Below are 72,089 nucleotides of genomic sequence, written 5' to 3'. Positions count from 1 at the left end.
ATATTTAATTTGTTTCGCGCTATGCGTTACGAAAGAAAAAAATCCGTTGTATAAGCACATTTTTACGAAACTGGAACACAGTTAGGCAATGAAAGTGACTCATTCATTTATTTCAATATTTTCTCCACTTTGGAGATTGGAACACGATATAGTACATATTATGAGCATGATAAAATAAATTAGAAGAACCCGTTGTTTTTGTAAACCAAGCCCAGAGTCATTCATTTCCCTTAGCTATACTAACGCTTTCTGGCAAAGTAAAGCAATTTTCGTCAGTTGTTTGCAATAATTGTTAAAAGTACAGCTCCTATATTAGGCCAATTTAAATGAATTGTCATCCAAATTTGTTTTAGAATGGGGGAGGGAGTGACACTTTTTTCTTAGATGACTGTTTTACCGCTGAATATGTGCTCATGCTCTTTCTTTATGCCTAAGGGACCATATATTAATGTTTCTAGGCGAACCTCAAGCTTGATTGTATCATATCTCCTGTTTTACATGTATATGTTATACATTGACACCGTATGTATGAATAAACGCGTAACCGGGAAGTACCGGACCGATACACAAATATAGACCCTAGAATTTGTTTTTCTATTTCAGGCAATAAAATATAAGGGTTGGCTGAAAAATAGGGACAGGCGGGGATGAAAATCTATCAATTAAGTCACAGTCGCCTTTACTTTTGATGATATGTAATCATTGTTACAAACGTATTGTCTTTCTGAATATAACCACAGTTTACTGTCAAATTGAGGGGTAAGTTCAGCAAAACCCAATGAGCAAAGCATTCTTATATAACCAGTAACAGGAGTATATATTTTATTTGCTAAACAACAATAAAACAATGAAAACTAGAGGGACAGCTCCTGTAATCAAACATACACATATAAATCTTGTTAATAGGGGCACGGCAAAGGCCCAAAGGACACTTAATGAGAGACGTGAACGTATAAACACCACCATTCATAGTCAAGTACTTTAATTTTCATTAGCAGGGCGTTAGGAATGGGGTTGTCCTTGACGATCACGCCTCTAACATGAATGATGCAACGCCATTGCTCCAGTGGTCCAACATTTTGCATACTGGGTCACTGAAATATTTCTTATCAAAATGGCGTTTACTTTCCATTTCCGATGAAATTTTTTTTTTGGGTCAGCAGCATATAAAGCACAGGAGCAAACAATGCTGTATTTGTTCACACAGAAGTTAGTAAAACGAGTATGTAATATCTAAATTCGTTCAGCAACATATTACAATAAACCATTCTCGTTCACCAGAGTGATGATGTTATGCGTTAGATTTATCATCATCAAACCACTGATGAATGAGAATGCAAGAAACAGGAACTTGCATTGTGCATTTGCTCACCAGCATTTAAGATGCAGTCTTACTCCCAAATATGTTATACCACAATTAGGACAATTTGTTTTAATTTACCGTAAAGGATGAATAAATATCGAAAACTATATGGGTCTTATGAAGGATACCGTGTTGAATTTTAAGGAAAGGTGCAGAAAACAAAGTATTTTCACCTCATGAGACAATAGTTTATTACCGTAATCCTTTTAGTATTAACCAGTCATGTAATATTTGCGCGTATTCAGCTATCAAATACCACAATGATTTGATGGGAATTAACTCCTGCTTTGGTGTCATTTGATCTGTACAAAATTTAGTGACATTTAACCTAAATTATTTATTTGTTCTTCAGATTTATCAAAGGGGTCACTCCTACCAACTATCTATCATAAAATAACTATGAATTTACTGCAGATTAACACATTCGGAGCTCCTCGGCCATTTTTTATCCAAAACAACCTCGGATGTATGCCGATACATCAGTTCAAGTAGTTCGTAAATTTTTGAATTATATAATTAATTACACGTAGTGTTTTAGAGTTATATTTATTGATCTAAGTTCAAATTGATTGCCAGTGAAGTGTATTATTGCAAACATTATTAAGATTCCCACGAGTTAAGTCATAAATGTTAACTGCTAAATAAAATTACTACGCGATCTACTTGCAGCGGACTTAAACGTACCACTTTTTATGATATGCAATAAGTATCAAAAATGTGAAAACAATATGTGGCGTCAAGCTTTTCATTGACTGCCGGTGACTGTTCCAGAAGCACACGTTGGAAACCATGTGACTCCATTCCATTTCTACCATCCTATTTACGTCTTTCTTTTGCGGTCTATCATTTACAACCCTAAGCCTGACAAATGCATTCTTTCCGCTGCTAATTATACATGTTGACACATACTTATCGCCATGAAGTACTGTTGCAAATGACATCATGTAGAATTAAACTGTAGCTGACATATCCATTTAAGCGGAATCATTGGGTGATAAACAACTTTTATGTAACCAAAACCATATTTTACTGCATCGTAGGTCAAGTGCTTCATGTCCTGACCTTTTTAAAATTATGCAATAGGAACTGTAGAGACAAGCTAGGAAGAGTAACCATGTGTTCTTGTTCAATACACAGGCTTTAACCCTTAAACTGCGATATGTTGTTCGCTTGCTTTAAATCAATAAAATTAGTATACTTTCAGATATCTTCCTCATCTTGCCTACTTTTACTTCTCGGAGAAATAAAACAAATCGTAACAATAACAATTGTTCATAACAATATTGATATGAACGAACTACTGAAACAAGTTTAGTAGTCGAACGTTTAAAAATAAACCCCCATTTGATGGCACAGGGTCAACGCCAAAGACACAGAACAAAACACACACACCAAAAACACCAATCACAAACCAGAAACATGGAACAACAACACAAAACTCCACAAACAACATACATGTACTGCATATATAATACATAATAAAACTAGGGGTGTTTATCAAGGATTGTTCGGTACCACCTTGGAACAGGCAGTAAAATGTAAATTTACTGGGGGTTTAAACTAGTTTGTGTGTATAAACATTTTGCCACTCTGCAATAAAGTGACTAAGTCGGAACACTACGGCCACTTTCCATCGAAACAATATCGGAGAAATGACGGTGCATCAGTAGAAGTGGATCGTGGAATTAGTAATAATAATAATATCAATTAATTGTAGTGTTTCAACCACAGGTGCTTGTCACATTGCCTGGATACAGTAATATACTTTTATATAATTCTTTATTTTTAATAAAAAAAAATAATATATATTTTTTTTATTATTTATTTATTTTGGTCAAGAAATTGAATATATGTCATTCAAAAAAATATATATATAAAATACTAATTTTCTTTCATGAAAACATTGTTGAATATTTTTTAAATGACATATATTCACTCTCTTCGCCAAAATAAATAAATAATAAAAATTACAAAAAATAACAAAAAATATTAAAAACATAAAAAAAATATACTACTGTATCCAGGTTATGTGACGAGCACCTGTGGTTTTAACGTGAAGTTTGTATTACTAAGTTCAAATTGATTCCCAGTGAAGTGTTTTGTTGCATTTCTAACTGAAGATGCACTATTACTCCCAAATAAGATTTACCACAATTAATACTATTGTTTTAATATTTCAAAAAGGATGTATAAATGTCAAAAACAATGGTTCTTATGAAGGATACCAAGTTCAATTTAAAAGAAATGTGCATAAAACACAGTATTTCTACCTTATGAGATTATAGTAGATCGAAGTAAATCTTTAGCATTCACCAATCATTTAATAATTTTGTGCTTTCTGTTATTACATTCTCAATTACAAACTTGTTATCAGTAATAAATATTTTCTATAACTGCATTATTTAGTAAGTACTTAAAGGTTTATCAGTCAAAATTAGTGTTTGTTATACATGTGAATGTATTGATTTTGAATAAGAGTGTCACTATAAGATTCCTCAGAGTAAAGTAAAAGGTTAAACTGCTAAATTGAAATTATTACGCCATCTATGAATGTGGTGGTTTTGTATTCGCGCCAAATACAGTGGGGAATGTGCCTTACTTAGGGTCCCTGGGGTGCGGGGGCATTTGGCGCAGATTTTACCATCAGTTCGTCCCCGCAGGACGAGGGTTTTTACCGGGCTTGGCTGGACCGAAAGTCAAAGTTCTCGCAAATCCCCAGACCTGAAGAGGCCGTGGTTACAATTGACTGGTGCATAAAGAATTCTTACATTGTAACCAGTCAACACATCCATCGGTCGATTGACTGCACTGGTGGAATGATCAAGCGCCAAAGCAAAACAATCAACAGGAGACAAAAGTTGTCATACAATGTACATATCAAAACAGCGTTTCTCAATATTAGGGTCACCCTTATGTGACGGTCAATGAAAACAGTATTTTTATTGAGGTGTGTCTGAGCGCTTCAAGTCACAATGATCACAATATATTGATCGGACTACATACTGGATTGTGCCTGTCTGGCCTTCCATACATCATAGGTGGAACTATTATATGTCCAGTTTTTTTAAACAGGCGTGTAAAAACATGACAGATATGTATTTGTTTAAAAAGATATAAAGGGCAATAACTCTTACAATATTTAGGTTGGATTTATATATTACTCGTCACAAAAAATCACAATTTACTGTGAATAAGTTCATGAAGTTTGAAGTTGTGAAGGTACCTTCAATGATTTAAAAACAATAAAATAACAATAACAAAAAAAAATAGCCCGTATTCGAACTTAACTTAAAAATTATCAAAACAACCTCTCTGACAAATTTCCATGATATTTGGGCTGAAAATGTTACATATAAAGTGTTAACAAGGTTTTTCCATATTTGGGCTCTGTGACCTAGTTTTTGACCCCGGATGACCCATATTAAACCTTGAGCTAGAAATCATCGAAACAGCCTTTCTGACAAATTTCCAGGATATTTGGGCTGAAAATGTTACCTCTAGAGTGTTAACAAAGTTTTGCCATATTTGGGCTCTGTGACCTATGTTTTGGCCAAAGATGACCCATATTCAAACTTGACTTAAAAATTATCAAAACAACCTTTCTGACAAATTTCCAGGATATTTGGGCTGAAAATGTTACCTCTAGAGTGTTAACAAGGTTTTTCTATATTTGGGCTCTGTGACCTAATTTTTGACCCCAGATGACCCATATTCGAACTCTTCCGAGCAATTACTGGGACAAACATCCTGAACAAGTTTCGTTACAATTTAGGCAAAAATGTGACCACTAGAGTGTTAACAAACTAAGTGGACGGCCAACGGACAATGGACGACATACGACGGACATTCATCGATCCTTATTGCTCACCCTCAGCCTTCGGCTAAGGTGAGCTAAAAAGTATAACATTGTAATAACTTGTTTCATAATCATTGTGAAATCAAAATGTTTAACCTAATTAAAGTGACCACAATTAATGTAATATATATCGAAGATATTGTTTGCCCAATCTGATATCTGGCCGTTATCAAATGCTTCAGCCATATCTATCAATAAGTATGCATTTGTAAAAAGATAAACAACAGTAATGTTAATGTAAATTTATGTACATGATAATAACAAACATATTGCACGCATATTACAAACGCAAATCATACATATTTCATATAAACATTGGTATAAAAACAAATACTATCTTCGAAAAGAAATGTATGTGAATCAAACCAAATTAATACATTTGTTATGACTATAAAATTCTGTAAAGTTTCTACATTGTTAATTTTTTACCAGTAAATAGTGTTCAAAATTATACTTTATCCAGTATTTTTTTATCCGCCGTACACTTATTTTGTTAAGTCAGCCCTTATTGATTTTAATCAGGTGTATCGGTAAATAGAGGCTGGATCAGTAGGCAAAATATAATCTTAAACACTAAGCTTTTCAAGTATTAGTATATTTGGTTTAAATTATATATCATGCTAATAACGCAAAAACGGTCAATTATAATACTGAGGACATTCACACCAACCAAATTAAACACTAGTACTTCATGACTTCTACCTAGGATATTGACTGAAAGTGGCCCGAGTCTGGTTCCAGAAACTATCAGCTTTTGTCAAAATCAAACCAAACGAAATTGCTATAAATTACTTTATTTAAGATTTATTGCAGATTTATAGCTTTGTTATTGTTTACTGTTTTAATTCATCTCTCTGTCATAAAGTAAGAAAATATTGACTTTCCTAACCAGTCAAAAGGTTTTTGTTATGTCACTGCATCCTAGCACTGATAGAAGAATAGCGTTTCTAAATGTATTACAAGCGAAGTCGTACCTACATGAAATCGTTCTATGTTTTGAAAAGTCGCCCATACACAACTTAAATAGTAAAGGAATACTGGAGATATGGAGGAAATATTCTGACATGATGCAAAAAATAAACTCCTAAAATCTCAACATATTGTGACCTTGAGATCTCGACAATAGATACAACAATAGATGACATTTTAAATTCCAGAAATATGTCACATTCCCTTTGATGGTAACATATTGTAGCTCACAATGGCATCCAAACAATAGATACAACAATAGATGACATTTTAAATTCCGGAAATATGTCACATTCCCTTTGATGTTAACATATTGTAGCTCACAGTGGCATCCCAACAACAGATAAGACAAAAGATGACGTTTTCATTTCCGGAAATATATCACATTCCCTTTGATGTTAACATATTGTAGCTCACAATGGCATCCAAACAATAATACAATAATAGATGACGTTATATCGTCCGGAAATATGTCACATACCCTTTGATGTCAACATATTGTAGCTCACACTTAACATCTAAACACTAGGTACAACAATATATTGTTGTTTCAAATATTGCACAACTTCGTGGTGCTATAACGTCTTGTTGGTACGATTTCTCCTGTACCCAAATAGTGTCCATAGCTTATTCGGTGGTCACCAATACTCATGTATACAGTATCACAAACATCCGTCAATGTGATCATAATAATTATGATATAATTGATTAAATGAAAATTACAAAGTACAAAAGTATGCAAAAATATTTAACCTCACATTTTTTGGATAATTTAATGCCATTTATCATCTAGCATTATTATCCTTTATAATCAAACATACATTCAATTATATGTTCATGTATATTAAGTAAAATATGTGAATAAAACAACATGTTTTATTGTAAAATCACATATAAATTGTCAACACCAGAAATAAACATTTCACTGACGGTGAAAATATCTCTGGAATAACATGCCACTTATTCACACAAAGTCAGAATTTTCACACAATATAGAGGCACCGTTCATCACAATTCCTCCACAGTCCCTTCCTCAAATGGAACACAGTACCTGGGACCATTCTCCTGCAAAGCAAGACACAATAAAACAATTAACAGCAATAACAAAATCTATACACTTTTAAATATCTCGCCATTAAGACAATTAATTCCCATCAAAATCAAAAGGAAGCTTCCGACATCTATCAATTTTTGAAAATTTGAAAAATAAAGTTTGTTTCATTTAAATAAAGAGGCAACTTAATTTTGTGCATTTTAGAAATGAGCAGAAACGGGTATAGCATAAGAAAACAATACAATAGTAAGGAGTTGTGATTAGAAAAATGATGCAAATTTAGATTTTCAAAGACATAATTTTTATGAATTTGACAGAAAAGGAAATTGTTCTTAATCAAAGTTATATTAGGTTTCTACTACCAAATATGTAAAGTTTGTATGTATTTATAATCACATTCTTAGTTCTAATCAAAAGAAATAGTTCATGCTTAAAGCATTAAATTCTATGTAGGCAGGTACAATGTAGGTGCCCATGCTGGTCTCCATGAGGGCAGAAGCCTGTTACAAAAAAGGACAGGGTACAGCACCCTTTCAAGACTCTTTAGCTAGAACACTATCATTAGAACAAACCTTGATATCATAGTCGAGCACAAAGCTTGGAATGTCGAGCTGGTCAGGGTTTATTTTCGCGTACAGATACTGCACACCCTTTAACGAGTGGACCTTCTGTTTTATGTCAGATGCCGTAAACGTGGTGAAAAACCAGGTCGCAAACTGAAACATATCGAAAGTTATTGTGTCATACAGGGAGTTTGATCATTTTCTATAGCAACAATTGTTTATGGAACAAGAGCCCAACAAAGGCTTATGCTCTACTATGCTCTACTGGCATGGCGTTTTTGGTCATATCCAGAGCATGTGTGTATCTATATTCAAAAGGAACATACTGAAAGTGCACTTAGAACATTTCACTCCATTACAGTCTTGTAATATACAAAATGGCTTGTTAATATGGAGGCTCTATTGATTACAGAAATTTTGCCAATTACAAAGGCAATAATCCAGGATAAGTTTAGAATCATCAGGTAAACCGTAATATACATGTACTGAAGCTATATTATGTTCTCAAGCTCAATAACAGCTATAAATCCTTTTTAACAAAGGCAAAGTAAAACAAAACACCTATTGCACTCTCTAGGAACAGGTTGTTCCTCCAAGACTGTAACTTCCACTAAGCTACAATTGCAATGTTGACAATCTCATGGGCCATAATCCAGTCAAGCATGGGCAAATCCGGCCGGACTTCGAAAGAAACCTAGCTCTGATGGATATCTTGCTACTGTATAAGTTTAATTAAGATACAATCAAAACTAAAGACATTATTGCGTTCACAAGCAAGCATTTACAGACACATGCACGGACAACCAAACGACAGACACAGGGCCATCACATAAGCCCTTAGAGCCATTGGCCAGTAGAGCGAAAAACACAATCTCTCCTTTGGTCAACTTGATACAAATTGGAAGTGAATGCTGTATAGAATAGAAAGATCATCTGGATACCAAACAAATGGTTCAACTAATCAAACAGGGTTTAAAAACCATAACTAATATTTGATATAACGAACTGAACCAAAAAGCAGACACAAACAAATTCGAAACATTTACCTTTGACCACCATGTTGGGTGTACAACATAAAAGGATTTAAGGTTCTTCTTGTATCTGAAAACATAAAAACATATTTGAAAATCTTTATCTCAGTATAGAAAACAAGAGAATCACAAGAGGATGACAATGTCCTTTTCAATATGTGTTTATATATATATGTTGAGGGCCATAATTCAACAATTATAAAATAAAATCACAAAAATATCATTGATGTTATTCGAGAAAAGAATCAAACATTAATGTAATGTATTTGGTTTCTTTAAGATTGCAGCATTTTTTTATAAAGACATTACATGAGTTAAGGGCATTTTTTTTTGTATTGTCACATATGAAGAAAAGGTGTATGTTTTAGCATTGGGAATTGGTAAGAAAAAGACGCTGAATCCACAGTAGTAAATTATACATACTTATGGTCTAGGATATGGTAAACGTTCTTGAGGAAGTTCATGGGCGGGAGGTTTTGTCCGCTGGTGTGTGTGTGGAAGTAAACCACCACGTAATCCTGCTCCACAATTGGGTCCAGCAGTCGGATGGCATACAGTAGAGCCTGCATGGTATAAGGATTAGGCATAAAGGAACTAAAGGAACTAATTGTTTGTTTCTGGTTACAAGGCCAAAAACTAGAGGGAATGTAGGTCAGGATAAAAAACACATTTTATTTTAGGAAAATAAAGTAATGTTTTGTATGATTTCTAGCCTAAAAACTGTTGCAATTTGGTCAAATTATATTTACAAGTCTCTCCTGTGCAAGGAAGTACTAATAATGTATCCCAGAAACAAAAAAAATGGTCAGAAACATTAGTCTGTTGGCATCTTTTTTATGTATATAGTATAGTGCTATTAAATGTGAGTAGGGTGGGTAACCGGAAAAAAATAATTGTTATGCCTTAAAATATATAATAATAATAACGATTGTGTCATTTCAGTCCCATAACTCCACTCAATTTATGTAAACCAAGTATTTCAGGAAAGAATATAACATGTGTAGCATCCAGGGATATTTTGAGGACTTTGAAATATTATGAAATCATATATTGGCAAATAGTTGTACATGGAGTTCAACTTCATCTGAGTGTAAATCACAAATAGAGGTTTTGAACAGTCCTGTAACATAATACATTATTGTATGTGTTTTAATGACAAATCAGAATATCCCTTGGGCTTCAATTGTGTTTCTAAGAATCTTATACAAGTACATTTTAACATACTTAGCAGGCATTAAATATGTACTGTGTTTTAGTTTTCTGCATTGTATCGAAATATTCTTTTTACAAAGCTAAGGACATAATCAAAACCTTTTCTAGGTCCACAGTAGAAGCAGGGAAGTTCCTCCCCACAAAAACAATGACGGGCCTGCCAAACCGGTCCTGTCCCGTCCTGTACAGACAACGCAGGGAGGCAATGTCTGTAAGGTCTTCTGTCCTTGCTCGCTTTAGTAGCCGCTCATACCTGCAATAATGTTGTACATGTACAAGCTGGCAGGAATGGAGATAAGGGTTTAAACGAATTCAGTGAAAACTCCTTCATCTTTTAAATGCAACATTGTCAAACATGTACAAGCTGGCAGGAATCAAGATAAGATTATTAACAAATTCAATGCAAATCATCTTTTAAATATTTTAGAAAAACTGACATTTTTAGTATTTTTTTTAAAGTAGTTTCATAATATTAACTAAAAAAACGACAATATTCCTTTATCTACAGATCCAGCAGAATTGTTTAAATTTATTTCAGTTTTACAATAAGACATATAAAATGATGTAAGTTGAATAATTTCTCAATAAATATTAAGCCTAACAACCAGTCGACGATTTTCACCCTGCTGGGACTTGAACCAACACATTCTTGGATGAAGACTGACACCTATATCACACGACAACTCTCAACCTGGTTAGGCTTGAACCCGCAACCTCTTGGGTGAGAGCAGACACCTATTCCACTAGACCACTTTAACCCTTGCGACAATCAAACCCCCAACCTCTTTGATGAAAGGCGGACACCTATACCCCTAGACCACTCTCACCCTGGATGAGATCAAACCCATAACCTCTTGGGTTCAAGGCGTACACCCTTTTCCACTAGACCACTTTTACCCTGGTGAGGATCAAACCCACAACTGCTTGGGTAAAAGGCAGATACCTCTACGGCTAGACAACTCTAATCATGGTGGAGCTTAGACGCACCTCGTAGGTGAGAGACAGACACCTGTACGTTTAGAACTCTCGTTCTGGCAAGGACAGAACCCAATACCTCTTAAATGATAGGTGGACACCTTAACCACTAGACCATACAGTTTGCCAACTAGCAATGAAAAAAACATGGTGAGCTGTGTTTCATAACATTTGAATTTACTTCCTTACATGTTTTTTTTTTTTTTTACACATTTCATATCCAATACTAGTAAAGTACAGAAAAGAATTTTGTCCAAGAATGAAAATCCATAATCACATACAAATCAGTTCACACTAACTAACGTACCTCTTCCTGGCTTCCACCTTTTTCATATCGACATCGGACCTGGGATTGAGGCGTTTCTGTGTGTCAGGGTCAGCTTGCATGCTTGCGAAAGGGTGCTGCCCAACGGTGCCATTTATTGACTTACCGAACTCTGCGTTCAGGTCAACAGTCTTGTCATCAAAGTCTCGATCATCTGTCAAGACCAACAAAAATAATTGTTTTTTTTCTTTTTAACTGTCCAAACAAAATAGGGAAATATTTTTTTATCAAAATGATGTACCATAAAAGATAAAGACTATAAGTAGAAACAATTGAACAATTGTACAATGTACAAAAATGGGTCAAGCCAAACAAATATGGTATGTCGTGAAGTCAAAAACACATTATTAATGTCTAAAACATACACAATGAAGATGTGTACAAACAACTATTCATCTATGCCTAAGACATAAATGATGAACATGATCGTAAACTTAAAAGTAAAGAAGTTACAGCTTATAACGATGTAATGGTTGTATTCTGTTTAAATTATCAAATGCCATATCACTCTAACAGAAATTATATATGCACAAATAGAATACTTTATCCATCTAGGCTAGATATTGCTGACAGAGGAAGAAATATATAGAACAAATACATACTATTTAAGAGCAATATTTGTAATGAATTTTAAATACATGAGTATTTATTTCCATTCCTAATGCCATTCCTCAGATGAACACATATCATTTTGACTTCATTCATGTATTCTATGAACTCGACATCTTCAAATCACCTATGATCTTACAATATTGATGCTTGCGATTGGTAAAACAACTTTTTATTGCCCTAATACGTATGGGATGTAGATGAAACAAGTGAAAAAAATGACAAAGCTGTGGTGAATACAGTGGAATTAATACTACATTCAATGATCTTAGAAGAACTATTTTTGACAGGGTCATTAAGAATTTGAAAATGGAAGTATGGACTTCCTGTCCTTCCATAATGGAAGTTTTTCACTAAATTTGAAGTTTAAGTCGAGGACCCGAATATAATAATTTTTTCCACTGTATTTCAACTAGCATGTTTTAAATCAAATAATTTGCAACTATAAATTGCCAAATTCATAGATTCAGATCATAATAATTAATTTTACTTCAAGACTGATTGAAATTGTGACAATAAATGTAATATTGACACAAGGTTATGACATTTTGAGCTTCTGAGCTTTCAACTTTGGCAGTTTTATTTAAAATTATGGAAGTTTTTGTACTTCTGAGGGATCAATTTTGGAAGTTTTAACCCTTTTCTAGGGAATAATATTCTTCCAAACTTCCTTTAACTGAAGCCCTGTTTTGAGAGAGGTAGTCTGATTGTTCTAGAAAAAATTCGCCAAAAATGAGTATTTATAAATAAAACATTGAATATCAGTCTTTAAATTGCTGTTCCTCTACGAACTCAGCACGAATTGAGCTCATAACGTCTATGGTGAAAGTACCAATGGCAGGAATTGAGCTCATAACCCCTTGGGTGAAAGTAACGATGGCAGGAATTGTGCTCATAATCTCTTGGGTGGAAATACCCATGGCCTGATTTGTGCTCATTACCTCTTGGGTGGAAATACCCATGGCCTGATTTGTGCTCATTACCTCTAGGGTGGAAATACCCATGGCCTGATTTGTGCTCATTACCTCTTGGGTGTAAATACCCATGGCCTGATTTGTGCTCATTACCTCTTGGGTGGAAATACCCATGGCCTGATTTGTGCTCATTACGTCACCTTAGTGCAATAACTCAATATCTGCTTCTATTTCCATATGCAGTTATTTAGTTAATGCACTAGGGTGACAATTACCTCTTGAGTGAGACGACGAAACCTAGGCCAATTGGTTACTTTGCTTTTTATGGAAATGATTTCAAACACATTTTTTGAGACAAACAAAATGTGCCCTACATTGTATATAATTTTCACGAAATTATTTTATATTGACCACAGTAACACTAACCAGACTTTGGGTATATGGGTTTATCCATGATGCGGATCTGGCGTTCAGGGATCACCGGCTCCCCCATATCATCCCCGATATCCTCAGGTAAATGTGCCAAGCTCTCTTGCTCCTCTTGTGGATTGCGTGGGAAATACAGCGGCAACACTTCCTCATATACATTCTTAATAAATAATAATCATAAATTGATCATTAGACAACATTTGACACATTACAAAGGTGTTTGATCAATTACACATGCATACATGATGTATCCCAAAGCCAGGGATAAAATCGCCCTGGAGTATGCTCAATCGCTGGGCCCCCTGGCAAGATCCCCTTGAATTTTTGTTTGTGTGTGTGATTGGAAAAAATGTAGACTACTTTGCTTTTTTACAATTCATTTTCTTACAGCATATACCGTATACTCAATACAGATTTGTTCATCTACAAGGGCGTTTAAAAATTACAAACATGAACAAATAAAACGCCTGTGCCAGAATGACTAATGACAATTGATGAAAAAACCCTGGGAAGCCTTTAAGGAACTTGGCATGCATGCAGATGTACATCTTTAATAAATCTTATTATATGGCATAGAAAGTTAACTTCCATAATAGTGTGTATAATAAAAACATACATATATGTGCAAACAATCTTTGTGATGTTAAAGTTACACTAGCACAAATTGATACTTTTTATTTTTTGTCTTGGACTGAGCCAATTTTTGCATTAATGTCTTGAAACCAATGATAAAAGACTACTGACAAAAGATCAGATCGCTGTTTTTCATATTTACGGTCAAAATTTAATGTTTATGGCTAAAAGCGTTGTTAACGCTTTAAGACAAATGAGTTGTTCAACATAAAACTTCAATTTTTGAACGTAAATATGAAAACTTGCAATCTAATCTTTTGTCAGCAGTCTTATATCATTGGGTTCCAAACACTTACGCAAAAATAACCCGATTCCAAGACAAAAAAATTAAAAGGTTTCAAAACGTTCATTCGATTGACAGACAGTGCAGCTTAAAATTTCACTACAAAATAGTTCAAAAATACTTTTATCTGGAAATCATGTAGGCAAATTTCAATATGTCAATTATTGGTAATCATTATAAATTGATTACAGTAAAGTAATGTCGTAAGTCTCATAGCAATTCTTTCATGAGCACCACTATGTGTTTAGACTTACATAAGTTCCATCATCACAGACAAATATTATGGCATCAACATCACTTCCATATTTCTCCAAAAACCGCCGCACTGTCCCTGGAGAAGAAAGTAAAAGATGAAATAAGTATCGCTGAATATGAAACAACAGTACTGCACAGCCACAGCAAGGCTCCTCTGTTCGTTTTAGTCAATAAGAGATGTATAACTCCTTACATATTAAAGCAAGTATATGTAAATATGTATACGAATTTCAATGTAAACATCTTGAATGGTAATTAAGATATGGCCAAGTTTAGGTTAAAGTTATTGACGGACTTTTACATGGGGCATAACTGGACAAATCTTTAAGGGAAGGTTATGGGCATTGTTATAAATGTGCACTCTGTCACTAGTAACATGTGTACAAAGTTTCATCTTAAATATAAAAGGTTTTATTAAATTATGGCAAGTTAAAGTTTTTACATGAATTTTTCAACTATAACAAGGCATAACTCAACAAATACTAGAAAAAAAGGGCAATAGGCCTTTCTACACATTTGCATTTTGTACATCGTGACATGCGTATTAAGTTTCATGTGAATATTTTGAAAGGTTATAAAGTCTTTGCGAAGTCACAATTTTTGCATGACTTTTTCAACGGACATTACTTGACAATCATTAAAGCCAGAGGTATGGGTCTTGCTAAACATGTGCTAATATCAGTACCAAGTTTTATTTAAATATCTCGATCTGTTTTTGAGTTATGGCCAAGATAAAAGCTTTGCACAACGATGCTGACGACACCAAGGCTATGAAAATAACGTATTTTCTTTAAAAAAAACAGGCAAGCTTAAAAGAACAAACAAAGATTTAATATATGAACAGTCAATTTGTTAATATAAGTCAGGTAGCATATCATGTCCTTGGTTCTATGTATTTATGTTATTCAAATTTGAAGATATATGTATCATCTATCATTCCACAGAGCACCAGAAACAGAGGATTCTTTAGGTAAATAGGATGACCAAGGAGATTACTCCACCTATTAATAAAGCCAGAGTGATTGTCCTTAATACACATGTGCATATTGTCAACTCTAAAATGTGTACTTAGCTTCATGTAAATATTTTGATTTTGGGGTTAATATTGGCCAGTGTTAAATTTTGTACAAACAACATAAGGGTTTAATACCTCGTCCTGTATGTTTTTATTTCTGCAAAAGATGGACAAGCTTAACAGTAATAAGTTAAGTCTTGTTGTCTTAATATGTCTGGACTTACGTATTGCAATATGAGCGCCTTCTTTAGGTGGGTACCCCCTTTTACCAGAATGCACACAGCATAAACCCAAGGTGCGGATGGAATTCTCTCTGTAACAGAAATAACATAACTTGAATGATCTCAGCAAACAAAATAACTCCCTCATAACCTGACAACATATAGATAAAATACATACTTATATAAACATAAATTACAGAATATCATAATATATATCATTTACATTTATTACATGTCTTTTGGTGTTTCTTATGCACCAGTCATTTGTAACCACGCCCCCCCCCCCAGGTCCGGGGGTATATCGGGGATAGCCCGGCCATGTTTTTACCTTTCAGGTGGCCCCGCAGTGCCGGGTAAATGTGGTGGTTTTGTATTCGCAAAAATATAGCAGGGAATGGGCCTAACCTAGGGTCCCTGGTGTGTGTGGGGGGGGGGGGGGGCATTTGGCAAGGATTTTACCATCTGTTCGTCCCTGCAGGGTGGGGATTTTACCCGGGGCTGGCTGAACCAAAAGTCATAGTCCCCGCTATGCCCCGTACCTTGGGGGGCTGTGGTTATAATTGACTGGTGCATTATCCATAACAGGACTGCTAAATCAGCAGAGTAAATTAGTAAAGAACAAAACACATTCTCTATAGACAAAAGAAAAGCACTGTCATTGAGAGTTTCAATTGTATGCTAGAACATAACTGAAAAAACATATTTCTGAATTAGACTGCAAGCCCTGCACCGTTAAAACATTTGCCACGCTTTACAATCTTTTTAACATATGATAAAATGTACATGTAGTTTGAAGCAGGTTTACAAATGATAGGGTGCTAAGAGATAAGAGGGCACATTGTATGGGGCTGTCAATCGGCATTGTGTTCAACTGAGGTAATAATAGGTTTGTGTCAAGTTTATATCTATTTATATGCATATCATAAGTATGAATCAAAACTAAATCCTTGACAGGTGCATATGTTGGTTTCCTTGAGGGCAGAAAAGTTGCCACAAAGGACAGGGTAAAGCACCCTTCTATATCTCTTAAGATTAAACCCTACATGTATATACTTGGCTTGTTACAAATTTTCAAGATGCTTAGCCCAGTAGCAAAACAATACTTGGGCTTGTTGAACCAAAAGTGTAATACAATAACTGCTATTAATCCAAACCTGACTAGTTGCAGGACGTTTCTGTAGCTGCAGAACAGAGCCCCTTCAGCTGCAGTCACATATTTCACATTGTACCTTGGCCCGACCGTGTGAATCACATAGCGGCTCAACAAGTCAAAACCCTCACTGATTTTGGCATCACCAGTCTTGCACACTGAAAATATCATAGAATAGGTTTTTAAAATGTGTTGTGGTTTAACTTTACAAGACCACATTACAACTATATGACTGTAATCTAGCGTAATTGAAAGCAAATGGCAGCCCCACTTGCCAGCAAGGGATGCTGAGTTCAATCTCTAAAGTGGTCTCATACTTTTCAGAGGCAGTGAAGTTAATAATGTGTTATTGCCAGGGATGTAGAGATGACAGTCAAGTGTCTGTAACCTTACCATAAATAAAGTTATATGTCAGTGTTCAATGTCTGATTCCAATAAGCAACAACTATTTGAATGGGTTTGTAAACATATCACCTTTTATGTTGTTTTTAATTTCTGCCTCTAATTTGGGACCTGCCTTTGTATAGAGTGTCTCTGTAACACTTGATCTTTCTGTCATTCGCTCGTTTGTTGAATGTACAATGGCATGAACACTCAATTCCGTTATGTCACCACTCCTGAAATATACATAGCAAATAATTATACATTTATTATTTTTTATTGAATTTCTCAGTAACAAATGGAAATTAATTAAATTATAAAATAAATCAACAATACAAAAATAAATCAAAATAGGCTCCTCTCTTGGACAGTTCTACACGTCAAATCATGATTTGATCTTTAACTAAAGCTTGATGAGGATTTCTTTTACTTGTTATTCACCACAAACTATAACTTGAATCTGAAACATTATTTTATACAAATTTTAAGACAATATTGACATTTTATCCCAAGATATTGTAACTTGGTAAACATTTACTACATGTTGATTTTTTTTATCTTAATGCACCAGTCAATTGTTACCAGGACCCCCCAAGGTCTAGGGGTATACCAGGGATAGCCAGGGAAATGGGCCGTATTTTTACCCTCCAGGTGGCCCCACAGTGCCGGGTGAATGCGGTGGTATTGTCTTCGGGCCAAATATAGCGAGGACATGAGTCTTACTTGGGGTCCATTGGATGGGGGGCATTTGGCAGGGATTCTACCATCAGTTTGCCCCCGCGGGTCGGGGATTTTACCCGGGCTTGGCTGGACCCAAAGTTAAAGTCCCCGCTATTCCCCGGACCTGTGCGGGCCGTGATAACAATTGACTGGTGCATAAGAACCATAAAATTATTTTGTTGTTCAGGTCATTTCTCCATGGGAACGGTGACACTTTTTCTTCACTTTCGGAATGGTTTTGACTGTCATCATCAGAAGCAAGAGGCAACACTGTAAAATTCCACCGTGTCATATTGTCAACATAAACCACATGGTCTCTTGCTCCGAGTGGGTCTTGTGAGCCGTCCTCTTCCATCATTTTTTTCACAGTTTTATATCCGATTATTTTTCACAAAATGGCCATAAAGTTCAGATAATTGATCAACTGATTTTGTCTTGTTTTGTTCAATAGATATACATTGACTGTAAATGCTTTTCAATGAATACAATGTTAAACTATCTCACAACTAGATTTAACAGAACACAAGCTATCTTCTTGAATGTTTTCACATGCGTCATCTTGGAGTTTATGCCTTTTAAATGGCTTACACTCGTGATTGACTTATTTTGAGGACATTTTTGACTTCCGCCATTTTAAAATCATGTGACTTGTGTTTAAATTGATCTTGATATAACGTCCATGAGAAATCTGGTGAATGGCGTGTAACTAACCGGGGTCTTGGTGTAACCATTTACTGTCTAAGACAACAGTTATTTTACTTAAGGAATGAATTGCGGGCTTGGTGTCATTATCGGGGTATGAACGCAATTTGGCTGGTCAAAGTGTGTGGAGTCATCCTGGGTGGCCACCTTCTGTTTCCGTGGAGCGTTCTCTATTGTCGACCCCAACATAGCAAGTGGACACACCACTAAATAAAGAACATTACAAGTTTAAATATAAAAAAAAACTGCCTAAAGAAGACGCCTGTGCCAGATGCTGTACAAAGATGTGGCCATATTTCTATAACAAAAACTGCACCTGTCCACCCCCAGGCTGAAAAATGTAGTTTAATTGTTAACAAAAGATTTTCCTTTCTCGGTGTCACACCACGTACATTCGATCGTTTGTATTTAAACAATTGTAAAAGCGGCTTTGTTGAAATAAAATGTCCATATTCAGCAAGAAATATGCCAGGCATGTTCTGAAATTCCAGAGTTCTACCTAACAAATTCTCATTTAAACAAAACAAACTAGTACTATATGCACAGATTCAAGATCAACTGATGATAACTTGATGCAACTTCTGCGAATTCATTGTGTACACATATGTTTTAAGAATTCTGCCAGACATTTCATTTATGTCTGATATGTTGAAAAGATTAGCAGATTTCTATGTAAAGCATGCTGTGCCTCTTTTGTGTTCTCAAAAGTAATAATTGTTAAAGTTCAAAATTCATCTTAATATACATGTACTAACATATGAATTTTCAGTCTACAAAACTGTGGAAACCCAACATTTCTCTCCGCCTTCGTCTGATCTGAAGTAAAGAACGGAATGCCTCAAACAGTTATTTCTTTTGTGAAATATAAAATGATACGGATATAATAAACTTATGAAATTGTCCAAAATGTTGAGATTCAATTTACGATTACATATTAAAGTGATCTTTAATTCATTAAATGATTAATTTTGATGAATTTAATGATAAATGTGAAATTGTATTATTGTTTTTAAAAAGTGCTTCACATACATACTTGTGAAGTTGTGTATTTATAACTTTAATTGAGAGACTGTAAGAAAGATAATCAATTCTATTAGGTGAACTATCAAGTAATTTCGAAATGCATCTTTATATACAAGACCCTCTTATTCAAAATCAATACATACACATGTACAACGAACATCAATTCTGACTGATAAACCTTTTAGAGCTTACTAAATAATGCATTCATGGAAAATATTAATTACTGATAACAAGATTGTAACCGTGTTTTAAATAGCAGAAAGCGCAAAAATATTAAATGATTGGTGAATGCTAAAAGATTTACTGCGGTCTACCATAGTGTCATAAGGTTGAAATACCGTGTTTTATGATTATTTCTTTTAAATTAAACTCGGTTATCCACATAAGAACCATTGTTTCCAACATTTATTAATCCTTTTTGGAATATTAAAACAATACTATTAATTGTGGTTAATCTTATTTAGGAGTAATATTGCATCTTTAAAACAAATTAGTTAAAAATTACAAAACATAACCGGTTGGATTGATTTTTGTCGAAAGTTTAAGCCTCTTCGGCTGAACACCAGAGATGATTGATCGCTTACCCAACAGCCCCCGAGCAGGTGCAATATTGGATCATCGTCGGATCCATTAGATCTAATAATTGTACGTGGACAGTTTTTTTTAACTTTTTTTATATGGTAAATTAAGCTTTTCATATGAATTTCATCAACTACATGGCTTATTCTTTAATATCAAGATTAAGATTTCCAGAATACAGAATTCACTATTATAAGCTTCAAAACGATTTGGAAGTGAATGGAGGGGTACAACTGAATAACTATTCAAGATGCTGACTTTAAGTCACCCCATTCACCCACGGTATAAGGCATACGTTTTTTTTGTATCTTGATGTTTCCGTTTTCTTTAATCAGTAAATACAATTGTTTAATTTGTTTATAAAGGCTTTTTTTTATCAAACATATTTTATAGTTTTATTTTACTCGTGATCCTCCAAACATGGTATAATATTGAAACCACGTGACTTCAATAATATCATTTATATGTGTATTTCTTCAAGCAAGTATAAATCATAAATTTAAATCGCCGACTTTCAAACATGTCAACAATTCTTGAAGAATTCGAGCTTAAATGTATCAATACTTTTAGTTTTTACAAACACTTGCAATAAATTTGCAATTGATTTTGTAAAAGGAAAATATATATAAAAAAAATGAACTGCATTTACTCTACATTACATGAGTGAACGAGTCTTGCCTTGGTACAATGTTAATATATATCAGTTCGGTCGACCAGTTTTAAGGCCATTATAGGGCGCGGGCAGACCTTTTTAAACTCAACAACAACAACAACAACAACAACAACAGTTTGAAGTTCATTTCGTGCAGCACATCTGCGTTAAACACGTTTGTTTTGTACCATTCTGCTTTAACCACGGTTATGTTAAATTTAACCTGTATACATAACAGGAACTATATAAACCGAGGATACACAGCGCATCATTCTATAAATGTATAAGTTCACATGTACTCACATGGAGCTATGGTAAATCCCTAGTCCAAATAATTTTACGTGGACATATTTTTTTTTAAAATTTGATATAGTCCAAATAATTGTACGCGGCCGGATTTTTTAAAAGATTTTTTGATACAGCAAATCCTTCACTGTTTAGGGATTAGAAGAATCCTGTATATATAACGTTTGAACTTAGACTGTATACCCGCCATCACCACCAGCGAATAGGCAAACACTTAGCCTAGTCCACTCCTTTGACCAGACACGATGTGGGTATTGGAAGACCAAGAAAATAATCTGCCTGCCATCAAAACTTGAGGCAATTACATTCTCATAAAAAACTCCCATAATTTAAATTGGCATATATACCGGTAGTGTAATGCCAAGCAAAACGATTGCAGAGCCAAGCTAATGGCAGTGCGAATGCATCGAGTGGCAGTTATTTGACCGACCAAATGAATGTCAACCTATGTAAACAACAAAGTAGCTTAAAAACCCTAGGTGTTTATCGATGGAGTACAAAATCTGCTAATTATCAAAGTCTGTATATAAAGAAAGGCTGCCTCTAACCTTCAGCTTGACTAAAGAGTAACATCCCTTAGATGTAATTTAGCCATGGAATAGATGATTTGTTATTCAAAAGTTTTCAATGTCAACCAAATTTATAATCAAGGTTTGCAAGATAAAACCTGCACAAAATGTAAAATCATTTAGCAGAAATATAAAACGTATGCAGCTGAACAATATGCAAAAAAGACCTGTTCGCAAAGAAGCTGCAATTAGTTTCTTGATCATTTTGAAGATGAGAGAAATTCATACAGGTTTTGACAAAAGGCAATTGTTCTCCAGATAAGAAATTTGTAAATATGTGATAATTACTGCAAACATTATGAACATGACCAGTATGCCATGAATTTACTATGCACTGGCAGTTCTGAACCAGTGCATTTGTAGTCTATGGGATGCTTTGTCACAATCTGCCTCGACTGTTTAATAGACCATAATCCTTTGGCAAAAGGCTTTGCAGCAGAGTGAATTCCGTGTTATAATGATGCTTTATGACAGCGATAAACTCGGATTAATTTTCATTCCAAATTTGTTATAATCTATTTATTTTCGTTAGGTTTGTCATTTTAATGAGTTTATAATACATTGTAGTGATATAATATCATACATGTCATATGTACATGACAAGGGGAAAATCCCCCGGAATTTAGATCCTCCCTGTAGGTGATAAAAATCCCCAGGAACTTTATTTTATATCTGGCAATGATGAAAAAGTGAAAAGTGAAAGCACAGTATGTGAGTGAAACTGAATGTAAATAACTCCACTACAAGGGGGGAAAATGTCTTCATGAGTTACAATGTATATTTAAAAAAATATCTGAGGAATGCCAAAAGGAAACTGATTAATTCATTTGTAATAATGATCAAAGGCAAACAAATATTACAGTACCATTTTGGAAATGGAAGTATTAATAATATTTATAATATTTATTCCATTCTCTTTTTATCTGGTTTGAACAGTATTTTTTTTTATAACGAATAAACATTTACAACATACACATATGATATAGAACTGAGGAGAAAGCCATTGGCTTGTATGAGAGATCTTTTCTATATGAAACCTCCTTTTATCTATAAGGCCAGAGTTTTTATATCTTTAGATTTACGGGAGCGCCGTACCTAAATATTGCAAAACCCAAATAAAAATAAAATTCATTTTCGTAGTTTTATTTTTATTTTTTCCGACGAACGTTGCTCCAATATTAAGAACAAAATAAAATTAGTGTTCTATAACCCATATCTCAGAACCAACTGGTGTACCAATTGTCATTCATTATCGGTCTTTTTACTGCACAAACCACGTAAACCAGTCGGAAATACGCGGGGAAACAGTACAGGTACCCGTTACCATAACAACGTCCTGTCAAAAGTGAAAGTACTTTGTCTACCCCTTATTTCTCGCAATTTCTGCAGCTATATAGGAATGTTTTACTACAAAAAACGTTCCGATGTTTATGTTTCATTGTTTTAATCAAACCGTGGTGAACTTAAAGCGTGTTTATTGTGATTTTTTTTTGTAGATTCAGTATGTTGTTCGCGTTTCGTGGAATGATTGCGAAACTTCCGGTCAAAATAAGGAGACAGAAATTCGTGGGTTGTATTGTCTATTAAAAGTCGTTGGCGCACGTCGTATATTAACAAGGATGAATTGGATTACAGCGCAAAAATGTATAGCTTCTGACAAACACAAACTGCAAAATGATATCGTGTTCATCATAGTCAAAATGGATATTTTTTCTGAATTTGACTCTGGGGAGCATTGAACACGCTGCTTCACGATCACATATTTGAAGAGAAAAACACAAGGTATCGTGATATTCGTAGTTGTTAATTAGTTTAATAATGATTTCCAATTTAAATCGTTATAGAATACTGAAAATGATGTAATAATAGCATGTGTGTTTCCGATAAAACAGAAAAAATCTGAACAAGATATCTGGCAGTCAGTGCAAGAAGTCAAACTTATCCGTTTCTTATTCCCAACGGGCATAGCTGGAATTAGAAGGATATTTTTCAGGACTGATTCTAAAATCAGTTCTTAGACCTGGTTTTTTGAAACATATACTGTAACACTTGTAAAATTTATCTGAATGCTTCCGAATTTTCTTTGGTGAAGTACATAAATGTAGATTTTGACTGTCTGTGTATCCGTAAGCCCTGTCAAACTTTGAAGTGAAGAGGAATTTTCATCAGGGCTTCTACTTTTTTTGGTTATATTTTCTATATAAAAACCACATCACGGTAAATTGTCACGGTGCTATTTCGTTAAAGACAGAAAAACACATTTGACCTCCTTATTATACGGTGTCTGAAACTGTGTTCAATGTTTGATTACTTCACAATGGAAAGGATATATGCTTATATTGTGGGCAAAAGGTTAGAATTGGCCATTTAAACTTCTTTATTACACTGACATGTTTCATAAAATCCATGGGTTGATAATATATGCACCTCATATGCATAGATGCATTCGAACAAATATATACAATTAATTTCAACGAGCGCTTGAACTCACAGTGTTGAGGTTCAGTCATTAAAAGGACCTTTTAATTATGCTTTTGAAACTTTATGGTGATCTATCACGCTTTTTTCAGTCTATGAAATAGCTGACACAAGTAAGGTGTGTTTTGTCTTCATGATATAAGAAGTTTTAAAAAATTAAAAAAATCGGAGAAAAATCCGTTTTATTTTTATTTATTTCTCCTTTGGGACATTTTATGCATTTTATTTTTATTTCCTCCTCCTTACCCAACTTTTTGAAAAATCTCCCGTAAATCTAAAGATAAAAATCTCTGGCCTAAGTCATCATTGCTGATGGTAAGCAGAATTCTTTAATTGCCATTTAAATTGTCTCAAAACATATTTTTCCTATGATATGCTTTGTTCTGCAAGTGCATTACAGCATAACATTACAGTGTATCATAAGAATATGATCTTTTAAAAGATACTTCTGTATGTTCAAAAAGGTAAAGGTTTCCATAGCAATAAATATATGTGAATACGTTTTTTCGTACTTGCGTCTAAATTTATTTTGATATTCCGCCAGCTTAGACCTGAAAAAAAAAATCCCCCTGAATACTTCCAAAATCCACCTGAATTTTCAACCTTTCTGAACAAATTCCTGGAATAGTCACCAGAAATATGGCAATGCCAGGCATGTATATGTAATATGAATGTCATGAGATTTGACAGACTTGAGTAACCTAGACAAGAGGTTCTGGTGGGTGGGGTAGATCGTTCAGAAATGAATGCTGTTACGACTCTTACTGGAGTACTGTTTATGAAAAAAAAAAGGATTTGTTATTGGTCTCTGGAAAATATATAGACTGGTAAATAGTTTTATAAATAAACATAAAGAATTAATATTAACTATGCTATTTATAGTGCTGTGTTTCTATAATACATGTACTTAAATAGACATGTTACTTAGAAAGAGTCATTATGTAATGCTGTCACCTGTGTAGTTTTCTAAATGATTTGTCAGTTATTTTTTAAATATTATGATGGCCACCGGATTAGTAACATACACCAAGGCCTGGAATTAAATCTGGGTCCAGGTTGTCTAAGAGCCACTACACTAATCAGACTTAGAGCAACTAACTTTTTTTTATAAAAAAGGGTACTAGCTTATGCTTGTAATGTACCATTCCTTTCTTTACATATAATTATGCTGATGTTATGTTTTAAGAACATTGCTTACCATCAAGAACACAACTAGAATGGGTTGGGCTGCTAGATGGACTGCAAGTGAACAGTGATGAATGCTTAAAAAGTGCTGGTTGACATGCTACGGTTTGTTCTGCAGCTATTGCATATTGGACCCCTATATTGGTTGGATAATAAATGTAGGTTAAACAACTATTTATGGTTGGACTGTAAGTGTTGGTATGACCACCGGTGTTGGTTGGACCGCTTTTTGGACAGAAAGTGGGATGTTCAGCTACTTGTGCTGTTTGAACCACTATACGGTTGGTAGGACAGCTATTGTTTATTGGACTGCTATAATTGATTGTACGACAAGTGTTGATTTAACAACTATTAATGGATGGACCATAAGTGTTGGTTTGACCCAAAGTGTTGGTAGGGCTGCGATTAATGGATTGACCTCCAGTTGTGCCCGATTTGACCGCAAGTGCTGGTTGATACACTACTGTATGTTCTGCAGCTATTGCTTATTGGACTGCTATATTGGTTAGACCATAGTGTTGGTTGAACAACTATTAATGGATGGACCACAAGTGTTGGTTGGACTGCAATTAATGGATGGATCTCTAGTTGTGCCTGATTTGACCGCAAGTAATGGCTGGACAGCTAATATTGTTGGTTGGATTCCCATTGCTAGTATTTGTTTGACCTCTTCTGGTGGTTGACTGTTGCTTTTATACCGCTATTATTGATATTCATACATGTACTTTTTTTTGTATATATATATATTTTAAGTGATTAGTATTCATTGCTTATTATTATTATTATTATTATTATTATTATTATTATTATTATTCAACAATCATATTTATATTACTAAATATTGTTAAATGTATTTAAGTTATGTTTTACAAGGTACAAGGTAATGCTTTATGCTTATTCTATTTGATATTTATTATGAAAAATAATTCTGTACAACCATTTTTGTTTGTTTTGGAAATAATTTGAAATGATAGAATCAGACATATTCTACAGAAACGATCAATTTGTCATTAAAGTTTGCACGGAAAACAAATTAGCTCATGGTGTTAATTATATGCGAATTCTCATTAAAATGAGTAAGTTCAACTGTATCATTGAATGGTATTTTACATCTATGTATGATGCTTCATTAAGGCATGATGAGATCCTTTGCCACCTAGAACCAGTAGGGGTAGGCTGGAGTTGACCTTGATGAATATCCATCTTTAATCTGGAGACCTGTATCTTTAATGCTAAACAATCTCAGTAAAGTAATTGTTTTGATTATTCATTAGTCTTAAAAATTCTCGTATGGTCTTGCCACACATGAGCATACTGTTTCTGGTAACATGTGTACCAAGTTTCATTTGAACATCAGAACTGTTTGAATTCTGGCCAATGTTAATATTTTGCACAACAACGCCTACAGTACACTCATGACACCTAGGCTTTTTTAGTATTACAATACTAAAGTAAAATTAGAGGTAAAGGTGCGCTCGGTATGGGGCTAAACCCAGGACTGCCGGTATACTCACACGGCGCTCCTACCTTCTGAGTAAACCGGGCAGCGAGTTCTTGCCCATAAACATTACCTGGATTTTATGTCTTCAAAATAAGTTGAACTGACATTGGAATAAAAAGATCATGGACACAAAATTAATAACTATGTTTTTACAATTTCATCATCACATAATTCAGTAACAATAAATGTATATTAACGTAGAGTTGCCAAAACAAAACAAAAACATCAAATACTCTGAAGCGCCTGTTTATATGCATGTAAACAACGTACATAAAATGGATGTGGATTTCTAGTATTAAATTGATAGATAGCACAATAGTTTCTTACGCTGAACATGTTAACTAATTTTTTAAAAACATATTTGTAAACGTGTTTATTTTTTAACAGGCCGTTCCTGCGAAAATGCATTTAAGAGACTGGACATCACTGAACAGATCCCTTCCTCTTCAGGAGAAATAGTGAAATCAGTGGACCAAGGAACTCAGACTGACATAGTGCTCCCTATATCTACCAGGTAAATTGTTGAGAATGTTAATAGTTGGTAATGAAATTTTGAAACATTGTCCAAACCATATACAGGTATGTAATGGACACCAGTGAATGGGTTATGCAATAAGTGAACTGATGTATCAAGCAAATAAGTCCTCTATATGCTAAAAACTAAGACAATGGTCTATGTTTATCACTAAAATAAGGGACAGCATGAATGGAATGGTCAACTATGTTATTGGGAGATTAGATCAGTTAACGCTAAACCTCACAATACCCCTAATGCTTTTCTCTTGAACAAGAATTAGACAGTATAAAAAGTTTACTTTTTAAAGCTTGACAGATCAATGGTCTAGTGGCAGATATGTGTTCTTGTGGTAACTGTAAATCAAGGGAAAGTAGGTTTGGTTCACCGCCGCACCACTAAAAAACTAATTGTCTTCAGTGAGGGATGTTAAATTGGGGTCGCGTGTGACATTGCTATACACCAGTGCACGTTAAAAAACCATGGAAGGTCTAACCAGGGTAACATTTTGTCTGGGCAACATGCTCAAAAAACCTGTAATGACTAACAACCTTTCTGGTACCATTTGCAGAATGCACCTTGCCCAAACATAAATAAGCTCAAAAACACCACCAACTTGTCAAAGCTTAACAACACCTTTCACTGAACTTAGAACATGTTTTCAAAAGCAGATTTTCTTTATATCAGAAAGTTAGCTTAATGGTCCAAAATGATAACATTTAGTCAATGTATGTGAAAAATGTTAATGTTGACTCCACAATTTGTAGAGTGTCAGGTATCAGGTTATTCATATACCAGCACTCATTCTCTGTGTATCTTCAGTTTCAGTTCAAGTGATCATGAGGAAGGTGAATGGATATTTTTGGAGCCAAAAAAATAACTTAAGGTAAATATTATTGTAAGGTGTATAAATATTTCGTTTTTAAATAGAAAATACTTTGTAAATTCATATTGTAATATATAAACTTTCTGATATATCTGAATATATACATAGTAATTCATGCTAAGCAGCATTTTTTTTTTTTTAGATGTTATACATGTACACATGATGTTATGATGTGGGCTTTAAATTGAATGTTTGTGTGGGTATCTTAATTCAGATGGCCATGAATAAGAGCCCTTGATCAAAGCAAGATAATATGGCAAATGCAATTAATATTCTTCAATTGTCACTATTACATGTATGTGCCATTTGTAAAACAATTGTTTACATAAATGAAAAATTCTTTTTTGATTTTGATTCAATCCATTTATCTTTCATGTTTTTTGCCCAAGGTAATGACTGATTGGTGTCAGGTATTCTGCTTGTTACGAGAAATCAAGTTTTCAAAAACAATCCAACTTGATTTTTGTCTTACTCCAGAAAAAAGCTGGCAAGGGTGCAGAGTCTATTCAAAAGGCTGCTTTAAGACGACTTCTTCATTATGCTGAGCTCAAGGACGGTGAAAAGGCTCATTTGGTGAAGTTGCTTTGTAAGTTAAAAAAAAGAAACCATAATTATTCTTTATTCACTTGTTTTATGGAGTTGAGCAGAGCTTCAGCTTTAATTCATTCCAGGCTGGTAAAATCAAGATCAGATTGACTTTTTTTTAACCTTTTTAAAGATTGGGCTAATAAAATATATTGAACTTTCTTCTGTTTCATCATTACTGACAATATCATATAGATCTGAACAGACTGTATGTTTTTATTACTTAAGCACCATTATCCAATGATGAAAATGACATGCTTATATAAAGTCTAATAAAAAATACCCTACCTATTTTTGAAAAGGATGTTACCCTAACCAAACATTAATTTTTAGGTTATTTTCATAATAGGAGAATGGTATTAAAGTAATCTTCTGTATAAGGCAACAGTTTTAAACTACATAAAAACACACACACACACATATATATATATATATATATATATTTACCAACTGAACATAAACAGAGTAGGGCAGTGCCTTTTTCATAAGAAAGTAGGGTAACACAAACTAATATATTTTTTAGGCCTTAGTTTTATTGAAAATATAATGGCAGAGAACAAGTTTTAGGCATTTAAAATTATTACGAATGAAATCTTGCATGACTCCAGGCATGTACGGAAATCAGCTAATAATGTAACTGTAATGGTGGTTTAATACTTATTTTGCAACAGGTAGTGGGAGTCCTCAACAAATTGCAAGAGGATTAATGAGCTCGTCTCTAGCAGAGGAATTGAAGTGCCTTGTGCTATATGACGTAGAAATGGAGGCCAGAGAATGTGCAACCAGAAGGAGTGTTTTAAATCAAAAACAATTTGAAAACAATGTTTTTCTAAATTCTAAATGCGTAATAGTGCTATACATACATGCCTATATACATACATGCATACATGTATGAACACTACTATTTCATTACTATGAGGTATATATTTTCCAGTTTTAACCATTGATAAGAAAACAATTTATGACACTAAATGAGAACTTAACAACTGTCATACAAATTAAAATTGATACAGTATATGCACACCACACATAAATGTATATACCGTAATACCATAAGACATTTTTCAAGTTTTCTAACATGTTACTTTAAATATAGTTTTTTTATTGTTACATGTGTGAAGTTCAGCATCCAATTGCTTTTGTTATAGTTGAAACCCTTGTTTTTTTCATGTTCTACAGTTACGTTCCAAGTTATAGCTGATGTTTTCTCATGTTCTACAGTTACGTTCTAGTTATAGCTGATGTTTTCTCATGTTCTACAGTTACGTTCCAAGTTATAGCTGATGTTTTCTCATGTTCTACAGTTACGTTCCAAGTTATAGCTGATGTTTTCTCATGTTCTACAGTTACGTTCCAAGTTATAGCTGATGTTTTCTCATGTTCTACAGTTACGTTCCAAGTTATAGCTGATGTTTTCTCATGTTCTACAGTTACGTTCCAAGTTATAGCTGATGTTTTCTCATGTTCTACAGTTACGTTCCAAGTTATAGCTGATGTTTTCCTGTTCAACTGCTGGTTCTACTCTTCACTTTGAACAGTTAATGAAGCTCGGCCACAGGATATCATCGTCAAAGAAACAACCTATTTGGGGTAAATGTGACAGACCATGCAGGGCTTTTTATATTCAAATTCTTCAATATGTATCTTTATGTCATGTATATGTTTATAATTGAATATTATTTTGAGATTAAAGCAGCCAGGAGTCATTAATTATTTAATTTAATTTACAAAAAGTTTTCACTATATATCACGTTCAGTTCAATTAGACTGTAGCTTGAATATTTAATTGTGTTGCATCAATTTAATGGTTGAAATAAAAACATTATGTAAAAAATATTATTATTTTTAAAAGACTATTTGTCGATAGCATATTAGTTGAGTATTTGTTAAAAAGCATAATCTTGATTCACTTTTTATACACCTGGTTAAATATAATATGAATATATTATAGTGTTATATGCAACATACAGGGGGAATTGGCAGAATAGCTTGGTCAGGTTTCATAACCAGCTTTTAAGCATCAGTCCTTCAAGAGAAAGGACCATTGAAAATGTCTTTGCAGTGTCCACTTGTAGCATTTAATTTAACATACAGCCACCTATCACCAAACTTGTTGTCCTAAAATTAGGTGGTGCATATTTTCGGATGACAGTTGGTGCTCCTAAGAAATGTAAAAAATAAGTATTACCTGTACATATAAATACTAAATATAGACTTGTACGTCTTTGCAGTGAACTTAAATTAGTACTTGTTCTGAACCAAAAAGACTGACCTTCATTATAAGGAGATATAATATGGTGTTATCCTCAACACACACACACTATCTATTTTATGTGTTTTCTCTATTCAACAGGTGTATGACCGGCTACAGCCTCTGGGTATATCACTTAGCCATTCTGGCATGTTGGAGACTATGTCAGCCATATAAGGCAGCTTTAACACTGAGCTGATAAATTCCATACAAGAGGGCAAGAAATTTCGAATAGTTGGAGACAATATTAACTTCAATATTGGAGTCACGAACGAGAGGAAAAGTACAGGTAAAACGGGTCATATGGAACATTGGTTTGGATCTGCTGCCATTGTTCAAAATGTTTCATTCAATGATTGTTTAGAACCTTTGAAAATGAAACTGAAAAACACAGTCATACCCCTTCAAATACAACATAAAAATGAACAGAAATATGCTGATGTTGTAGATATTTTGGATACGTACCAAGATTTAGGCGAGACCTTATATCAAGGTTCTGGACTCCAAGTTCCTCAAATTCACATAGGCGGTGACCAGCTCACTAGAGAAAGGTTTTCTGATGCAAAAAGACTAAGAGCAGCAGCCCTGACTGCTTCTGAGAGGTTTGAAAACCTATCTCCAACAACATTTGAGCTGTTTCCATCTTCAAATGACTATTTTAGCAACATTCTATGACATACTTTACAAAGCGGACTGTACAGAGCCATTCACACTTTACTCACAGAAAGTAAGACTTGCGAAAACATGCTGAAGGTAAAGACGTTAAAAATCATTATGATAGCTGTCGAGACCTAGCAGTTTCATTCATAAGGGCGTACATTGTCAAAGCAGCATGTCAGTATTTTGATTTGAACACAGCCCCAGAAAATCTCCCAGACCACAAAAATATGACAAACAATGAAATATAGCATTGGATGACAACTTTTGTACAACCACTTGTTTTAAAAATAGTATCTGAAAGCAGGCAGCACATATCAAGTGAAGATGTGGATGTTAATGGAACTGACGCTATATTGTCATATGGAAAAGTTGTATTGGAACTTGGACTCATTTTTCTCGAACTATGTGACATTGTGAAATCACCAAGTCGGATTTGTTTGCTCTGTCACATGAAGTATATCATGCTGGTGTTGAAAGGCCATAAAAATAAGTCAAAATATGCTCTTGAGATTTTTTAGACTGTTATGTCAGCAATTTGCCCTCTTGAGTGAAAAAAACAGCAAATGAAAGCATTTTTGGACTATTTGTTAACACTGGCAGAACTATCATTCCTGCAGATCTTCAAATGGAACATATTGTAAGATTGACCAAAGGACATTTACGGTCAATGGGTTCAAATGTCACTGATAAGTCATTGGTAAAAAGAAGTAGTGCTTTCTTTGGAATGGAGGAAATATCAAACAACTTTGACAAAAAAACTGGGGTTGTACAGCGTGCTCACAAACAAAAAAAACTATCTTCATTTGTCAGGATGAAAAACAAAAGAGACCTGAGATGGATAAAACCATTCATGGAAATGTGTGGTCGTCAGTCTGAATCTCTGAAAAAAGTACCAAAAAATCCTATTAAGAAATTGGATATGGCTGATATATTGAAATGGATTCTGCATCACAAAATGCTGCTATACTACGAACTTTGAACAATAATTGATACAGTAACTAACTCTAATTGAGCAACACATCATAATTTTAGTACAGTTAAACATAATATGTAATAAATATGATGATGTATTGTGTACTGTACATGAGCATTAACATTTTATTATGCATGACACAATGAACACTTAGAAAGTGATGTTTCAGTAATTTAAAAAAAAATCTTTAACAAGAACACTTTGTTAAACTTTTATTTGTGCATCAAAATCTGTTCCTTTGCTGAAGAACCTAATTGAGATTTTTCACTTATTTATTGCTAAATTAGAAAAATCCCATTCAATACACAGTTGAGAGTCACAAAAATTGCAGCAGATTGTTGGTTTTTCCTTGGTTTGGAAGCCAAAATGTTCATTGATGATATCCCTGCGACACTTTTCATTGTTTCTACAGTAATCTTGCATATCCTTTTTCATACATTGACCTGATATGTCAGAATTATTGAAGTAGAGAACTGCTTCTGCCACAGACCCTGTTCGTCCAGCACAACCAATCTCTTGAATATATGCTGAAAACAAGAGAACATTTAAGATGCACATATTAAAAGCACTATATTAAAGTATTATGTATTCAATGAACTCTGATTATGTTGTTCAATGTGGTGTTCAGAATGGTTCTAGAATCACAAGTGCCACATATATTATAATCAAACCAAACACATTATCTGTTTTTTATAAAAGGCAACAAATGAAGATGTTTGCTACAGAGTTGTTGTGATGTTGCTTTTCTGTTTGTGACATAGAAAATAACTAACTACGCAAGGACTCTATTATATATTGATTGTAGTTTTTAACGAAAATTAAAATGGCATAATTAGTAATAAAGATAACAAATTGATATATGGCTGTGAGTGTACCAGAAGTATGAAGAGTATTTTGTAAATTTACTTAAAGCGGCACACACAGATATTTACCCGATAATACCATTTTAAAATCTTTTTTTGGTTTTAGAATCAGCCAGTTTTTGCATTAATGTCTAGAAACCATTGTTATAAGACTGCTGACAAAATATCTGATTACAGGTTTTCATATGTACTGTTGTTTTTTATGCCCAAAACTCATTTTTTTAAAGCTGCACACTAACAGATATACCGTTTTTACAACTTTTTTTATTTTTTGTCTTAGATATCTGCAAACCAATGATTAAAGATTGCTGACAAAAGATCAGATCGCAGATTTTTATATTTCCGTTCGAAAATTAATGTTTTATGTCCTAAACCGTTAGAAACAGTTTAAGAATTATGCATTAAACATCAATTTTTAAACTTAAATATAAAATCTGAGATCTTATTTTTGTCAGCAGTCTTATATAACTGGTTTCCATGAAGTTTTGCAAATATTGGCTCGTTCCAAGACAAAAAAATATGTGAAAACGTTCAATCTGTGAGAGTGCAGCTTTAAAGCGTTAAATATATTTTGAAAGTAAATATGGAAATTGTGATCTGATCTTTTGTTAGCTATCTCATTTCACTTGTTTACAAACATTTATGCAAACATTGGCTTATTCAAAGACAAAAAATAAAAAAAATTGTCGAAACAATATATCTGTGAGAGTGCTGCTTTAACACGAAAAATAAAGTAAACTAGCTAAAACGTATTTCTACATCTACAATTCACGGGGAAAACATGTGGGAAGGTATATATATGTCTTTTATTTAAATGTACATTAAACTTACTTTCTAAACTAGTTGGTGGTCCTGCATCTATTATCCTTTTAACGTTTTTCAAGTCTGCCCCCATTCCTAATGCAACAGATGAAATATTTATGAGCCTTATCTGACATTCTGCATTTGGTTTTTGAAGTGTTGTCAGTATCATGTTCTTCAGCTGTAACAAAGTACAGTATTTCGTTTATACAGGATCATCAGTGGATACTTTTATCTGGTCAAAAAGTTTGATAAAAATTTAAAGATATTTATTGAAATATAATTTTACAAGCTTTGTGTTTGATGAAAAGATTAATTGTTTAGATTGTAGATCAGTTCAGTTTGAAAAACGTGTACCTAATCCATACTTCATACCAATCCAAAAATCTGTATTGTATATTATAAAAATGGCAAGGATGTTATTTACTGGTATTTCACATTTATATTAATAGAAGTTATAATTGTAAACTTAAAACAACATCGATGTATTTGCTGTTAAAATAAATTATTTTGTTTTAATAAACATTGATAATCTGAAATGATCATTACTTTAATTTTATGTATTGTACAAGCCGTTTTAGTGAAATAAGACAGAATACCACAGTGGTATTCATGTCTGTCCTAAACAAATTTATATTTTGAAATGAATAAACGGTTAAAACCCAAATACAAACCTGGCCAGATTATTTTTCCATAGAAGAGTGAAACATCACCACTCGAGCATGCAATCGGAACTCCTCGGCTAGTATCAAGATATGGCCTCGGATATAATACGGGTCGTAAGAAAATAGTCCATCATGGCCGACCAAGAAGATGTTCAAACAACCAAGAGATATGTTCGACCAAAAACAGAATGAGGACCGTAACTTTTACCACTTATTTGTACCACTTATTTGTGTGTAAGTGTTATTTTTATACTTATTGTATTTTATTAAAATATAAAAATTGTTTTAAAAGAGCCCTAATGAGAAACTAAATGGAAATGTCATTAATTCTTAGTGGGTGTGGTAAAGTCTTCTTCCATTTGACAGATTCTAAGATATACATTTCATTTCATTAACTTGATTTTTTTATAATTAAAATTTACATTCTTTTAACCAAGGATGTATGGTTTATATGTCCGTGAGTGTTGGTATCGAACACCTCAATGTAATGGCACAATTGATGCCTGTTCACTAATATAGCTCTCTAAATAAATTAGATCTTCATTCAAGTGGTTTAGCAAAATGAGTTTGAACGCATAAACCATCACACATTTCTTTCACGCTGGGAGTAAGATTACTATTATTGGTCCCAGTTTCAACTTCATCGTTAAATTCTATGATATCCACCGGTGGTGGTGATGCAGAAACATTGAAAAATGCTTACAATTTTACTGTGCCAATGAAATGCAGACATTTAAATTTTAATCTCATTGTCATTTTCAGAGAGCAGTATGGTACCAGTGGTGCAACCGACTCTGAATTCCTGGCTTGTTCTAATGAAAAAAGGCGGATGAGGTAATGGTTGTGCTATTTTCGAAATTGGAACAATAATTTACCTATCAAGTATCCTATTGGTTTAAGCCCAAATGTACCTGCAAGTTTGGACAATTAATCAACAAGGATTATTATCATTAAAATATCAACATTGAAGTGGAATTTAAACATAATAACAATTTCATTTCATTTTCTTAAATTTGCCAGTAATCCAGAGCTAAAAGCTGCTCTCTCACAGATTGACGGTTCTTCTTGGTCATTCTTCAAAAGCCCTCAATTGATATCAAAGGAGTAATAAAATTAAATGTACACAAATATATATGGCTTAAAGCAATAGCAACAAATTATTTTCCAAACAATTGAAATATGTTCTTTTATGTGTGGCCTTATATGACTAAGAAGAAGTCATTTATACCAAATTTTCAATCTTGAATATGAAAGACTGTGATCTGATATTATGTCAGCAGTTTAATATCACTGGTTTCCATACATTTGCACAATAATTGCCAATTGGCTCGTTAAAAGACAAACATAAAAAGGTGGCAGAACAGTCAAACTGAGGATGCAGCTTTAAATTGGTGTTGCACTTAATATTTTGTGAATACTTTTCTGTTGTTGTACAGGCTTTTAAAATAATCTGAAAATATAATTCCCATTATTTCTGTTGTATTTTATGTTTTCTATTTTAGGCACTGGAATCCGAATGAAATCAAAAAGTGTCATTGTATGAGGATTGACCTGCAATGCATGGAAATCATCTAACACAACTGCAACGCCTACCTTGGGGAAATGAGTGCAAGATGGAAACAGAGCGTTCAGTGAAACATCTTGTCATCTCAAATATTTAAAGACTCAATACTGATGTGAAGTTGCCGATAAAAATCATCTGTTGGCCTGTGATTATTAGATACACCCAGACACATATTTTAAAAGGGTAATATGATAAAGGATTTATCTACGCTTAAAGTGGTTTTCCTATATTAAGGAGGGAAGATAACTACAAAAACAGAAACAGATGGCATTGGCAGACCAAATGATGGAGAACTATTTTGTTCAGTTAATTTTTTAAGACTCTAGAAAAGCCTTTAATAGGGCACATCCTTTCAAATGCCATATTGAAAACTGGGCTCTTTAAAATGTATTTAGGTGAAAGTGGTTTAGAGGATAAGCCTCAAATCCAAGGTTGTGAGTTCAAGCCCCTCCAAGATACTTTCTCATGACCTCAGGAAAAGGATGTCCGTACTTGTTTCTACTTCGGCAACAGAAGTAAGAGTGCTTCTGTAAGCTTCCAGCTTGCATAGCAATCTGATTAGGTATAAAATAAGATACTAGCTGAATTGCAAACAGTTTTTCCATTTGTGTTGTTTTGTTTTTCAGTCTGTTGGAATGTTTAATAGAAGTGATGAGCATTGCTTACCACAACCAATATTTATTTTCTTTATTAAGTTGAATTTAACGAACACATAACATGACTTGTGATTTTACAGATGCATGTTTATTTTGTTGTTTGTATGAGTTTATTTTCTCAAATGATGTAATAAAAGTTATTCAGAATGTCCTTTTTTATTTGAAGAAAATGTATCGAGGCTTTGGCATAGCATAGTGTCATCATCATCATCATTGTTGTGTGCAAATAAAACATTCAAAACAATGTATTAAAAACCAAACCGTCAAGCCAAGTACTCAAAGAGGCACAAGGATATTGCTAAAGAGACCGGTTAAATATTTAGACAAATAAAATGCATAGAAAGATCTATATCTCTGACACATGGTAATGCTTTAGTCCTCTCATTGTGTGTTTATGGTTAAGACTGAGACTTAAGTATCTTGAAGACTTAAATTTGTATGGCAACTTAAAGCCATATATATATATATATGGGGATTAAATGCCAGAAAGATTGTGAAGTCTCCCAAAATACTCAATGCACCTAAAAGGGCTTGGCACAGAAATGAAAGTAAAAATGGGAGTAAAAACTAAATTATCATTAAATTTACATTGGATTGCATACAGATGGCTCTGTTATTGCTTGACTAATATTAAAAATAAAATTAAGGGATGTGTTGATAAAATTTTTCTTGTTTGCATTTTATGGAGTTGGACATTTAAGAGTCATTGTGTGAAGAGTGATCTAAAGGCTAATTATTCGAAATAGATTTAAGTATAAATAAAAAAAGGTCTGGTATACATTGCTGAAAAGCTTAGTACCAAGGCCGGGGGGAGGGGGCGTGGTTACAATTGACTGGTGCATAGCCACATGACCGTTGTATGGTACTACCAATTGAGCTTACTGGGTGGCTATAGTCACCGCCCCACCCCAACCCCACAATGGCCACATAACTGTTTAGACAAAAACATTCACTTTGCAGCCCAAACCCAATAATGCTGAAGTAAAGGCATGCATGACTTTCAGCTGGTAAAGCTGACTGGCTGCCAAGCTCACACCCACCCACAACCCACAAAACTGCACAATGCAATCAATGATTTTACAGAATAGAAATGTTGTTAGAATGGCAAAGCATGGTGTGAAAAATAACACAAGCAAAGTATGACTTAAAACTTACATTTCATAGGGTAATCGTATGGCTGTTGAGAAAATGCTGACATTTAGTCCATGCATGCATTTAATCCGATGTAATGATTCATGCATGCCATGAACCGTATGATCATTTCAATTACTGTCAAGTACATTTTCTGTGTGCTCATGATTTTTCTAGAGGAAACAGAGAGCTTCATGTAAAAGGACACATCTAATTATTCATAAAACGAACATTGTTTGAGGTTACAATAAATATTTTCTCTTAAACAAGCACATTTAATTTAACACAATCCATTTCCTTGTTGTTACAATGGGCCTTCTTTACGCGGATTGAAAACGGTGTTAATCGCCGGTAGCCGCATCGCACTTTCGTATATCCTTACTACTATTTACGAGGTCTATCTCGAAGCTTGCCGGAGATGGCCGAGTTGTTACGATTGGGCTGGACCGAAAGTCAAAGTCCCCGCTATTTCCCGGACCTGGGGGACCCGTGGTTACATTTGACTGGTGCATAATGGTTAATGGACTGAAATTCTTTAAAACGACTCACTCATGTTTTGGAACCAAAAATGAGTTTTCACAGTAATGCATCTGAAAACACTGATTTTATTCATTATCTTACTCCATGATATCGAAATTGCAGAAAAAATACAATTATTGTACAAAATATATTTTGTATGCAAACTTAAGGTGGCAAATAATTTGAAACATGGGTTTAACACTCACAATGATTTGCCACACTATTTCATTTAAAGTGCATTTTACAAAAACATAAGCGAGTCCCTTTAATGTTAAATGTATACAATACGTAAACGAAATAATTTTCACCTGACATGTCAACATTTCAGAAGTTGAGTGTGTTGCGCTGGTTTAAAAGTTAGGATAGGAGTTCTATCCAACGTTCAATGAAAAATATGGTATTCATGTTGTTATGTATACATGTACTTAGATCTTATACTACCAGTAGAAGTAAAAACATAACTTTCATAAATACTAGTATAAATGAACAAAACTGCCCAAGCTTCTTGGTCCCCCTTCATACCGGTAAACATTAGTGATTAGATGCACTTGCAGACAGTGTTGGCTAGACCAGACTGTATGATAATGCACTTGTCATGTCTCCAGTATGAAGTATTATCTGTATAAAAGGGGTGTCACTGGATACCATCCAGTTCATTGTTGCCAAGTTTAGGACACAGACAATGTATCTATAAGTTTTAAATACCGTAGTAAGGTGTTTTTTACTCGATTTTTATGAACTACAAGCGTATGTAGTTTGGTTTAGTATCCGAAATTGGCATTACATTCGCATCATCCGAACACTATAACAGTAAACCAAAATGCAATTGCTTAAAAAATTAATAAATCTATGACAAAATCACTGCTGCGCTACAGTTTCAGACTTATAAGATAACTATTATTTCGTAATTTCAGCCAAACATTTATACTTTCCCCCTATCCGTTGTACTTACACTGGAGGTCGTCTTCGTCAGTGATTTGGAGGGAATGAGCTGAATTTTGACCTTTACAAAATTTAATGACATTTTACCTAAAATAACCTAAAATATATTTTTTTCTTCAGATTCAGTGCCGTGATTCATAGTTATTTATGCAAGATAGTTGGTATGAGTGACCCCTTTGATGAATCTGAAGAAGAAACAAAATATATTTTAGGTTATTTTAGGTAAAATGTCACTAAATTTTGTTAAGGTCAAAATTCAGTCTCATTCCCTCCAAATCAATGTGGTCTTACGTCGTTACGACTGGAGGTCGCCATTTTTGGGCCACGCCAGGCGCATTCGGAACTCCTCGGCCATGTTTTTGAAAAAAAAAGGCCGAGGAGCTCCGAATGCGCCAGACGTATTCTTGTTGTGCAGGTACGCTGGGAACCAGACAAATTTAATAACGTGATAAGATTTTCAGAAAATACGGTAGGACTAAAATGCGAAATTCGGCTATTTTTGCGAAAGTAGGGTTATTTTCGCGGAAATAATAGCAAAAAAAACTTTACATTGGTGAGGTCAAATGTAGGTCACGTGGGTAAAACTAAATGCTATTTTCGCGAAATGACTTACATAAGAAAATAAATCTGTTTTTGATGAAAATAAAGTATTTTTTGCGAAAATAAGATTTTGATAAAAATCTATAAATAGGGTTTGTTTTGGCGAAGATAACATATTTGAAAAAATATAGTTAGTTTTACCCAAGTGACCTACATTTGACCTAAAAAATGTAAAGTTTATTTTGCTGTTATTTTCGCAAAAATATCCTATTTTCGTATTTCAGTCATACCCGTATTACCTGAAAATTTTAAATAACCGACATAATTAAGGAATGTTTATAATCGGATTTATTATAAAGGTAAAACACCTATCTATTCAGCGTGTTTTTTTTTTGGTTTGTGTTTGATAACTACATTTTACTTCATTTACCTCATACTATAGTTATTATGTATAAGGTTGTATCATTCGCATAACACGAAAGGTAATAATTTCATGCGCAATGTCGTTTGTACATACTACAGTAAAATAGGAAGCGGAACAAGAATAAAGTCTTGATAAACTGCAGCTGTTACACACAAAGTGTTAGATTAGTACCCGATAATACAACACGTATATATAGTTCCACTTTCCATGCTAGGTGGCCACCGCTTCAATTATAAACACGCTAATTGTTGCGTTGGTATGTAAGTAACTGATGTCATTTGCAGGGACAACCTTGGATGCATGCCTCTGTTGAGACTGAAGCCTAGAACCGCTTTGCTTACTATCCAATGTAAACAATAAATATGCTGCACCTCTTACGAAACTGAAATATATATTATATCATATTAAACTTGTTTGTAGATTTTAAAACAAGACAATATTGAGAGATATCCCTTACATGACTGCGAAACAGTGGCTCCAGCTCTTTTAGGAGCTGTGTATAAAAAGGAGCCAATGACACTTCCGAGCTAGAGCAAAAAAACGGATATCATCGTAAAACGTAAGTATGACTCGTTATTTTATCTAATATCACAATTATGAGGGCTTATTTGAGAAACCGGGAATGCAGTGCCATATGAATATGTTTAATCTTCACACGTATTTGGGTTATTTTGTGAACATACTGTTTATGGAGTTATAAAACCAATTCTCCCACCAAACACATCAATGTTTACAAACGAAAGTAGAACATTTTCACCAATTTTCAGCTGAATTTCACTCGGAATAAAAATGACCGCCTGATTACCGGAATAAGCATGTTTATACTCTTTTTTTTGGGTTGAGCTGGAGCCAAAGCCAGGGAGCTGGAGCCAAAGCGTGGAGGCTGAGCCAATACGCTGTATAATAATGCATTCAACTGGTCATATTTGGATTGGTTGCAGTTTTTTATTTATAACAAGTATTAAGATAGTGTTGTTGTTTTTTAAAATATATAATATAATTAAAATAACGAGTCATACTTACGTTTTACGATGATATCCGTTCTTTTGCTCTAGCTCGGAAGTGTCATTGGCTCCTTTTTATACACAGCTCCTAAAAGAGCTGGAGCCACTGTTTCGCATCCGTGCCTTACAAATATACGTTTCCAGCGATGGATTTCATAACAAATACGTAGTTTTAAGCGGGGTTTACAAATAGTGATACACGGATTAACACGCTGAATAATCATGATATAATACTTAAAAATAACTGAACATAGAAACTAAAAATAAATTTTCCGAAAAACATGTGACCTCCGAGAATTAACGAGAGTTTGCACTTCCGGGTTCAAACAAACTACAATATGCCGGTATCAATATTGTACTGGTCGAGATACGTCGAATGTCATGTGAAGCTTACACGAAAAAGTGAAGCAGCGGTAGAAAGCGGGAGAGTATTACGATTTTCCATCGATGAACTGAGAGTGATACAGGCAAATGTTCAGGCATCCATGAGAGATACGTCGTATTCTGCAGGTAAACAAACATCATTTTGTGTATTACACATTACTGTACTGTTATGTCTTCTTTCAATAAATGAACAGTATAACCGTGAACACTTTTATTTCTTTGTATCATGTAGTGTGAGTGTGGTAAAAAGCTGAAATTAACAATAAAGCTGATTGTAAAGAACAGAAAGACTAAATATAAAATATAGCATTTAAAACGGTACGACTAAAATACGAAAATAACCTATTTTCGCGAAAATAGCTTTTTTGACTAAAATACGAAAATAAGGTTATTTTTTATGAAAATAAAGTAAGATTTTGAAAGAAATATGAAATTAGAGTTAGTTTTGGCGAAAATAACATTTTTGACCAAAATATAGTAATTTTTTTCAAAATAAAGTTATTTTCGCGAAAATAAGATTATGAAAGAAATATGAAAATAGAGTTATTTTTGGCGAAAAAAACATTTTTTGACAAGTATGTATTAAGTTTTTGGTATGTGACTTCATTTTCTTCAAACTTTTACATTTTCAAATCATTTAGAAGGAGAGATTAGCAAATACAAGTCGCTTTTATTTTTAATAACGTTTTTCTTTATTTGTTCCCAGTTTTAGTACAATGATGCCTTTTATTCTTGATAAACATACCAAGTTTGTAGAGTTTTGTGCTGTTCTATGTTTCTTGTTTGTTCTATGTCTTTAGCGTTTGCCCAGTGCCACTAAACCGGGTTTATGTTTAAACTTTTGCTACTGAGCATTTCAATTCCCAAATAGTCAGATTTGTTTGCTTCTGATAAAAAGCAAATGCATAATTTATTGTTTTAAGTTCATAAACATATCTTCTTTTGGCATTCATCAGAAAATAAACACATCACCACCATAAATAAATAAAAAAATCATTTCATCCGAATTGTCTACTTTCAGTTTCCCTTCTGGAAGTTCTGTTATTTTCCGATATTTGCGATGAAGGTCAATGTCATGTATGTAAACATATTAGTGAGGCATAACAAAGAACAGCATTGTCTATTAGTTATTTTTAATCCTTTTCTTTACTGAATAATTTACTGTTGCCTTTAAATTATTAATCCTTTTGATGACAATGACACATGTTTTGAAGAACGCTTTAATTTGTTACATCCTCTCTGATTGGATAAAAATTATAGTTTTTACCAATGAAAATCAACCTTTTATCTGACCAGTCTAATTGATATTTCTTACGCAAATTCTGTCAGTTTCAATCAAAACAATGCATGAAATGTGCCCTGCTGATTTATTAAGTGTCGCCCAATAGGTGTTGTTAAAACACACCGTCAGTTGATAATCCAATTAAGCTTCAGGACAGGAAGGGCATTATAACTGTAAACAGGCATATATATATAATTAAACCGTGTGATAAATTTGCATAATTTTAAACACATTTTTATAATTCCGGGGTATTTTCATCTCCCTCCGGGAGACTGGGGATGGGTCGAAATTCTGGGGTATTTTTTCCTCCTCCGGGGGATATGGCATGTATGCATTAAATATTACGTGCCATTTTACGGTCAGATTTTTGAAAAATTCCTGTTCCAAAATTCCGGTTAATTTAAATATTACGCCCACTTTTACGGTCAGATTCCGTCCGTTTGGCACACAAATTCTATCTTTATATTACGTTTGGAAATTTTTACACACAGAATTTTATACAAATTCCTGTTCCGAATTTCTGGTTAATTTAAATATTACGTCCACTTTTACGGTCAGTTTCCGTGTGTTTAGCACACGTAAATCGTTCTTTATTTTCCTTAATTCTGGGCGTAATTTCCATGATTCTTTACGTAAAATTTAAAGTTTTACGTATGTTTTACGGTTGGAAAATTTCGTACAGGGGAAATCATAGCAGTGATTTATCATTTGAAATGCAATAATATGTCTCCAATAGTAAAATAACTGCTTCATAAATGTTGTTCAAATGTGGTCATCATTTGTAGATTTGTTTGCAGGTACAAGAGAGCTAGCAAAACATATATAAAATGCAGTTGGCTCAAACATCCAAAGTCAGCACCTCCAAAGACTACAGTTACAATGAATGACTTATATCCCCCAAGGCAACAAGAGTACAGGTAAAAATATTATAATTACATTATTAGTATGAAATGCTAACATAAATTTTATTGATTAACTAGAACAATTAAGATTAAATACCACGATTTGCAGATACTGCCTGACCCATCAGTCATGTTTGGTATGGTTTGAGCACGACTGGTAAAAAACTTGCCTAATTTACAACAGCAAAGAACCAAGTTGACAAAAAAAAATCTTTGGTCTGGTAAAAGCTGGAAGTCTGTATCGATGTCTTTCGAAAAATGTTCTTATCCAGGGCTCTTAAGAGGACTGTCACAGCAGACGACAGATCATTTCTATATAACTGCCAAGGGCAGTTAGGGCGTTTCACAGGTTGCGAAATTGTTGGAGTTAAATGTTGATTTTTGTTACTGTTGTACAGTTGGGATTGAAGAATATGTCTTTTTATTATTTACCATATTTTGATACTTTCATTTTTGTTTCTTCTGATAAAAAATGTTCTGCATTCAAAATATTTGGTCTGAACTTTGATTAAATTTTCTGAAATTGCAAATGACAAAATAATAATGTTTAGAATAATAATTAAATTAATATTGATTAACAAGGATCTTGTAAAATAATGATGTAAACATATTCACACGATTGTGTATTGTATGCATGTTATTTATGTATAGTTAACTTTAGCAATTTTCCTTTAATTAATGAAATTTATTATTTACTATCTACTTGTAGCTTTACACTGGATTCTGTTGGAGGAACCCAAGCCGCCACAAGTTCCATTACCACTGATTGAAGATGTGTTAGTCAGCGCAGGATACCATTCATCAGAAGATCCACGCACATATTTTGGGCGATCACTTGTTCTGTCCCAGGAGAAGATCACCCAGCTAGCCTTCATGACAACCGGACGGAGGGAAAACTCCCTTTGGGCAGCCGCCAGAAAGCTGCGATTCACTGCCTCCAACTTTGGACAAATAATTGCTGCTTCCAAACGCAATCGGTAAAGCTATGGATGATAAACTAACCAATAGGTCTCTTGTAAAACTATCTTTATTATTATTTTTCCCTTTTATCCAAGCATTATGATAGCAATATACTTTGTATTCAGTTATATACAACTGTTAATAACATGTGTGATGTCACTTTAGTATGATAATGTATTAACAGATTATGTGCATCCCTGAAGAAACGGCTACTGAGCGCCTACAATCTTCAGAAGAAGGGCGCCTATCCAGTGGGGATTAACTCATGAGAAAAATGGGTTAGATGCATATTGCAGAACTGGAGGTGTGACATTGGTACAAACAGGTAAATATTTTAAATGTCTTTCTGATTCATGAAAAATATCCAATGATACTTATTATTGAAAATACTTAATGCTGTAAGGTACCGTAAAGTTTTGTACATTTTAATGTGATTTGGTACCTAATGACATCAACCAGTTACTGCATGTTAATATATTACACAATGCACAAATGATAATCATGTGATATGAATAATTAATTTCAAAATTGGATTCATCTTCATCTGTGTTACAAAGCTCATTTCAATGTATACATTTTAAGTTCCCACCACTTTTCATTGACCTTCATGTATATTACATTTGTATTGAGATGAAAATGATTATAATACTGTTAATGGTACTTGCTATATTCAAGAATCACTAGTCTATGTATTATTGCCGAGAATGTTTGATTGTACAGTATTGAAATATTGTACAGTATTGAAATTTAATATTAGTAGTTTGCTGATAAATAAACAAGTAAAAAAGTAGAGATTTAGCTCTCTGTGTAATGCATCAACCTTGTTATCAAGAGGTTTGTGATTTGAGCCCCAGTATGGGTACATTCATTAATTGACCAGTGTCGTTAAACCATATTGTAGCTGTTGACTGTTTATGTGTATCTAACATTGTACAGGCATTTGGCTTCATGAATCAGGCTTCCTTGGGGCTTCACCTGGTGGCCGCGTTCACCTTCAAGAGAAGGAACCGCCAGTAACGTCACCAGATATCATCGAGGTGAAGTGCCCTTTCTCGGCCAAGGACATGACTATTACGGAGGCTTGTCATTCAAACAAAGACTTCTACCTAGGTATTTTCACTCATTTTTATGCCCCCCTTCGAAGAAGAGGGGTATATTGCTTTGCACAGGCATGTCGGTCGGTCGGTCCGTCTGTAGACCAAAGCTTGTCCGAGTGATAACTCAACAATTCCTGGACGTATGGTCATCAAACTTCACATGAAGGTTGGGCCTGACCAGTAGATGACCCCTATTGATTTTGGGGGTCATCGGGTCAAAGGTCAAGGTCACAGTGACCTTTAACGGTAAAATAATTTTAAAGCTTGTCCGAGTGATAACTCAACAATGCCTGCACCCATGGCCCTCAAACTTGACCTGAAGGTTGGGCCTGACCAGTAGATGACCCCTATTGTTTTTGGGGGTCATCAGGCCAAAGGTCAAGGTCACAGTGACCTTGAATGGTAAAAGGTTGTCCGAGTGATAACGTGACAATGCCTGCACTTATGGCCCTCAAACTTGACTTGGAGGTTGGGCCTGACCAGTAGCTGACCCCTATTGTTTTTGGGGGTCATCAGGCCAAAGGTCAAGGTCACAGTGACCTTGAATGGTAAAAGGTTGTCCAAGTGATAACGTGACAATGCCTGCACCCATGGCCCTCAAAATTGACTTTGAGGTTGGGCCTAATCAGACATGACCCCTATTGTTTTTTGGGCTCAATGGGTCAAAGGTCAAGGTCACAGTGACCTTGAATGGTAAAAGGTTGTTCGAGTGATAACTCAACAATGCCTGCACCCATGGCCCTCAAACTTTACTTGGAGGTTGGGCCTGACCAGTAGATGACCCCTATGGTTTTGGGGGGTCATTGGGCCAAAGGTCAAGGTCACAGTGACCTTGAATGGTAAAAGGTTGTCCGATTGATAACTCAACAATGCCTGCACCCATGGCCCTCAAACTTGACTTGGAGAACTGGCCTGACCAGGAGATGACCCCTATGGTTTTGGGGGGTCATCTGGCCAAAGGTCAAGGTCACAGTGACCTGGAATGGTAAAAGGTTGTCCGATTGATAACTCGACAATGCCTGCACCCATGGCCATCAAACTTGACTTGGAGGTTGGGCCTGGCCAGAAGATGGTCCCTATTGATTTAAGGGGTCATTGGGCCAAAGGTCAAGGTCACAGTGACCTGGAATGGTAAAAGGTTATCCGAGTGATAACTTGACAATGGCTGCACCCATGGCCCTCAAACTTGACTTGGAGGTTGAGCCCAGCCAGAAGATTGTCCCTATCAATTTTAGGGGTCATTGGGCCAAAGGTCAAGGTCACAGTGACCTTGAATGATAAAAGGTTGTCCAAGTGATAACTCAACAATGCCTGCACCCATGGCCCTCAAACTTGACATGGAGGTTGGGCCTGACCAGTAGATGACCCCTATTGATTTTAGGGGTCAAAGGTCAAGGTCACAGTGACCTTGAAAGCAAACTCGACAATTCTTGGACCTATGGACATCAAACTTGACATGAAGGTTTGGCCTGCCCAGTAGATGACCCCTATCGACTTTGGGGGTCATCAGGCCAAGGTCAATGTCACAGTAACCTTTAACGCAAAAAAGTTAACAAATCTTCCCCCACTGATATCTCAACAATGCCTGAACCTATGATCATTAAACTTGACATGGATGTTAAGCCTGACCAGTAGATCACCCTTATTGATTTAGGATTCATAGAGTCAAAGGTCAAGGTCACAGTGATCTTGAATGGTAAAAGGTTGTCCGAGTGATAACTCAACAATGCCTGAACCCATGGCCTTCAAACTTGACTTGGAGTTGCATCTGACTTGTAGATGACCCCTTATGATTTAAGGGTCATCGGGTCAAAGGTCAAGGTCACAGTGACCTTGAACGAAAAAAACTTGACTTGTGATAACTTGACAATGCCTGCACCCATGGCCCTCAAACTTGACATTTAGGTTTCTGGTGACCAGCTGATGACTCTGGATTTTGAGTTCATAGAGTCAAAGGTCATGACGGTCATAACACACTTTATCCTCACACTTTAATGGTCATAATCTTAAAACAGCAACAAATCAGCTGTCATTTCGGTCCATGCATATTTCATTCAATTTTCCATATAATCCTGACAACATGGCGCTCAGGGGGGGCATAATGTTTGACAAACATCTCTTGTATTCTATAAGATGATTTTCAATATACAGTCGAAACTCGATGGCTCGATATTCTAGGGACCGGCCAAAGTACTTCCTCGTTTGTTATTGGCTAAGCTATCTCCGCAAGAGAAGGAAGAGTATTTATTGGGCATAGTTACGCACCCTAAATTTCGTAATATGACTTATTCGATTATTAGAAAATATCATTTTATTTTTATTTATAATAAAAATACATTTATGCGAAAACAAGCAATTGTAAACAGTGGGTAACACAAACATAGCTTAAAAGTTATATCAAAATGCATAGTAATTTAGGGATTGATAACAATTAGAGACATAACTTAAAGTGATGGCATGTTTATTCAAACTGTTAAACCATTTAAATTCGATAATAATTATAATATCAGTCAAGCAATTTTTAATCGATTAGCGCCTTGTGCTAAATGAAGCCAGTCAAACAAATCAAGGTGTGAGATTCTTAACTGAACCCGCGAAAATGACATCGACCCAAGCAACCAAATCAAAGTGTGAAATTCTTGTTTGGGACTGCGAAAACGACTTCGAGCATGGAGAAACATCGACCCTCAAGATATCGAGCCATCCGATTGAAATTTATATGAACAAAGAGTAAATAAAAATCAGTCATTTTAATTTGGTTCGAGTCAACGAGGATATCGAGCCATGAGATATCGAGCCAACGAGTTTCGACTGTAAGTGAAAAATAATTTCATCTCTGGATTTTTGACACAGAAAAAGGTGGATATAAACTGTAAACACATATCACAAACTGTTAACTTGATTTATCTTATCTCTAAATGGAAGATGTTGATGCTGGTTGCTTATACCATTATATTTCAGTTAACTATCAACTACTATTATTTATTTAACTTAAAGCTGCACTGTCACAGATTTTTTGATTTTTTTTAGTTTTGTCTTGGAATGAGCCAATTGTTGCATAAATGCCAGAAAACAAGTGATGTAAGACTGCTGACAAAAGAACAGATCGCAGTTTTCATATTAACGTTTTCATAATTGATGTACTATGGCTATAAGCATTAAAAACGCTTGAAGAGAAATGAAATTTTCCGCAGTTTTCCAACCAATTGAGATCTGTTCTATAGTGAGTTATCTCTTATGACTGAATTGAAGGCATTGATTCCAAAATCAGCTGATTCTGAGACCAAAAAAGAGGTCAAAACTGTCAGTCTGTGAGAGTGCAACTTTAAGTGATCATTTTAAATGAAAATGAAACAAGCATTTGTTCATAAGACATGATCTAAAGACGGCTTTGTTTTTTCCAGACTTATCTCCAGATGGCAGGATGTGCTTGAAACGCTCACATGACTACTGGCACCAAATTCAGGGACAGCTTCATATTACTGGCACTCAGTTTTGTGATTTGGTTGTTTGGACAACGAAAGACATGCAAATTGTTAGAATATTAAAAGACAATTCTTGGGCAATTAATATGTCTTCTATGATTGATTTTTATATGTTGACATTTTTACCATCTCTTAAATAAAGATACTAGTATACTTTATTGAGTTTATTTTCTTCATGAAAATGATGAATGTAATAATGTGATAGCTGACACTGAAAATGGACCATTGTCAGAGTTTGACACTGTGCCATGATAAAAGATAAGAGATTGAGTAGTGTGTATCACATTCAATGTTAACTATCAAACACTGCTTTAACAAATTTCTGTCATCTTTGAAAACTATTTTAAAGTTCGAAAATTTGTTAATTGAATCAATTATTTTAAACAAAAGGGAAGTCCTGTGATCATTACAGAAACTCTTTTTGTACAAAAAAGCCGTATCACGTGGCGTATGCACAATTGGTGTTTTTTCTCGTTTTTAATTTGACCTTATGCACAGCAATTTGTTGTGTTACATTTGTTTGTCATAAATATAATACCGTATTTTTAACCAGGTTTTCAACAAAAACCGGGTTATTAGAATGAGGTTGTCGTTGGGCAGGCGGGCGGGCGGGCGGGCAAGCTTTGAACATTGGTTTCTGTTCAATAACTTAAGTTAGCATTGACAGATATTGATGAAACTTGGTGTGTAGGTAGCTTATGGGAAAAGCTAGCTTGGGATTGCTTTTGAGGGGGGTGGGGCTAAGGTCAAGGTCACTGTTACTAAAAATAGAAAAATGGCTTCTGCCCAATAACTTTAGTTAGCATTGATAGATATTGACGAAACTTGGTGTGTAAGTTGCTTATGTGAAGAGCTAGCTTGGGATTGCTTTTGAGTGGGGAGGGGCTATGGTCAAGGTCACTATTACTTAAAATATAAAAATGGTCAAGGTCACTGTTACTTAAAATAGAAAAATGGTTTCTGCCCAATAACTTTAGTTAGCATTGACAGATTTTAATGAAACTTGGTGTGTAGGTAGCTTATGTGAAGAGCTAGCTTGGGATGGCTTTTGAGAGGGGTTGGGCTAAGGTCAAGGTCGCCTGTTACTAAAAATAGAAAAATGGTTTCTGCCCAATAACTTAAGTTAGGATTGATAGATATTGACGAAAGTTGGTGTGTAGGTAGCTTATGTGAAGAGCTAGCTTGGGATTGCTATTGAGGGGGGAGGGGCTAAGGTCAAGCTCGCCTGTTACTAAAAATCGAAAAATGGTTTCTGCCCAATAACATAAGTTAACATTGATAGATATTGATGAAACTTAGTGTGTAGGTAGCTTATGTGAAGAGCTAGCTTCGAATTGCTTTTGAGTGGGGCGGGGCTAAGGTCAAGGTCACTATTACTAAAAATAGAAAAATGGTTTCCGCCCAATAACTTTAGTTAGGATTGACAGATATTGATGAAACTTGGTGTGTAAGTTGCTTATGTGAAGAGCTAGCTTGGGATTGCTTTTGAGTGGGGAGGGGCTAAGGTCAAGGTCACTATAACTTAAAATAGAAAAATGGTCAAGGTCACTGTTACTGTCACTGTTACTGTTAATAGAAAAATGGTTTCTGCCCAATAACTTTAGTTAGCATTGACCGATATTGATGAAACTTGGTGTGTAGCTAGCTTCACAGTGTGTCTGCTTTTGTAGCTGCTGTAAGACAGCGACTGACTGTTCATATCTGATGGCACATCTTGTATGATTTCTGTAGCATCCATAGCGATTCTAGCAGAGCTGAAATCTTCAGATGATTTGGCATGGGACCTTTGCATTTCAGCTGGCTTGGAATTCCTACTGCCTTTAAAACGCCATAATGTAATATTTCATGCAATACAGATATGTAGGCGTTGATAACGTTAGACACAGTTGCCCTGCTGGTATTGAACCGGACAGCTAAATCTAGGTCCTTACAATTCGACCTTAGTTTCATCAAAGCCATCAGAAGTTGATCCTGAATGCTAAAGCATGTGACTGTCCAACCAGCATGATAGTTGAGGGGCCATCCTCTGAACCATGCTCGCCAGCACTTGAAAAACATCTGTTGGGAATGATGTGTACAGCAGCACCTGCAAAACAGTGAAACAATACCGTCAGTTAATTCCATGCGACTGTTGTATATTATGTTACATAAATGATGTTGGGCATTCAGTAGACATATCAATATATGAAATCTGATTGTAATTTTTCATCCGACATCGTGTTAATCCGTGTATTACTATTTGTAAACCCCGTTTTGCACATGTTTCCGTAAAAGCCGAAAAAACACGTAAGGTTCCGATTTCAGTCTGTACTCTAATACTTTTTAACAGACAGAATTTTACGGAAATGTTCGAAAATTACAATTATTTTTCGGGGAAGTGGTTCCCGGCAATCGTGTTAATTTTAATATAATGACGAATATACCGAGCTGACTCTCTTTCCGCTCTGTTTAACATTGCCAATAACAAGAATGCCAATAACAAGAACTCTTACTTTCGTTTTTGCATACATGTTGTGTCTGAGTTTGACTTTGGGGTTGGAGCGTGACCAATATCCCCTGACGTGGGACTTTTTTACTGGCCATTTCGCGGGAACCTTAATTCCTTTGTATGCCTGGGCGTATTCGAGTATGCCCAGGTATGCCCTGACTGTATCTTTAATTTAAAGATGAATTAAAAGAGTAAGATCTAGCTTCTCCATGGGTAGACGAACCGGATATGAGCTTTTATGGGAGGCAAGGGAAGACAAAAATTATGTCTTAAGATCCGAAATATTGATTTTTTTACCTGATATTTAGCTTCTTTTTGTAATTTATAATAGTAGGACACATCTAACCAAGAAGATCTAAACCTGTTATAATGGGGAATTACAAAACTTATTTAAATAAGAGGCTTAAAATCAAGGTTTAGGCTGATGTTACTGAATACTGTTTGTAACATTGCGACAGGTAAAAATTTGGAGCGACAGGTAAATTTTCAGTGTATTGGTTCAACTTAACTAGCCTTATTCAAGTCATCGATCAGCCAACATATTCAAAAACATATATCAAAGCAAGACATAGGTACAAGGTATTTCGAAATCAGGCAAGTTGCTTCTGCAGTCTGCTTGCTTTGAATGACAGCTTCGCAAAACATATATGTTGACCTTGTCACAGTTGTCTGTGTCCAGTATTTATAGCATGCAACCATGCTATATGTGAGAACAGAATTAGAAGAGTGTTACTTTCCTGTGCGACATACCTTAGAGCGTCGACCTCATCTGACCCCGTCAGTTGTTAAGTTACATCGATTAAAGTGGAGAAATACTAATAACGAAATAGCTAAATATTGAGGTTTATGATTATAGTAAGCAAGTTAACTGCTATACGACTTTAAAATGTAAAACGTTTACATTGCGGGTTTAAATCAAAGCACTGAAAGTGCTGAGGGATGGTACTGCTGAATGTTGGCAGCATCAATGTAACAATTGGTAGTGTAAATATATGTAATAAGGATTTGAACCATACACAAATACAAATCTGTAACATCAATTGATGTTTTATGGCATTATTAAAAATCTGGAACGATAACTTTTTCACAAAGGCTAAAACAACAACTTAAATGTTCGTCTTAATAATAAATTAAAAACATGAAATATAGAAGTGCATACCTTTATGAATTTATTGGACAAATGATTTTCCAGAACAATTCAAAACATAACAGGCAAACACATAGACCACTGTGATAGACCAATGCCTCAACAACCACAGACCAGTTCAATTTGTAAAACAACATTAACAAATTCACACAAAGCATAATTTACAGTGTGTGTATGTCACAGTGATAAATAACGTAATTTATGCTACGTCGGAAGCAACAATTTGTTTAAAATGAAGACTTAAATCAAAGATAAATTTTATTTCACTACATCATTGTAAATAAAACAATGAACAGTCTATGCCGCTCAAGGAGCCCCTCCTTCGTTCCATTACTAAAGGCAGATAAGGCAATACATTTCATCAAACAATGACAAACCGGTTTCCAAAATAATGTTTTGACAGTGATCTAGCCTCTGTCAGAAGGCCATAATGTGAAAAGGTTTGTTGAAGCATTTTAAGAAACTAAAATCTCAATTGAACTCTGGTGTTTGTTTATTGATCTATATGAGATTGAAAATGAGTCAATTCACAACTGCTAGAAAAGAGCCAATCTTTAACAAACAATGAAAATGAGTCAATTCACAACTGCTAGAAAAGAGCCAATCTTTAACAAACAATCATACCAGAGTTTATTAGATTAATTGCAGTTGAATGGAAGGCTTACTTGAATATATGACAACAATGAAGTTATTATTAAAGAATTAATGACTGTTGACAGGTGAGGTGTGCTGAAGTTATTGACATAAAATTATTCATTTCTGGCAGTACACAATGAGTACCATTTGGATATCAGCCCTTGTCTGTTTAATTTCTGTGAATTGACAAAACAGAAAATCATGATTTCTAGTAGTTTTTACTTGAATATTCAGATGTTTAAGAAAAGGTAAGGCTTGGGGTCATGGTGGATGCAACACGAAAGCTATATCACAAGATTGATTTTATGAAACTTAAAAAATATTTTACCATAGCAATTGAGCAAATGCACAATTTATTTTTAACAAGAGGGCCCTGAAGGTCCTATATCGCTCGCCTGATCCAATTCGAGTGTGACATACACTTCATAAACATAAACATTCCGACATAGTTACATGGTGATCAAAGAGAGAATGTAACCTCTACAGTGTTTACAAAGTTTTTCAATGATTTGACCCTAGTGGCCTGGTTTTTGACCTCTGATAACCCAGTTTCAATCTCTACCTATAGATCATCAAGAATAACATTCTAACCAAGTTCCATGAACATATGGTCATAAATGTGGCCTCTAGAGTGTTAACTTGCTTTTCCTATTATTTGACCTGGTGACCTAGTTTTTGACTGCACATGACCAAGATTCGAACTTGGCCTAGAGCTAATCAATATAAACATTCTGACTTTACTGAACACACAGTCATATCGTGACCTCTATAGAGTGCTAATAAGCTTTTTCTATGATTTGACCTTATGACCTAGTTTTTGACTACACCTGACCCGGATTCAAACTTGACTGAGATTATTAATATAAACATTCTGACCAACTTTCATGAATATACAGTTACAAATGTGACCTCTACAGTGTTAAAAAGCTTTTCCTTAAATTTGACCTGGTGATCTTGTTTTGACCGCACGTGACCCAGATTCGAACTTGGCTTAGAGCTAATCAATATAAACATTCTGACTAAGTTTCATTAACATAAAGTCATGAATCTGACCTCTAGAGTGCTAACAAGCTTTTCCTATGATTTGACCTAATAACCTAGTTTTTGACCGCACATGATAAAGATTTAAACCTGTCTAAGAGATTATTAATATAAACATTCTGACCAACTTTCATGAAGAAACATTTATAAATGTGACCTCTAGATTGTTAACAAGCTCTTCCTTAAATTTTACCTGGTGACCTAGTTTTTGACTGCACATGACCAAGATTCGAACTTGGCCTAAAGCTAATCATATATACTTTCTGACTAAGTTTCATGAACATACTGTCATAAATGTGACCTCTAGAGTGCTTACAAGCTTTTCCTATGATTTGACCTGGTAACCTAGTTTTTGACCGCACATGACCCGGATTTAAACTTGACTAAGATTATTAATATAAACATTCTGACCAACTTCCATAAATATACAGTTATAAATGTGACCTCTGGAGTGTTAACCAGCTTTTCCTTCAATTTGACCTGGTGACCTAGTTTTTGACTGCACATGACCCAGATTCAAACTTGACCTAGAAATTATTAATATTAACATTCTGACCAAGTTTCCTGAAGATAGTCATACATGTGACCTTTACATTGTTAAAAAGCTTTTCATTTAATTTGACCTGGTGACTTATTTTTAACCCTAGATGACCCAATATCGATCTCGTCCAAGGTTTTATTGAAGGTAACATTCTGACCAAGTTTCATTAAGATTGTGCCCAAATCGTGACCTCTAGAGTGTAAACAGTCAAATTGTTGACGACGGACACAGGGCGATCACAATAGCTCACTTCGTGTACTGACTATCGGGTTCATAAATAATAATACCTGTTCTGACAGCAACCACATAACACATACATGTATCATTACATATGAGGCAAAGAATGGGTCGGAGGCTTGCAAAGAAATTTAGATACAGATTTTCCTGAATGAAAAGATACAGCTGACAATTATCAAATACTACGTGAAGAACTAGAAAGTATACCCATCATAATAATCTATTGAGTAACATTTATATTAGACAAGAGAACCATGAAATGAGATCAAAACTTAATCATTAGTGGTTTAGTTATGTGCAATCAATTAAATATACATGATACAATTGAAAGAACAATACAAGTTGATATACTTGCAGCGATTTGTACAAACAAATTTCAAAACACATATAGTAATAGTGAATATTTCCAGTTTTTAGAAATAATGTTATTGAAGTTAAATTTCATGTATTTTCAGGTTAAGAGGTTCTCTTTGTTGGTGAAAATCCTATTATTTCATATTGTAAACAAATGAAATGTTTTTTCGAAAGCAATTTCATTACTGAAGTGCCTTTGTAGTATGTTTTCTAAAACTTGACAAAAAATTATGTTGTGAGAAGCTGTTATATAAATGATATGCAGAGAATTGAAAGTTCAAAATGTCAACAGGCTTATTTTGATAATGTTAAGAACTAAACTGTTCACGACTAAATGTCCAAGCACACATTAAATATGTGTTTATGACTAAAGTTGGTCTCATTCCAAGCGGTTAAGTTCTATTTTGACGAAGCTGCTGTCAGATATCAGAACAGTCTGAACAGTTTTATTTAAGATGCAATTGAACACTCCCATCTGCTGTCAGTTGATCAAAATGTAGGAAGGGTAAGGAAGCAAAATCAGTTCCATGGAAACAGTCAGCCTTGTGACATAAGCCAAATGTAACTCCAGTCTGCAGTAGGTTGACGACCTTGATGCTCTCTTTGGTCTCTTTAACTCAGGTTTTATGCAAATGTTCACACATACTATTATTAGATTTTAATCTTGAACATTCCGTGTACATAGTAGTACAATTATTTTGATTTGTTAATTTAGTACTGCGCCATTTTAATGATATTTCATGTAAACAAATATATTTATTTTAGTTGAATGGAAATTTAAGGTATGACCTGGCAGGGGTGAACTGATGGCTATAGCAGATACAATATAGTAGCTCCATCAATGCAGAAAATATGTTTAGAATGATTTTGAGCTGGCTAAACAAATTTTTTAATTACCTGTATATTGTGTGTAAAAGGTGATGTGAATGAGTTGTGGGTGTTTGCAACGTCATCATTTATGCACGACATCTGTACGTCTCTAGTCCTCCCATTTCTCTGTCTACAGCATGAAGCATGATTGTCACATCCACATTGTATACCTTCTCATTATGTGCTGAGCTTCAACCTGCATATATAAAAGGAAATAAAAAATAACCTGCGTAATTTACATTTACTGTTCAGAAACGCAGTATATGCAAAACTAAAAAAGTTATGGCCTTGAAATTGACCTTGTTTTCGATTGGTCGGGCCCAGCGAAAATCCAATCGAAAACAAGGTCAACTTCAAGGCCATCAGCCAGGCGCTTGCAAACATAAATGGCCGATATTGACAGAAAGTAATTAGCGGAAAGTTGTTTTTACTGAGTTTGGATGATAAACACAAGAAAGGTTGGTTTTTATTGATGCATTTACCAAACTTTGTTTGTATATGTTAGGAACAGTCGATGAATAGTCGCTATATGCCACCGTAACATGCTCTTGACTCTGATCACACTGTTTTACATTGGGTTCTATAAACTTTTCCGACCTGGGAAAATCGCACTGACAGGAATGATTGTTTGCTCGATTCTTTTTTATTTCCGAAAGAAGTGTCAAGTATTGTATATCATTACAAAGGTTATGGATAGGGCTTTTCAAAAATGTACAGAATGTTTAGATTCCGACGGTGGTGAAAAAGAAACGGAGATCAAAATTGACTTACCTGATTTTGGGCACGTCCGGAGTGCCGGTCCTTTCTCTATTGATAGTATAAGTGACCAGGTTTTTGTCCGAAATTGTTGTCTTTTGTCAATTTTTGGTCATATAATGACTTAATATGTCATTTTTGACGAAACACTGAGTCAAATTCCTGTGGTCTGTGTCAGTCAACTTTCATTTTATTTTAAAGGTAAACAATGTGTTTTAATGCATTAAATGCTTGTTTTGTGCAAAATAAATTTTCACTTACATGGTTAAATATGAATTCAAACCTTTATGATCAATTTCAGCCATAAAATACTTCACTTCATACAATTTTAATGCTTTTCAAACACACCCGGTTTTTGCACAAACCCGTTTAGACGTTCGGGATTGGAAGAATCCTGTATAATGCACCAGTCAATTGTAACCACGCCCCCCCCGGTCCGGGGATAGCCGGAGAAAAGGGCCGGGCAAGGTGGCCCCGCAGGGCCGGGTGACCGCGGTGGTTTTGTCTTAGCGCCAAATTTGACGGAGATTGGGCCGTATATATAGTCTCTGGGGTGCAGGGGCACTTGGCCAGGGTTTTAACATCATTTCGTCCCAGCAGGACTGGGATTGTACCCGGGGTTGGCTGGACCGAAAGTCAAAGTCCCCGCTATTCCCCGGACCTGGGGGGCCGTGGTTACAATTGACTGGTGCATAACACGTCTACTGGTCTATTATTTTAGACTAATGTACAAGTTAGCATATCTTACAAAGAAACCTGCAACAACAGCATATTAAAAATATCACAAACACTGATGTAAACATTTTTAAACACAATTTCAATCAAAATCTACTTCAGACTGTAAACAAAATAGGATTTACTCAATAATAAATACATAGCACAATCTTGACCTGCTTTCTACACACGGCAAATTGCCTTTGTTATTGCAGTTAACGTATCTAAATCATGTTATACCGTCTGTAATGGTAATATAAACCGGTTGGCTACATATGTTTTACCAAACTAATGGGTTTATAATAAGCCAGCTCATATATTGATACTTACTTAAGACTAAAATACGACATCATCAGTCTGCTTTCTCAAACCGTTCACGAACATCATAACAACATGGCGGTACGAATACGATTATTACTGAACGAAAATCAAACGACGAACTTAAATTAATTTTGTACAAAAGTAACTTTCCATAAACTAAAGCTGAAAGATAGATTGAAGAATTATAATCATTTTATCAATTTTATACAATATGTATTCTTAATGACCGTGATAAAATAATGAATAGCAAACCTTTTTCGTTCTGAAATTTTGGGGTTAATTATTAAAGGTCATAAATGATCATGATCGAGGTGTGAAAAGAAGTACCATGTGCGTATTCATTAATCTTTTTTGAACATTGAATAAATATGTTACTCCCGAGTTTGAACAAAATTGAAACAGCAGTTGTATGACCAGTTTTCTATTCTGAATAAGATTTCGTCTTTAACTTTCATTACCGATACAATGCGTGTTCAGAATATCAGATATCTCGCTTCGCGTATAGAAAATATTTCTGAGTGATGTGACGGTGTATAATGCTGGGTATAGTTTACGCTTGCTGTTGTATTCAGCTTTGAATGCGAGAACCAATTGATGCACGCCTGTCGAAAAGTAGCATCAACTTTATTTTTGCCGTATATTCCTAATGGCACATCAAAATATCATCCGATCTCCTACAAATGGACTATATTAAATCATGCAGTTACTTTGTAGCTTTGTTTCAGGTTTTCGATCAAAACATATTCGTCGTTGTCTGTCAGAACATTTACTGTTATTGTTACGTAATTGGGTCTTATTCAGGGTAACTGGACCATTCGGCAACAAGGTAATTCGGCCTAGTCAATTCTGCACCAACACATTCGGCCCTTAATTTACTCGGCACCATCAAGCTTAGTCAATTCGGCACATAATTCAAATTATCTTTAACTCAACTTTTCTCACTTTCAGTCGTTATATAAAAAATATGCGGTTATATAAATTAAAAAAAAAAAAAACTTTTCACAAATGATTCGGTCATCCAATTTGGGTATCATATATCACTTATTCAGTAATAACAAATGTCCCAAGATTACTGCCATATGTACATCTGGTCCTCTTTGTCCACACAAACTATTTTGTTTTGTTTTTTTTCTATATCTTTTTTTTACCTTTAAATTATTTCAGCACTTCGGAGTTTTAACAACATCAAACGTATGCATTTGTTCATTTGAGGATATTTTGCTTCTTAATTTTTGAACTAAAATTTGTGTCAGTAAAACGCGTACGCTGTGGGCTTTGTACTAATTACAAGACACGTTCATTGTCAAAAATTAAAATCGATATTTAAAATCAATTCATAATAAAAAATAGTCATTTTCAAATACAATTGTGAGTAAACAATTGAATAAACATGAACGTTTGTAAAGATTGGGTCTTGAATTGATCTTCCCTAAAGGCGTAAATTTTTACGTGTAGCGATTCTCCAATAATTGACGCAATTTTGAAAAAATCCTGTCTCCAACATTACTAGAGCTATAAAATGTACAACTGAGCTTAAACACATCTAATTAAGAGTTAAATAAGTACTTTGAGATGTTTTTAGCTGCTTAGCCTAAATTTTGTAGTTGAAATACTCGACGATTATCTTTTAGATTTATCTGATAAACGATTATAACCACAAAAACCTGCTGTCGCTTGTCCCATTAAAGATATTTTTAAATAATAAAAACAAACTGTTTCAGTGTTTTCAGACGATTTTTCGTATAAAATCAATGAAGTACCCATATATGATTAGGAATTGCAGCAAAAGTTTTAGCAAGAGATCAATATTTTCCGCAAATCTTATCAAATAGGGTTGTCGCCGAAATGTGACTATGCTACCGTAACGATTTTAAACTGGAATACAACAATCTTAAAGTGTGTTATATTCTTTTAAATCCGTATCCAATATAATGTCCGAATACCATATTTGGACTAAAATTTATAAATAAAACTCCTACGGTAAAACAATTTAACACAAATGATTTTATTTTAGAAAATACGAATGTCGCATTTAAAATGCTATGCCTCCGTAACGGCCGTATGTACTCCAATGTACTTTATATAAATCAAATATAGATTGAAAAATACTGATTTGTATTTCTTGAAATGAAACAGAGTAAAATAAATGCTATCGGCATACAAAAGTGACCAGTGTGTCCCGCAGAAGCCTTATTTCACTATGTTTCCGTAACGACTATTTTCCGTAACGAATCGATTATATCAAATGCGGTACAGTATTTGGTTCAAATAACCGCGAGACTGTTTACCTCTTCACGGCCTCCGCTGAAACGTCATTATTATGTCTGCCAAAAAATTGTAAATCGACTTTTTGTGATAAAATACGGTAAATAAAGGTAAGTGAAAATCACTGTACTTTTTTGTATTATGTTAATGTTCAATATATTTTACTTGTATAAGCAGTTTTACTGGTGAATGCGATTGCAAACATTATTTGCAGAAAAGAAAAGGGTTGGAAGTCGTAAGTTGACGATTTTTATATAAAATTTTACCCGTTTCAAATATCCGTAACGGAACATAGGTTTATTGTGACATCATAAATTGATGTGATATATGCATTTTATCCATAAGTAGTTGACAATTTAAAATATATTATTGGTTTTAGACATGGAATAAATTTTAATGACAAAAGAGAGCACCGATAAACCAACAGCCACAACAAAAATGTTACGGAAGCATAGTATTTTACTAGGTTTTTGTCCACCGTAAAACTAATATTCAGAATGTTTATTAAACAGGTTCAAATGAGTTTTTCATGAGTAAGATGTATGAAAATGTTGTTCAATATGACCTGGAAATCTAACATGTTTTGCATTGTGCATTGTAAAGTTGCAGCTTTCCGTTACGGAACATAGCAAATTTGTTACGGAACATAGTACTAATAAATGCTCTGTTTAGAATGAATTTTTTAATTGTACAATCCCCAAATAAAATCGTAATGTTTTTTAAATTATTTAACAGTTTATTTATGATAATGATGACAATGATAATAGTTATAATGATCATTATATTGAAGTTAATAATGATGATGATGAATCATGATTTAAAAAGTTAATATGATTATTAATACTAAGTTTAAAAATTGCACTGGTTTTCTATTTCAGAAGGGCACTATCAAATGCCGAAAGACAACGAAAATGGAGACAAAGGCAGAGAGAGGAAAACTACGAATCATACTTAAGAAAAGAGAGAAGAAGAAAAGAGAAAAAGTATGTCCCATCTGATGAGTTATCTGCTGAAAAGAAAGAGCAACGGCGACAAAATTGTAGAGAGGACTACAAGAAACATAATATAAGAAAAAAGAAGAAAGCAAATAAGTCAAGTGAACACCAAAAGGTTTCTACTAGGACCTCTGAAAGTTTAAAGTTAAAAACTTTTTTGTGGAAATAAGGGATTAGGAGTAAAGAGAAGGTACACCAAACACTACGAAAGGCTTACAGGGATCTCGACGGACTAAGAGATAAACGTGAAAAGCTGAAAAAGCTGCAGAAACGAGTAGAAAGAGAACATCAACAAGAAAATCATCTACTTCTGGAGAGAGCATACATGCAACCCCAAGGTCAAAACCAGCTTTCATGCTTAAGAAAGCAGGCATAAATGTAAAAAAGAGAAGTGCTGTTCGTAAAAGGTTAATTTTTGGGAATGCAGTGATTGATGCAATCAGGGAAAGTGCTAGAAAGAAGAAAACAAAGAAAGACATTCATTTTCAAATATTGCATCAACAAGATCAGCGAAGAAACGATATGCAGGCTGATCAGGCTCCATGCTGGTCGTAAAGCCACTTATGGTTTTCTAATGGCACAGCTCATATATATATATATATCCCTGTTGTTGTTGTTGTTGTTGTTGTTGTTGTTAACAGTTACTTATGGTTTCTTAGATTATATGAAATTGTGACAATGATGCTTCAATGAAGCTTAAACGGCTAACCAAAAACATTATTTTTTTTGAATGCATTGTTCACACATTTGCAACATTTACAGTCACCTATGTTCCGTAACAGAATGTAATTATGTTCCGTAACAGAATGTAATTACTGTTGGTTAAACATTTGTGTAGCAACAGTTGTCTGGCAACGTTACATTAATTAAAAGTTATGCTTTAATTGTGTTCTGCTTCTATCAAAATATAAATTGACCACCTTCATGACAGTTCTTGTTTGTGGATTACATCTAAACAATGGCATTTTTTTTAAATCTTGCTTATACAAGCTTTTTACATCCCGAATATACAAGTTTCAGAAAGAGATATGGTATATACTATTGTTATTAAAGTTAACCATTGGTCTTTATCTTCCCAATACCTATGAATCAAATCATTCAATCTAAAGTGTTAGTAAAATAGTATTTCCAAAGATAGTCCGATGATTAATATATGTTCCGTAACGACGCGTTTTAGTAGGTAACTTCATAAGGTTTTCGTAGACAAACGGAGTGAATGGTGTGGGTTAAATTTGTACACAGTTTGTCAGAGGTATTGAACTTTAATATCAAAGTAAAGAAATCGTTATATAAGAAAGTCAGAAAAAAATTAATTTTGCCCCAAAATGTGTGCCAATTACGGGAGAACGAATTTATTTCGTAACGCCAAATGGATCCGAAATGAACGGGTATAAAGACATTAAACAATGTTTAATATTTTTCTCCACTTCGATATATCTTACATTGATTTGAATTTTGTTAGTAAATTAGAACAGATGTAAGCGAACATTTGGCATTTAAAAACCTAAGAGGTATACTGAAATGCTATTTCTTTTTTTCAAAATGAGGGCATTTTCTTCTTTTAAAACAAATTTATTGAATATATAAAACTTTAGTTGTACAAAAACATAAAATAAAGCCCTCGGGGCAATTATTCCTTCCACTTGGGCAATTATTAACCAAAAGCCATGGTCAACCATGTGTAGCCCTGTGGATATTTCAGCATTTAGTAAAAAGTGTTGTCTGCTCCAGTTCTCATATTTTGTGTTGACTGCTACCTTTCCCCCCTGATATTTGAGGTTTTTGTGAGAATAGCAATCTGCCAGGATTGCAGCTTTTGGCGCACTTTTAGAGCTTTATTATTTTAACTAGTTCCTGGAAGTATTTCCATGTTTGGTATGTATTAAATGAATTCAAGAGTGTTATTCTTTTAATTGCAATATGTTGTATTGGCTGTGCATTCTGTATTTTTGGAAGGTTTGGTAAATTCTGTTCTATCACAGTATTTCAAGATAGCAGCTCTTTTAAGTAACCCTTTGCATGTGTTTCACTGTGTTCATAATTGTTTACAGTAGTAACCACAGTGACCAGATTAACAGACACCATGGGTGAGAGAGAGACATGTATACAGTGAGAACACTCAGTTCCATAAACTTGTAAGTGTATCTGTAGTTGTTGATGTCATACATGTTTTATTGTTGTTGCCATTACTGTATTATCTTTGTAGGAAATGTTATTTATCTCATTAGTCGTTTGTTAATACGGGCCACTAAGCACATGATTATTGTATGAGATAAACCTTTTCTTTAACCTTTTGTAATAACTAAATGTGATGATGCATTTAACTGATTACTGTTCATATTATATTTCAGTGTGTTGCTTCGTGCTTCGTGCTTCGTGCTTCATGTTGATTCATGATTTATCTGTATAGAAACGAAGAGAGTAAACTATGGAAAACAGCTTTTGTTAGTTATACACACTAGGACATAAAACGAACCTCGACCGGCTTGGTCTTATACTCACTATAACTATATGACCTTAATAAAGGTCAGGGTAAAGGCCAGACCATTATAATGGCGCCCAACGTGATTTATTGTGAAAAGTGTGTTTTTCATATGGATTAGATAGAGTGAAATTTGTGTGGACTACAGATCAACTGCCACTGTTGTAAACATAACTATAGTTTTAAACCTGCAGATATCAGGATTTAACCAATACACAATTTGACAAACATGCCATGCATGGAATTTAAATTTGGATTTAAATGTTAATGGATCTATTGGACATTCGTTGAGATGCAACATACCGAGGAAGCCAGCACATTCCCAAGATTGACCCATGTGTACGTTAGAATTCGGATGGATATATGGAATGCCAAGGATGACATTCAGGGAAGCAGGGACCAAACCAGGATATACCGGAAATGATGAACATTTGTTGTGTGAAATGACATGTAGTGACACTTGTGTTTAGTGGCCATTGTGAGAGACTTGCTGTGTTTCTGGTTTTGGATTTTGTGAGTACCATATTTTGCCTAAAATGCTTAGAACTTGCAATTTAATTTCTATTTTGCATTTTAAATAAATAACAAATTGCAGATTCTGGTATTTTATATGATTTCTGTGAGATTTTGATTCTGTAAAGTAAGAGAGAGATTTCACTTGCATGAATAATAATCTGGTAAAGGTATTTAATTACTAATTAATCCCTTCCTCATAAGTGCATTTTAATATTTTAAATATTCACCACAAATGTTACTCATTTAAAGTGCTGCTTTTGAAAATATTGTGAAGACCTATTTGTTTACATTAATCAGCTGTTCCAATACATTGCCAGTACAACATATATTGATCTTGACCTAGTTTGAGACCTCTGAGTGCATACAGGTGTAAATTCCTAAATCAAGGTTATTGTGCAATATTCAAGGTTTAGGAGATTCATTTCCTTCTGCATTTATTTTGTACTTGATTACTTTTGTCATTTTTTGGATGTGTTCATTGAAATTAAGAGGTTAAAATTGGAACTATTTCTTTTACCTGTACGGGACTTGTTTAGATTGAATCATTGAAAATTACTACGCCATTCATACGGCATGTGACTAACATTCTTGTCATGTGATCAGGGATTCTATTTATTATCGTTGCTCTCATTGGTTGATTGTGGAGTTATCCCTCTGTGACATCATTGATATGTACCGTCATGTGACACTATCATGTGATATTCTTACACCGTAGTATAGTTAGATAAATACATGTAGTAAACTTTAGAAAAGTAGTACTTGACATTAGATAAATGTAGATTGATAGTATTTGTGTTTTATAGTTAATTAATCAAAGACTATTGTAGTATTTAGAAAGACACGTAGCAATTAGGTGCATAAGTGGCTGTTAAATTAGCCAAATTAATAAGACATTTATTTATTTGAACTTAGAAACATTTTTTTTTGTACTCAAATGATTTTATTTGAACTTAGAAATATTTTTTGGTACTATAATGATTTCATTCAAAATAAACATTGTTTTGAGTGAATTGTAGAAATTTATCATTGTATTTTAAATAAATTTAAAATACTTTGATGGTACAAATACACAAAGAAAACATGTACATGTACAATTATTAATATTATTATAAATAATAATATTCATAATATTTTATTTGCAAATACACAGTGACAGAAATAAATTTGACTTATATAATTTATTATTCTTTGCGAGGAAAGTGGTAAAATTAAATTGAATATTTAACCGGTTATAGATTTGTATGTAATGTGAAAGCTGCTTTTGATGGAAAGAGAAACAAGACAATCTAAAGACTAAATAGTTATGAGTTGTCATGATTTGGTTTGTTTGAATTAAAGGTACACCTTTAGTGTTGAAGTGAATGAAATTAAAGGGACAGTTTAGAATTTCATGTGAATTAAAGGCACAGTATGAACACGTGTGTGAATTAGAGGGACAGTATTGATCATCCATGTTGAATTAAGTTAAAGGGACAGTATTGAACATTGTGTGAGTTAAAGGGACGGCATGACAGTTCGGGTTGAATTGAATTAAAGGGACATTACAAGTTGAAATGCTTGAATGAGTTGTCTGATATGTGCATTGGCATTCACCATTGTGTATTGAAAATATAATAAGAGAACACTTATAGTGAAGCAAAGTGGAGTTGAATAGATACCAACTTATGGATGGAATATATGAGTTTATGATACATTGTGATGGTGTGAAATTGGGAGTCATGATATTGTGAAAATAGATTATTGATTATTCAGACGAGTGATTAAGGATTTTGAATCTACTCATTATCACCGGAGTTTGACTGATTGTGTGAAGTGAAACTATGGTGTACGTTAGGGACACTTATGAAGTGAATTGTGAATTTCATTTTGGAAACTGAGTTTATTTGAAGTGATTTGTGAAATGAGATCATAGTTGGTGCAGCAGTTGTGCCGTTTGGATTTATTAGTGTGAATTTTACATTTTTAATTTGTGTGTGTGGTGAAAGCATGGTCTCGTGTTGAAGACTTAGTGATGAGAAGTGGTACCTATTGTGATTTGAAATAATTGTATGGTGCTACATATGGAACATAATTCATTAAGTAGTGATTGATCAAGTGAATTATTTGATCTTTGGGTGATGAATTAAGTGCTAAACATGCAAATATTGTGATTATTTGTAGTGAAAAGTGACAAGTGAACACTTGCGTGTGAACATAGTTGAATTGTGGAAGTGATTTGTGTGCTTAAAAGAACATTTTGACACTTTGACATTGTAACTTTAGTGTTAAACAGTGATAAGTGATACTTGTGATTAAGCTTTGTGAATGTTAGTGCATTAGTGAACTTAGTTCAGAATGGCAGAATTTGTTGATGAAGACAGCGATATGGAGTGGGAGCATGAGACCTACCTGTACCCGCCATTATCCACATTCAGCGGAAATGAGTCGGACAGTGATGTCAATTGGGATACATTTAAATTTGAAGTTGAGATGTTGGTGGAAAGTAATGCCTATAGTGAAAATGAGATACTTATGAGTATACGGAAATCATTGAAAGGCGAGGCATTTGATATAATGAGATTTCTGGGTGTGAATGCAACTGTTAAAGAAGTTTTGGTGAGGTTAGACAGTAACTATGGAAGTTTGGAAAGCCGAGTAGAGGTATTAAGAGATTTTTACTCATTGGATCAGGGTGCAGAAGAATCAGTGTCTAGGTTTTGCGCAAGAGCTGAGTATTTGTTTTATAAGGCAATAAAACTTGATGGTTTGAAACAAAGTGATACTGAAATTTTGAAAAGAACTGTGCATAAAGGTTTAAAAAGAGATATTAGGCATCTTTCATTCTACAAGCTGGACACTGTACAAGATTATGATACATTTGTTTTAGAGTTAAGACGTCTTGAGCTGGACTTAGAAAGAGATAAGAAAGTGGAAACGGAATCAAACATATATAGTAACTCGGCACAAGAAGTTGATAGTGAACCTGAAGTGAATGAATTAGTTAAAAATTTATATCATAGAATTGAAATTTTAGAAAAGGAGAGAGAAAGTGGCTATTCAGCAAATACTTACAGTTTTGGAAGAAATTATAGAAGATACAAACCCCATTATGATAGAAGAAGGCCACAGTTTTACCCAAGAAGGCCAACATATACTCATTCATTTGCGCCTGCCTGTTACCAATGCAATAAAAAGGGCCACATTGCAAAGGACTGCCCGATAATAGTGTCCAAGCCCATAGTAAATAATCTGAACAAGACGAAGAGGGATACTCAGCTAGTAGGAGACACGAATGAAACAGATGTAAAAGTAAATGGCATAACAGCTAAAGCACTTATTGACACTGGAAGCTGCGTGAGTGTTATGTCGAAGGCATTTTATGACAGTCATCTCAGCCACATTATAATTGAGCCAGTGAATGAGGTTTTGAACGTGGAATGTGCCAATGGTGAGAACTTGCCGTATGAGGGCTGCATTGAAGTGGAGTTAGATGCTGGACAAGGACTACAGTCAGCAGAGACACAGCCTTGTTTATTTCTTGTCAGTAAAAATACTCAGTACTCTGACAAAACTCCACTGATACTTGGAACTAACATCCTCAACATACTTCTGGAAGGATGCAAGTTAAATTTTGGCGAACAATTCTTACAAAAGGCCAAGCTTCATATGCCATGGTATTTATCCTTCAGATGTATAGTTATCAGAGAACGGGAGCTGAAACGAAGGAAGAATCGTATAGCTGTCATCAGATCTGTCAACCAGAGAGTTATATTGAAGCCAAATGAGAGCCTTGACATTGAGTGTTACACAGACAAGGAATTGGAATATCATAACACTACTGCTCTTATTCATGAGCTGATGATACCTACCTGCCTGACTTTGTGGACATTACACCTGGAATAATATACTATGAATTTAAGAAGAATAAGCCAGTAACAGTAAACATTTCAAACCTCACCACCAACACCATATCCATCGCTCCAAGATCTATAATTTGTGAACTTCAACCAGTTACAATTGATAATGATGTGCTAAATCATATTGAGAACCAGTCAGTGAAGGACGTGTTAAAAGAAGTTCATATAGACGAGAACATGAAGCTTAATGCAGATCAGAAAAGACAGATTGATGAATTACTAGAGAAACACCGCGACATTTTTTCAACTGGAGACACTGACATTGGCGTGTGTGACATGATGAAACACCGCATAGATTTTCTCCCAGGGTTCGAAACACCATTTAAACAACGCCATAGACGTATACCACCAGATATGATCAACGAGGTTAGACTACACATAGAACAGCTTCTGGCTGCAGGCATTATACAGAAGTCAAGGTCGCCATGGGCTTCTAATGTAGTTCTTGTGCGGAAAAAGAATGGCAAGCTGCGTATGTGTGTTGACTATAGGCAACTGAACAACCGATCAGTCAAAGATGCTTACGCACTGCCACGCATCGAAGAAGTTTTTGACATCCTTCATGGCAGCCGGTTCTTTTCAACGATCGACATGAAGGCCGGCTATCATCAGGTCGAGATCGAAGAAGGTCACAAAGAACGCACAGCATTCACCGTAGGACCACTGGGCTTCTACGAATATATTAAAATGCCGTTTGGTATGTCAAACAGTCCAGCAACTTATCAGCGGCTGATGGAGGAGTGTCTTGGACCCCTGAACATGACCATCTGCGTGATATATCTGGATGACCTGATCATATTTTCTGATACTTACGAGGAACATCTGAAACGACTTGACATAGTGTTAACAAGGCTCAAGGAATGCGGGCTGAAGTTATCACCAGAAAAGTGTTTCTTTATTCAGGAGAAGGTACATTTTCTTGGCCACGTAGTCAGTGAAGAAGGCATTGAGACAGATCCCGCCAAGATACAGAAGGTGCGTGACTGGCCAGTACCCAATAATGCAGACGAACTTCGCTCGTTCCTTGCCTTCGCTGGGTATTACAGGCGGTTCGTGAAGGATTTCAGCAAGGTTGTACGACCACTATCCGATCTCCTTCCGGGCACTGCGACCAAAAAGTCTAAGCACAACAAAAGCAGGAAACCTGAAAAGAATGGCAATGGACTTTAACAGAACAGGAAGTATTTGAACACCTGAAAGAAATACTTACCCATCCACCGATCCTTGCATACCCTGATTTCACCAAACCCTTTGAAGTACACACTGATGCTTCGTTCAAAGGACTAGGAGCAGTATTGTGTCAAGAACAGGACAAACAGAAAAGAGTCATAGCCTATGCAAGTAGATCTTTAACGAAATCAGAGAAGAACTATCCGGCTCACAAATTGGAATTTTTGGCACTAAAATGGGCACTTACTGAAAAATTCTCCGATTACCTGAAAATAAAACCCTTTACAGTACTTACAGATAACAATCCTCTTACTTATATACTTACCTCTGCGAAACTTGATGCTACTGGACAGCGATGGGCATCTGCACTTGCACAATACAATTTCGAATCACATATAGAGCTGGACTGAAAAATGCTGACGCCGACGGCATGAGTCGATATCCCAATGTAGAAGAAGAGTCAGAAGAAGGGAGAAGGGTAAAGATTGAGGACAGCACGGTCAAGGCGATATGTGGAATTATTGCACCACCATATTTTGAGACATTGCCATCAATGAATATCAGTATAGTTGATGCTACCGAGATGCCAGGACAGATGATGGCCCAGAAAGAACTAAGGGAAGTAAGACGGAAACAGCGAGAAGACCCGTTGATAGAAAGATGGCGAAGAGCAGTTATAGATCAGACTTTACCCCGATACAACCACGGACGAGACGATATCACCATGAAAAGACATTTCAAGAATTTCAAAATGAAGAGAGGAGTACTGTATAAGCAGATGAATGAAAATGAAAAGATCATAGAACAACTTGTGTTACCTGAAGTATATAGAAAGGAAGTTTTAATGGGACTGCACAATGATGTTGGTCATCCGGGACGTGAACGGACACTTTCCCTACTCCGGGAAAGATATTACTGGCCTGGTATGACATCAGATGTTGACAAGTGGGTCTCTAGATGTGATAGGTGCTTACGGAGAAGACGCCAACCAACACCAGGGCACCACTAGTCTCCATATGTTCTACATACCCTTTGGAGCTAGTCTGTATGGACTTTTTGACCCTGGAGCCGTCTAAGGGTGGAATTGCAAACATTTTGGTTGTTACAGATCATTTCACGAAGTTTGCACAGGCTATTCCACTGAAGAATCAGACTGCGAAGACCACAGCGGAAGCCTTTTACAACAACTTTGTCTTGCACTATGGCATTCCGACTGTTCTACACTCTGATCAAGGGGCTAACTTCGAGTCCGAAATCGTCCAAGAGCTCTGTAGGATTACAAACATGCAGAAAAGTAGGACTACCCCGTACCATCCGATGGGCAACGGTCAAACCGAACGGATGAATAGGACACTACTGAGTATGTTAGGGACGCTAGAACCAGGTCAGAAACATGACTGGAAGAAGTTTGTTGCACCTCTTGTGTATGCCTACAACTGCACACCACACGAGACAACTGGTATAGCGCCCTTTGAGTTGATGTTCGGTAGAAAGCCAAAATTGCCTATAGACGCAGTCTTTGAGATTGATACCGGTGACACTCCGAAGAAGCTGAGTACTAGAGAATATCTGGATGATATGAAGGAAAGAATTATGAAGACCAACGAGATAGTCCAGAA

General features: G+C 34.8%; 2 protein-coding genes, 1 long non-coding RNA gene and 1 pseudogene across 4 annotated transcripts; 2 read left to right on the top strand and 2 right to left on the bottom strand.

Annotated features, from left to right (window-relative positions):
- Window positions 1-5,427: 5,427 nt before the first annotated feature.
- Window positions 5,428-18,591, bottom strand: LOC128236496 (protein GDAP2 homolog). The gene is made up of 12 exons (XM_052951381.1): window positions 18,123-18,591; window positions 17,332-17,474; window positions 16,862-17,015; window positions 15,711-15,799; window positions 14,471-14,547; window positions 13,298-13,460; window positions 11,331-11,502; window positions 10,148-10,301; window positions 9,260-9,399; window positions 8,852-8,906; window positions 7,815-7,958; window positions 5,428-7,253 (listed from the first exon to the last, which is right to left on the bottom strand). Exons 1-12 carry the CDS (start codon window positions 18,314-18,316, stop codon window positions 7,197-7,199), a joined length of 1,542 nt encoding a protein of 513 aa, XP_052807341.1. The 5' UTR covers window positions 18,317-18,591; the 3' UTR covers window positions 5,428-7,196.
- A 10,248-nt stretch (window positions 18,592-28,839) lies between these two features.
- LOC128236421 (uncharacterized) lies at window positions 28,840-31,478 on the top strand. The gene is made up of 3 exons (XR_008261350.1): window positions 28,840-28,939; window positions 30,411-30,528; window positions 31,292-31,478. It is a non-coding gene; the product is annotated as an uncharacterized LOC128236421 (long non-coding RNA).
- Window positions 31,479-32,971: 1,493 nt separating this feature from the next.
- Window positions 32,972-38,811, bottom strand: LOC128236415 (uncharacterized). Of its 2 annotated transcripts, XR_008261346.1 has the most exons (3): window positions 38,527-38,811; window positions 34,517-34,667; window positions 32,972-33,349 (listed from the first exon to the last, which is right to left on the bottom strand). XR_008261346.1 is itself a non-coding variant. In XM_052951262.1 (2 exons), exons 1-2 carry the CDS (start codon window positions 34,656-34,658, stop codon window positions 33,087-33,089), a joined length of 405 nt encoding a protein of 134 aa, XP_052807222.1. In that variant the 5' UTR covers window positions 34,659-34,832; the 3' UTR covers window positions 32,972-33,086. The 2 variants fall into 2 exon arrangements, 1 of the variants encoding a protein (XP_052807222.1); XM_052951262.1 differs by lacking the exon at window positions 38,527-38,811 and having other exon boundaries at window positions 34,517-34,832.
- Window positions 38,812-40,459: 1,648 nt separating this feature from the next.
- LOC128237504 (uncharacterized) lies at window positions 40,460-50,197 on the top strand (annotated as a pseudogene).
- The last annotated feature ends 21,892 nt before the right edge of the window (window positions 50,198-72,089 follow it).

The sequence above is a fragment of the Mya arenaria genome, chromosome 6 (genome assembly GCF_026914265.1).
Source record: "Mya arenaria isolate MELC-2E11 chromosome 6, ASM2691426v1".
In the NCBI taxonomy this organism is placed as follows: Eukaryota; Metazoa; Mollusca; class Bivalvia; order Myida; family Myidae; genus Mya; species Mya arenaria.
The sequence above is the reverse complement of the archived record's forward strand: the minus strand, read 5'-3'. Positions and strand labels throughout refer to the sequence as shown.

Excerpts from the sequence above, each read along its gene's own strand:
- LOC128236496 (XM_052951381.1), bottom strand. The coding sequence starts at position 18,316 with ATGATGGAAGAGGACGGCTCACAAGACCCACTCGGAGCAAGAGACCAT. Across the intron at positions 11,503-13,297 it reads ACCCATATACCCAAAGTCTG|ATGATCGAGACTTTGATGAC; the intron begins GTTAGTGTTACT and ends TGGTCTTGACAG. Across the intron at positions 8,907-9,259 it reads TACCATATCCTAGACCATAA|ATACAAGAAGAACCTTAAAT; the intron begins GTATGTATAATT and ends TTATGTTTTCAG.
- LOC128236415 (XM_052951262.1), bottom strand. The coding sequence starts at position 34,658 with ATGATACTGACAACACTTCAAAAACCAAATGCAGAATGTCAGATAAGG. Across the intron at positions 33,350-34,516 it reads ACCACCAACTAGTTTAGAAA|CATATATTCAAGAGATTGGT; the intron begins GTAAGTTTAATG and ends TCTTGTTTTCAG.